Source organism: Salvelinus sp. IW2-2015, linkage group LG18 (assembly GCF_002910315.2).
Source record: "Salvelinus sp. IW2-2015 linkage group LG18, ASM291031v2, whole genome shotgun sequence".
Taxonomy (NCBI): domain Eukaryota; kingdom Metazoa; phylum Chordata; class Actinopteri; order Salmoniformes; family Salmonidae; genus Salvelinus; species Salvelinus sp. IW2-2015.
The window spans coordinates 68823994-68896082 of record NC_036858.1 but is presented as its reverse complement, the minus strand read 5'-3'; the positions used below and the strand labels follow the sequence as shown (position 1 = coordinate 68896082).

The following is a 72089-nucleotide window of genomic DNA, read 5'->3' as shown; positions in this document are numbered from 1 at the left end:
CTCTCTGGGTTGATGACACCACAGGCCACCAACTCATGGACACAAGCACAGTATAACAGGTGTGGTCAGTCACATATGTCAGTTAAACTCTGGCCTGAGGAGGCCGGACACCACCATCCATATCAAGCAGGACAACAGAGCCTGACTAAGGTGCCTGAGGTTCGACATCTCCAACGATCTCCAGCAAGCGTGATAGGACTCATCTGTGTAGTGTGTATGTGTGTGGTGGGGGGCGGGGAGGTGACAGACCACACAATCCATTTAGATGGAGGCACACCTCATTGAAGTCAGGCCAAGATGGTGCCTCTGATCCCTTTATGAAATGGATCCTGTTCCCCAGCCAGAGACTGAGGGAATCTTAGGACCTAACTAAGCAGTTTTTGGCCAATGAAGAGAGAACGTCCAATCACAGACTGTCTTTGTTATGTTTGTAGCTCCGTCCAGACTGAGCTGCTCAATTGGCTGTTTGAGGCTGTCCTGACCAGATGGAAGGGAGTATATTGGCTCCGGAGCCTTGTTAGCACAGGGTCACATCTGTCAACAACAGAATGAACACTAAATACTAACAGTTCATCCTGGAACTCAAAGATGACTCACACAGTACATCTATCAAGTCATTTATCTATATACTTGTAGCATTCCTGTGTCTCTCCACATAGGCTTGATTTTTCAGGCCACCTGGTGACATATTGTCAGATATTAGCCTCATACCTGCTGTAATTACCTGATTGTCTGGAGGTGTTGCTTTGAGTAATGACAGAATATTAATTCTGCAAAATAACTGAAAACCACAAGAGGGCCTTGGATTGCAAGACAGACTAAGCCGAGGATTTATGGAGTTAGGTAGAGTTAGAAAGTTAGCTGTCAGGAGTATTACAATGTACATTCACTTTTAATCCATCTGTCTGCATATTCCAAGATGTTATACGAGGGTGCAGTGAGATACCCGATAGGTTGGACGATACTCTTCTCGGCAATTATCTTGAAAAAACGTATACTTAAAAACTGTAAATCGACCAATCCTCCATCGTTAAGACAATGGAAAAATCATATACTTCATTATCTAAATATGGAAAAAGCGTAGGCAACAGAGAGGAACAAAATGGTGCAATTTGAGGACATGGCGAAGAGTAGTGCAGGCATCGAGATAGGGGTGAGAGTAGTTGGGTCTTAGCAGGAGTGATGTTGTTGATATTTTTTWGTATGTTGTCTTTTGTCTTTTGTATGTGTATGTTTTGTATTGTTCACTGAACAAAAATATAAACGCAACATGTAAAGTGTTGGTCCCATGTTTCACGAGTTGAAATAAAATATCCCAGATATTTTCCATGTGCACAAAAAGCTTATTTCTCTCAAATTCTGTGCACAAATTTGTTTACATCCCTGTTAGTGAGTATTTCTCCCCTGTCAAGATAATCCATCCACCTGACATGGGACAACAGGCCACTCAAAAATTAGCAGTTTTGTCACACAACCCAATGCCACAGATGTCTCAAATTTTGAGGGAGCATGCAATTGCCATACTGACTGCAGGAATGCCCACCAGTGCTGTTGCCAGATAATTTAATGTTCCTTTCTCTACCATAAGCCGCCTCCGACGTCGTTTTAGAAAATTTAGCGGTACGTCCAACCGGCCTCACAACCGCAGACCTGAACCTGAATTAATTTCAATTGACTGATTTCCTCATATGAACTGTAACTCAGTAAAATCAATAAAATTGTTGCATGTTGCGTTTATATTTTTGTTCAGTATAAAATCAAAAAAATTAAATAACAATAACTACAGTTTACAGTTTACAGTACATGTATATTTTGTATTCATAAAGTTATTTTTGAATGATAATTAAGTTGAGTGTTTAAGGTTTCCAAAAGGATAAATTGTTTTTATTTGGAGCATTTCATGCTTTGGCCAATTACCCTCAGCTAATCAAAAGGAAGATTCAATACCTCCAATGGAGTAATGGAGTCAGAAAGGGCAAGTTTCCTGTACATGGGATGAAAAGGACACCAGTCAGGTCTGTAGGATTTAGCATGACAACCAGTTCTAGGGCCTTCGCCATTTCGTTACAGCAAAAAGCAAGAATTTCATCAACATTTCAATTACAATTGAAAAGTATATTTAATTATCAATAATAATAAAATCAAATAAATTAAAATATGTTTTTTTGTCACATACACCGGATAGGTGCAGTGAAATGTGTTGTTTACAGGGTTAGTAGTCTGGCACCCCTGGAGCAAATTAGGGTTAAGTGCCTTGCTCATCAGGAGGATGTTAATAATCTGATAAAATTATACTTTTGTCTGAAATGTCAGAATGTATTAGGCCTAGAACAAGTCAGTGCTGCTGGTAGGGCTACAAAAGAGATACAGGAAAATGCACCCTCTTTTCCCAGACATGGAAACCTAATTGAAATTGAGTAATAGCCTATTAACAGGGAAAACAGCTGTTTGGGGTGTAGTGCATTTTTTGGTGAAAAATAACTTTTATTTATACATTACATTCATAAGCCTGCATATTTAAGCGGTAAGGGCCGAGCGTATGTGGCATTTGGCCAATATAACACGGATAAGGACTGTTCTTAAGCACAACGCAACGTGGAGTGCCTGGATACAGCCCTTAGCCGTGGTCTATTGGCCATATACCACAAACCCCCTTTGGTGCCTTATTACTATTGTAAACTGGTTACCAAGGTAATTAGAGCAGTCTGTCCGGCGTACTGTGTGGACCTGTACTGTGTGGACCTGCCTAGCTGCGCACTGGCCAAGATAAATAAAGCTCACCTAGCTAGTGTGGTGGGTGTAGACCGGGCTAAGTTGCCCCTTGGCGCTGATCTTGGGTCAATTTTGCATTTTCCCACTAATAGTTAAGGTTAAGATTGGGGGAGGGCCCGAGAGAAGCTGATCCTAGATCTGTACCTTGGGTAAACTTCACCACGGCACAATATCATACTGTAGCTCAACAACATGTAAACAATGTGTGACTTAAGCCATTCTCTGCTTCAGATGCACAATGTCAAGGGGGGCATTGCAAATGCCCATAAGGCTAATGTCGTCATACTGTAGGCCAGTGGTTCCCAACTCCGATCCTCGTGTACCTCTAACAGTAGACAGTTTTATTGTAGCCCCGGACAAGCACACCTGACTCAACTTGATAACTAATCATCATGACCTCAATGAGTTGAATCAGGCATGTTTGTCTGGGGCTGGAGTTGGCAACCACTGCTAAGTGTAGGCCTATGGCTGCATTGGCGTTACATGCCATTATCATCCGCGAAATGGGTTCACATGGCTATAATCCTAAAAAAAAAATTGGAGAGCTTATGACTGATCAAAAAGGTCATGTTAATTTGAGAATACAACACAGACAAATTAGTGACAGATTCCCTTCCTCTCTTTATTGAGACAGATTCCCTTCCCCTCTTTATTGAGACAGATTCCCTTCCCCTCTTTATTGAAACAGATTCAATTCCCCTCTTTATTGTAGGATTGTGAGCTGTGATTAATCAACATTGACACTAGTTCATCTTGAGTAAGAGTTTCAAGTTAACAATTAAAACAAATTTAAACACTTCACTTCAAAGAATCAACACTTCAAAGTGTACAAGTAAGCTAACTCATATGAAAAGGTTAGAAATCTTAGTAACAAGTAGGCCATTATTATTAAAGCATAATTTCAGGTGAACAAAAAAAGGGTTATCTAAGGTTTGATAAATTGAATGCTGGGCTGGAACAGAAGCCCGCACTCCCAGCAGGGCTGGCCTGCTCCAGTTGTAATAGGTTAATACATTGTGACTTTTAAAATGTATTTTTGTTCACAACATGTGCTAACACATGTACACATATAATCCATGGTATACAAGGATGTACCCTTATTCTGTTGGGACATTCATTGGGACCTCTTCATCTGCAGACAGGGTTTTATAGCTCTCTGTATCTAAGGACAGAAAACATTACAAAGACACAGGCTTCATTATACTCAAATGAAACAGCACTGAATATGATGTTGCTATGGCTCTATGTCCTCAGTTTKCCGCTCTAGGGACTGGAACTGGAGAATATTTTAATAATGTCCTCCCACAAAGTTACCTGTCCTATCCAGAGTAGCCTACTCTCCCTTCTCTGACAGCTGGAACTTCTGGCTAATCCTTTCACCCTCTTCCATGGCTGTTAGCTAGCTAGCTACCTAGCTACAAATGCATTTTGAGTTACAACAATAAATACATCAAGATAGGTAGCCAAATAGCTAATATGAAGTTATCTAGCTGGTGATATTGAATAGGTTTTCCCACTGCCTCCATTTTCTGGGTCCTTAGAAAAACAAAAGAATGCTCAATCTTCGTGAAGTTTCCGGTGATAGCAAAATGCAGCCAGCCACGTGGATGATTGGGGGACTTCTAGACTGACTGGTCTTCCAACATGGCGCCTGCTGCAGTTGCTAGGTGATTTGTGATGCAACTGTAAGCCCTATATAGTATCTTCTGACCAGGGCAGTTTTGTTAAGAGCCCTGACGCTTGCACAAAACATTAATCTAACTGCACTGTCCAATTTACAGTAGCTATTACAGTGAAAGAATACCATGCTATTGTTTGAGAGTGCACAATTTTGAACATGAAAAGTTATTAGTAAACAAATTAGGCACATTTGGGCAGTCTTAACACAACATTTTGAACAGAAATGCAATGGTTCATTGGATCAGTCTAAAACGTTTAAAATACCCTCCTGCCATCTAGTGGCCAAAATCTAAATTGCACCTGGGCTGGAATAATACATTATAGATTTTGTCTTGCATTTCAAAGATGATGGTACAAAAAAATACAAAAGAATGCTTGTTTTTTTCTTTGTATTATCTTTTACTAGATCTATTATGTTATATTCTCCTACATTCCATTCACATTTCCACAACCTTCAAAGTGTTTCCTTTCAAATATGGAATATGCATAACCTTGCTTCAGGCCCTGAGCTACAGGCAGTTAGATTTGGGTATGTCATTTTAGGAAAAAATTTAAAAGGTTTTAAGTGACTCTGTCAATCTCTACAAGCCAAATACTTTGAATGGTTGTTAATCACAAGCCTCTGACATTCTTGTAACTTCCCTTAGTGTGTCAGTGAATTATTTTTCCAATGGAATCAAGCTGCAGGGAACCTTGATTTCCAGCTTTCTAACGTTATGATGGAGGTAACTCAAGACAAAGAGCGGTCAACACGTTTCTGTTTGAGTTTTATTAGCCTACCCTCTAGTGGACTCTTTAGGATAAAACAATCAGTAAAATATCTGTATTTCTTAGGTACTGTATACAGGGTATTGCAACATCAGTTGGATAGATTGAATTGATGTTATGTTATGCTGCTATACTGTATTAGTAGTATTGGGGAAGCTACTCTGAAAATATAGTTTACCAAGCTACTAATTACTTCACACTGGAAGAAGGTAAGCTACACTAAAGATATATWTTTTTAAAGTTATAGGCTACTTAGAAAAAGTAGTTCACTACTTTGTGAAAAATTATCATATGAAATGTCATAGATGACAAATTGCAAGACAGCTCACTTTGGGGGTCACATTTAACAAAATGTGTACTTTAGCTTATTAAACACACAAATGATTTTCAAGTGAGATTTAGGTCTGATGCCTGAAAAAGGAAATGATTTTCCTACTTCACCCATATTTTATTTTTGCCAAAAGAGTAGTGTAGTTAGCTGCACGGCAAACAACGTCATTTACTACTGAAAACACTACCTAGATTTGAATTGAGTTAAACTACCACCAAGCTACTGCAAAATGTAGTTAACCTCTCCCATTGATATGTTTCACCAAATAGGCTATCCAGAATAGTGTATAGCTAGTGAATATGAAATGTTTGTTGCCACAATACCAGGCAGTTATTGGTGTTCGGTTCTAATTTCTGGTACAATAATCCAGACGGACTCCGAGAAACYAAAAGTAGATTTATTCACCACTGGGTGTTGCAGCTGCATAGCACCTCTACAGGTCACACAAGCACATATATTTATATCTTCTGACTAGGTGCAGTCCCTTTGTATTTCTAGAATAAACAATCAAACTCTCTTGCCGAGTACAACCGAGTATGTTCCTCCTGTTGGTGTTGTGGTAGCGCAGCTTGAGTCCAGAACCTACATACTCCTCCTTTCACAGGACTTCTTATCAGTCAGAAGAGGCTTTGAGTTATTGGAAGTACACATTACACTTCTCATACACAAAGAGCTTAAACCTAACACTACTTTCAATCTAAGAATATATCAACTGTATATTCATACTAAGAGTATATAATGATATAAAACAGTTAAGATTTTAGACAGTGTTATAGAACAGTAACTATGATCTATCAGCTCTAGACACATGGCTCCTATTCAACATATATGGAATTATTCTGGCCCTCAGACAGGCTCCCTTCGTACAGTACTTTCCCTCTGCCCAAATACTATGCACATAGATAATTCCATCTAACCCATAACACAATTACTACTGCTAGGCTAATTATACAAGTATAAACAGATTAAAATGGGCTCAGGTCAGTCTTCCTGCAAACATTGTCAAGGCAATAGCACATTAAAAACCTATTTCACTCACAGACTGACTGTTTTCTCATTATCTGGTAGGCTTCCATGCTGTCACACTGTGCAGGTGGATCCCCTATGCACCCCGAGAGAGACATTCTGAGTGAGGCACAAACTGGTGGCTCCCACCTGCTGCAGATCCCGGTGGAATCTGTGCCAGATGAGAGCCTCAGTCATCACTACAACCTCAGAAAGAAGTCCTCCACCTCCCCATTGGACTGAAGGACCAGGAGGGGAGCGGTGGGGAGGTAATGTCACCCAACAAGGGTTCAGGCTCTTCACTGGAGGTAACAAGGGGGTGGGAACCGGATGGACTTTGAGCTGTCAGACTGACTGACCCCATAGACCTGTGATAGAGGAAATTAGTCCTGGGGACACAAGATCTGAGTCTCTCTCAATAACCTAGTCTCAAAGCAAATGTTACGTTACTCAAATCCTTACCATTCTATTTAGTATGATATGTTAAATTATGTTACACTGGCCTACTAATGTAATAGCCATCGTACAATACAAATAGTACATATATGATACAATATGATACAAATTGCAATACATATAATGTTACAAATTTCCATTTGTTGTTACTAACGTTAGCTAGGTGGGTAGATTGCTAATGCAATGTTAGCTAGGTCACTAATGTTAGCTATGCATTWGGGTTAGCTAACATGCTAAGTAGTTGCAAAGTTGCTAAAATGCTAAAGTTGTCCATGGATGAGATTCGAACACACAACTTTTGAGTTACTGGACATTCGAGTTATACACCAACCCATCCAACCACCCACCCTACTTTCATTTTTGTAACCTACTCTTATCGAACGTAATATATCATACTAAATATAGCCCCACAATGGTGGTGTCATAATACCCATAACCTAGCGGTCCAACAGGGAAATCGTTTTGTGTAGTCTTACCCTGGCGGGGCGTGTTGAGAACGATGTAATTTTCTCTCGGACAAGGTGACATCAATATATTTGCCTCTATTTACTCTCAGATTTAAAAAAGATAATTAGCATCAAAGTAGAAAGCATTCAAAACTACACATCCCTGAAAGTCATCTCTAGATGCCACCTTTGCTAACATGTAGTGTCAATTTAAAACTTGCACAAGACAGAATTGCCCATTTAAAGAATTTATTAATTACTATGTTTAGCTAAGACTTAATACAGAGATTCTTACCTTTGCCTCAATTAAGGCAGTCTCATCCAGATCATGGCCTTTGTAGTGCTTTACGATAGCCACATTAGCATTTCATTTGGGGAATAAATACAGGTGACTATATTGATAAACGTCACCATGTCCTAGAGAGATTTACACAGTTATCAAAACATCACACCAGGGTAAGCCTACTTGAAACACAGCCCTTATTAAGTGTTTCTAAAATCCCCTGTGAGAAAAATGGTGGAAAACTAATTGGAATAATTTCCCTGTTTGACCACTAGGTTTACTGTGGTACTCTATTGGTCAAACAACGTAACAGCATACTAAATGAAGTGGCACAGATTTTAGTTACATATAATACATTTTGCTCTGAGACCAGGCTGCTCAAGAACATTTATTTTTTAAACAGGAAAATCCCATTGAAACCAAGGCATATTTTACAAAGGAGCCCTGCATAGTCACATTCACAGTATTTACAATTCCAACACAATATAAACAGTATTACAACAATTTAAGAAAATAACTTACAAAACGCAATCATGAAAAATAGAAATGTTTCTTTGAACATGCTCAGCTTGGGCATTTGCTTGGCCACCCCTGAATCTGTTTGCAGATTATCAATTTAGTATTTGATTGGTTGTTCTACAAAAACAAGTTCCTCTTGTCCAGATACTTTCACTGTGCCCAGGGCTCTAAAGCACAGATTTGTTTTCGTCATGGTTGCACCATTACAACAGCAAAAACAGCCTTCTAGACCACGTGTCAAACTCATTCTGCCAATTTTCACTCCTCCCTTGTACTTGATTGATAAAATAAGGTCACTGATTAGTAAGGAACTCCCCTCACCTGGTTGTCTTGGTCGAAAGGAAAAAACAAAAAACAGCAGACACCATGGAATGAGATTGACACCCCTGGTGTATCCCAACCTGGTCAAAAGATCTGACCCATATTACTGGCGCTACATTTTTATCTTCCTGTAGCGGATCGCCGGGACTGCATTTTGCATTCATAAACCATGTCATGGGCCGTTCTAAAACTACTCACATGTCAACGTCGTTAACCATTTGTTCAGTGATGGTACACCATTGAAGGGCTCTCCAATCCTGTTCCTGGAGTTACCAACCTGTAGGTTTTAGCTCCAACCTTAATCTAGCACACCTAATTCTAATAATTAACATTATTTTATTTATTTATTTAACCTTTATTTAACTAGACAAGTCAGTTAAGAACAAATTCTTATTTACAATGACGGCCTATACCGGCCAAACCGGACGACGCTGGGCCAATTGTGCGTCGCCCTATGGTACTCCCAATCACGGCTGGATGTGATTCAGCCTGGATTTGAACCAGGTACTGTAGTGACACCTCTTGCACTGAGATGCAGTGCCTTAGACCGCTGTGCCACTCAGGAGCYTGATTGACTGGTTGGCACGTTGAATCAGGTTAGTCACAACTGGGTTTGGAGTGAAAACCTACAGGAGGGTCTCTCTCCAGGAACAGGGTTGGAGAGCCCTGCCAAATAGGCTAGCTAGCTAACAACCATAGAGATAGAGGACACACCTTTGTATGTGTGCCATTATAGCGTCGGTAACAGCATGGGCATTGCCATTGAAGCTATCTCCATTTTAATTAAAGTAATCCATTTTTTTCTTCATGATTAGCTCATCACTCCTGATGACCCGTACATGACTCCAACATGGTCACCAGGAGGGATCAGCCAATGAAGTTGGAAGTCCCATCCAGCTGACTACATGACAACCTACAGGACAGTAGCTCTCCAGGAACAGGGTTGGAGAGCCCTGCTATATGCTATCAGTCTATCCAAACATTTGGGGGCACAGAAAGCTTCTTCAGTGATCAATGATCAAAGCAATGGATGAATGACATATCTTGCATGACGTCATCGCAAACCTGATGTATTTAAAGAGACAGGGTAATGTAATGCATCTCAATAAGAAAATATTGCTTTTACCTAATGTAGAAACCTACTATTCCACAAATGACTTTTGTGACAGGTATTCGTATCAACATTTTAGCTTTTATAATAAAGAAATGTATTTACAGTGTTACATATTCGTTTCTGGGGCACGTGTTCTTCAAAAATAGCTAGAATTAAAATCAAATCCCACTTATTTTATTGGTCACATACACATATTTAGCAGATGTTATTGCGTGTGTAGCGAAATGCTTGTGCTCATATCTCTAACACCACAGTAAGATCTAAATATTCACAACAATACACTCCAATCTAAAATAATTGAATTAAGAAATATATAAATATTAGGACGAGCACTGTCGGAGTGGCATTGACTAAAATACAGTAGATTAGAATATAGTATATACATATGAAATGAGTAAAACAGCATGTAAACATTATTAAAGTGACCAGTGATTCCATGCAGCCTCTATGGTGCAGGGTTGAGTAACCGGGTGGTAGCCGGCTAGTGACAGTGACTAAGTTCAGGGCATGGTACTGGGTGGAGACCGGCTAATGATGGCTATTTAACAGTGACATCGGGTGGTGTAGGTGCCCCGGAGGCCCATATAGGCCCAATATAAGCTGTAGCTCAATCAATTTAAAAAATCATATTTTCTAGTGCTCTTAAATTTCATGTGGTGCTCCTAACTTTTTAAAGTTTGGAGCACCACTGCTACCAATTACATTTTTTTAATTTAGACCCCTGACTTAAAAAAAAATGGAAATATTTAATCTTTATTTAACAACAGCAACCTGGCCAAGATAAAGCAAAGCAGTGCGACACAAACAACAACACAGTTACACATGGAATAAACAAACATACAGTCAATAATACAATAGAGAAAGTCTATATACAGTGTGTGCAAATGAGGTAGGATAAGGGGGGTGAGGCAATAAATAGGCCATAGTGGCGTAATTATTACACTATGGCAAATTAAACACTGGGGTGATAGATGTGCAGAAGATGTTTGCTTTTGTTTTGCATTTTAAGCAAGCACTACCTGTTTCTCTAAATGGGATGGCCTAACTGTGCATCAGGAGAAGAGGCCCCTAGAATAACTTCCAGTAAGAGGAGCCAATTCCACTGCCTTTAATTCCTACCAGTGAAAAAGTAAATCAGATATTCCCATTGTTCTTGCTCTGAGAATCGATGTGAAGTGGGAGTCTCAGGGCCGTTACGAAAGCTTGGCTCTCAGGGGGAGCAGGAGGAGAAAGGACGGCCGCCGTGAAACCGTGGTGGGACAGAACAGCTGGGGACGCTCCAAAATGGCTCCAAGGCAACCAGGTCAAAGGTTGTCAGGATTCTTCAACAAAAGCATTCTTCTTAACCAATCTTATTCCGTGGGTTGTGCCGTGGCGGAGATCTTTGTGGGCTATACTCGGCCTTGTCTCAGGATGGTAAGTTGGTGGTTGAAGCTATCCCTCTAGTGGTGTGGGGGCTGTGCTTTGGCAAAGTGGTGGGGTTATATCCTTCCTGTTTGGCCCTGTCTGGGGGTATCATCGGATGGGGCCACAGTGTCGCCTGACCCCTCCTGTCTCAGCCTCCAGTATTTATGCTACAGTAGTTTATGTGTCGGGGGCTAGGGTCAGTTGGTTATATCTGGAGTACTTCTCCTGTCTTATCCGGTGTCCTGTGTGAATTTAAGTATGCTCTCTCTAATTCTCTCTTTCTTTCTCTCTCTCTCTCGGAGGACCTGAGCCCTAGGACCATGCCTCAGGACTATGATGACTCCTTGCTGTCCCCAGTCCACCTGGCCGTGCTGCTGCTCCAGTTTCAATTGTTCTGCCTGCGGCTATGGAACCCTGACCTGTTCACCGGACGTGCTACCTGTCCCAGACCTGCTGTTTTCAACTCTCTAGAGACAGCAGGAGCGGTAGAGATACTCTTAATTATCGGCTATGAAAAGCCAACTGACATTTACTCCTGAGGTGCTGACTTGCTGAACCCTCGACAACTACTGTGATTATTATTACTTGACCATGCTGGTCATTTAGAACATTTGAACATCTTGGCCATGTTCTGTTATAATCTCCACCCGGCACAGCCAGAAGAGGACTGGCCACCCTCATAGCCTGGTTCCTCTCTAGGTTTCTTCCTAGGTTTTGGCCTTTCTAGGGAGTTTTTCCTAGCCGCCGTGCTTCTACACCTGCATTGCTTGCTGTTTGGGGTTTTAGGCGGGTTCGTACAGCACTTCGAGATATTAGCTGATGTACGAAGGGCTATATAAAATAAACTTGATTTGATTTGTTTTACCTACCTTAGTTGACTGATATCTTGGGTGTTTTACCTACCTTAGTTGACTGATGGTTGTTGTTTTACCTACCTTAGTTGACTGATATGTGGGTGGGTGTTTTACCTACCTTAGTTGACTGATACGTGGGTGTTTTACTTACCTTAGTTGACGAATACGTGGGTGTTTTACCTACCTAGTTGACTGATACGTGGGTGTTTTACCTACCTTAGTTGATTGATGTGGTTGTTTTACCTACCTTAGTTGACTGATACGTGGGTGTTTTACCTACCTTAGTTGATTTGATGTGGTTGTTTTACCTACCTTAGTTGACTGATACGTGGGTGTTTTACCTACCTTAGTTGAATGCACTGACTAAGTCACTCTGGATAAGTGTCTGCTAAATGTCCAAAATCTAAAAAAGAAAATGTAAATGACTAATTCCACTGTCTGTATTCAAATGCAAATAGTCTACTCATTTTGCTTTGATCAACATATCCTTGAGGAGATCTTTATTTACACAAGTGACATGTGTCAAGAAAAACAATTCAAATCTACAATTCCTAAATTGCAATATTAGATCTTACAATAAATAATTTTGTATAAGATGGAGAATTTGATCTCTTTACATTCTACCTCATACTGTATCTTAAACATCACTATACCGTCTTAGAACAGAAGGTTCTGGATAGAACCAAAAGGGGGTTCTATACTTGCTTCATATGGCACCCCTAAAATGTTCTATATAGAACCCAAGAGTTCTATATGGTACCAGTTGTGGTTCAGTGAAGAACCCCTAGGGTTCTGACCAAACAACCCTACAAGAGGGTTCTATATAGAACCTTTAGGGGTGCCACATATGAAGCAAGCATAGAACCCTTTATGGTCTATCCAGAACCTTTTTTTYTAAGAGTGTAGATTTGGTTCCGTTTTCACCAACCTATATGGAGCATGACATGGGATAGACTCATACAATATATTTAATTATTTAGTGTCACACGTGCAAAGTCAGTAGTTTTAACCCCACACAATTTAGGGAAATTAAACTTTCTATTATGCTCAGACTTAGTTTTGAATTGATTTGTAACAGAATGCCAATGTTCTCAGACCATGGATTTTGCTAACCATTTAACCATCAAATAAAAGGGAAAGGGGGATACCTAGTCAGTTGTACAACAATGCATTCAACTGAAATGTGTCTTCCGCATTTAACTCAACCCCTCTGAATCAGAGGTGCGGGGGGCTGCCATGTGTATTATACATGTATAATATCATTTTTTGTTTTAAAAATCATACATTTTCTTTACTGATTTAACCTCGTCTAAGTATTAGGAGAAAAATCTATTAATCCCAAAGCCACTCCTGAGAGGTAAACATTGTTCCTTAAAACACCATACAGGTGATTTATTCTGAGACCAAAAAACTAGAATACTGTACATACACTAGGTCACAAATAAAAGTATGTAGATGGGTACTATGTAACAAACTTTTTTTTAAATAAAATACATTTGTCAATTTGACTTAAATAATTTCAAACCAAATGGCTGGTTAAAAATACAGTATAAAAAATCTGTCTCATGAACTATGAGCTTTGGTGATAGTTTTGGGAACAGGAGACATTACATTATTTTGTCTCTCAACACAGACTGTCTGCAGATCAACAGCAGAGCTCCTTCCCGTGTATCTTGCAGCTTGTTGAGTGCAACAGCACTCCGACTACACAAGCACTTAGTGTACGGGAAGTCTGAATGTCTCACACGAGTGGAATGATTGTGCTTTGTCAATCGCCCTGCTAGCCTAGTCTCATACTATATGTGCTGTAGCAAACTCTATCATAACCATGAGCCATACTGTATAAGACTAAACTATTGGCTGACATGGTCCTCCAGAGGCTGGATATCATCATCACCTAGTCATCCTACTACAGGTTATTACACTCAGAGAGGAGTCTGAAAAGTGGTCACATCACCAGAGTTTCTTTGACCATGTCCTCATAACATCTACACAGCACTATTGCAGCTGTTGGTCCACGCAGGTTATTGAGAAGACATGTCATACTGCATGTCTGCAAATTAATATTTGCCTCCCACAGTGAGACTACTTGCAGCATAATTAATTAATTGATTTGAGACCCAACATGAAACATTTCAGAGAATACTATTTCATTATAATTACTGTATTTCAGTCCATTTTCATTCCAAGATACTAAGACAACAAAAATAGACATTTTGGTCTTGATTTCCAGGTATTGACACTACACAAGGTAAAGAGGGTATGGATTCACATTTGTTTGGTATGGTCATCTTGAGTTGATTTACATTTCCAGAAAGAACATGGAGGGTTTGAGGATTCACACTGGTTCAAAGACCTATCATTCTAATCAGACAGCCATTCTTGAAGTGGTTTAAGTATGCTTGCGAGTATAAAAGTAAGAAGGTTGAGGTCAACTGACGTATTCCTGTTAACATGGGGATACATGAAGATAAAACAACGCTGGGATTCTGTGGTGTGAACAAAAACACTGATAAACAGGTTTGATCAGTATGTACTGTATGTTGCCATCTCAATCACTTGAACCAGTTTCCTCACACAGAGCTAACACAATGCTAATAAAAAGGAAGATAAGGCAAAAAAAATACTTAAGTTGTTGTTCAATTAATGGAATGCTTAACATGTCAGGATATAGCAGGGACTCCAGCTTTGACAGTGATGAGATTTGATCTCAAAGGCAGTGTTAAAAAAAAGCTATTCTTCCAGTTGTAGTGACTTCAACAGCTGTCTGGGATGTACTGTTAGGAATGTCGATTTAAATAAAGAGAAAGTGCTCATGATTTAAACAGAACTACAAAAAGAGAGATTTAACATTCGGTATTCTTTGTAAATGGGGACGAACAACAATACATTGGATATTTACGGACAGTTTTACTTGTTGCTCAGTACTAATGACTTGCATGGTACTTAAATGGAGACTGAATATTCAGATGATAACAATTTGTGTAGTTTAGTGGCATCAGAGACAGTTCCTGTCAGCTTTTTATGTTAATATGAAAATTATTGCTAAGGAATACAGCATTTAACTGTTACTCAAACAAGTATTGAAATATATTTAATTCCCATCTCTTTGTTCTTAAAAATAGTGTTTTCACAGGAACCTAGGTAGACTAACCCCCATGTGAACTGATTTCGAGCCAAATGGTCATATTCCACATAAACCATAGCAGCTAATAATGCTGAATAGTCTTTATGTACAGTACTGGTACTAGTCCAGCTGCTGGTAAGGCTTGTCGTATAGTGGTAGAAGTAGAAGCTGACCAGGCCTAGTTTAGTGTTTCAGTGTTGAGACTAGGTTCTCCAGTGTTGTTGGTTGCACTGTTACAGATGTAGGATCTTAATTTGATCACCCTGTTGCAGAAGAACTGTCCTGCTGCAGCATTATTTTCCTGCTGTAGCAAACTGGCTCAAATTAAGATCCTACATTTGTAAATCTGTCAGTTGCGCCACATGTTGATGACTTCAATATTACCTCTCAGACATTGGACAGAACTCATCCTAAAATAAACACTGTTGTATCTGTCAATATAAAAACAAAATCAATACAATACAAAATAATTACCAGCATTAAATMAAAACGGAGAATAAAAGATCCACAGACAAAAGCAAATTAACATTTTAACGTAAGCATCATTTTGTAACTTAAGATGCCATGGTCCTAACCAGTATGTGCGYACAAAAATGTAAACATTTCTGCAACAACAAAAAATTAAATGTGTTCCTTCGTTGTTCAATCAACCTGATGCTATTGAAACACGTTTTTCCAATATTAAATTACCTATCAAAATATTACAGAATAAATAAAGTGTTCAGCAGCAGTGGCCTACATTCAGGTAAAAACCACAGGAGGGCAGTGGAATGCCCTGGAATGTCAAATAAGACTTGTTGATCCAACTCATAAACGTTACTTAGAGATTGGATCCTGGTAATAAGGCAGCTTATTTCTGCTATCACAATAATTTTTTCTCTAGTTCGAAGACGGAGGGGTGACTGGGGCCGCTCTGAATTCGACAGAGGGGCACGGTACAGTCACGTTTCTGCCCCTCCGTGTCCATATCCAGCAGAGAGCAGTCCATCTTGACCTCGGCGGAGGAGAGGACGATGTTGAGGCTCCTGGCGCTCTTCTCTCCAGAATAGTGGCCCAGGGAGTAGCTTTTGTTGCGGCCCCTCAGGAGACCCCATGAGTGGGGTTTGCCCCGGAGGGACAAAGGCCGGGACCTGGAGGTGACAGTCTCCCCACTAGCTGCTCTCTTAGGGGTGTCCTCCCTGTCAGAGTTCTTCTTCTGAGAGGTCGTGGTGGAAGACTGTCCCGATGAAGTTGTGCGAGAGCCGGATGTACCGTTAGCTGGGGACAGAAAGGAGAAACAGAGGCTGTTTCATTGTTCACGGATCATTTGTACAGTGGTGTCACCTCACAATCAAACACTACTGCATTAAATATATACAGTCTCTATGTGTCACCCACGGTCCTGATGTCACGTTCACTCACTGTCCTGAATGATGGCTGACTTCTTCCTCCGGAGGCGAGAGCCCATGCTTTGACTGTGAGTCTTCTCTAGGGCAGCAGGCTGGGGGAGGGGGGAGGCCGGAGTCCTGCGGCCGGGCGCCTCTGGAACCTGGGGCTGGGAGCCGCTGCTGGGCTGTGGCCTGGGGTGCGACAGGTTGACAGAGGCCACTTCCTTCACAGGGCTGGGCTCTGGCCCCTCCGAGGCTGACCGCAGGAGGCTCTTGGTGGAGTTATACACTGAGATGGAAGACATGGAGATGAGGTTGATGGGGCTTTGGGAGGCTGCCTCCTCCTTATGGGAAGAACGTCCACCAGGGAAGCGTGTGGCGCGCTGGAACAGACCCTCTTTCTTTTTCTTCTCCACGCTGGGCTGAGGCTCAGGGTCATCTGCCGGTGGGGCCTTGAGCACATCACGCAGGTCAAAGCCCAATGCCACCGAGGCCAGCATAGAGGCACAGCAGTAGAGTACGGTGTCTGTCCGGCGACGAGCGGAGGTCCTCTTCAGGCTGTTGGTGGGGGTGTGCTGGGGGGTGGTGCTGGTGGAGCTGGCTGAGGTGGTGCTGGAGTCCTCCAGGCTTTCCCCAGGGCAGCTTCCTGCCGTCCCCTCGCCCCCCTGCTGCTTCTCATCTTTCCACAGAGGTAGATCGATGTACACCTGATTGGGGAACTTCAGTTGCTTTGGTTTGGTGTTGTCCGATCCATCCGGCGAGCACATCTCTTCTTTACTGGTCCCTGAACATGAAGGACGAGGACAGAGACAGGCTGTTGACAGGAACTAAGAAATGGTCTTGTTGTGTTCAATCTGATTATATTAGAAGACACATTTCCCCTCACCTTGCTGCTCTGCAAACAACGCAGCCAACGGAACAGACTTCTGGGACTTCCCCAGACTGGTGGACCAGGGGTTGTTTCCATCAGACAGTGGCCTCACTCTGCTAGGACAAGTCAGTTTCATAAAACAACCCACACAGACACAATGAAGATGACAGAAGAAATAATGAACAGAGATGAAAAGAAACCCTAATGTCCTGTACCTTTCAGCACAATTTCCCCGCTCCTTGGTCTGAACGGAGCTCGGTCCCCACGTTCGCCCCTTCTTCTTAATCCCCTTCTTGACGTCATCAAACTCCTCCGGCTTGTAGATGGTGCTTCGTCCCCATGTCCTGTTGCTCTCGTCCAGAGTCACTGTGATGAAGGAGAGAACATCAGTCAACAACTGGCAGAGTACTCCAATACACCAGTGACAAATCTGAGTGTCCAGGCCAACAGCAGTTACAGTTCCAGCCAAATATATTGGCACCTTTGCACTTTCTTAAATAATTCCCTATTTCTTCTAGAATAAGTTGAAAATCCAATAACAAGGTGTGGTGACAAATACTTTTAAAATGAAACTTATTTTAGAAGAAATAGGGAATTATTTAAGAAAAGTACAAGGGTGCCAATATATTTTATACTTCAACCACTTGAGTAGCATTTAGAGGACTGGATGATTTGAGAAGATAACCTCCACCATCAACCGCAATGGGAAATATTCATATAATCACTGCAGCTGAACAGTGGTTAGGAAATCAAAAATACTCTGTATATAGATATGTGAACATTTCAAGAACACGTTGGGTTGCAAATGAAGAGAACACCTGTGATCAGGTGATTAACATTACAGGTTACAAATGACCTCGGATGCATCCCAACGTGTCCTTCATTTCAAAGCAAACCTATATTATTATTATTAGTAAAAACCCTGAAACATCCTGGGCTTTTCAGAGGATAAACCCAAGTACATTTTCTGAAATCAGAGATGATGATAGTCCATCAAATTTTCTTAGTAGCTAGAAGCACAGGCAACAGCTGCTAGTCTTGTTAGAACCCTAGCCGTTGAGAAACACGTTAGCCGGTGCACCCACAGCAGACAGAATGGCCACATTCCAACAATGCCAGTTGCTTGCCTTTCTTCCTAACCCCAGTAGAGGACTGGCACTTGCTGGTGATATCCACATCTTGGTGATACACATACATACTGTCCCTTCGGATATTGTCAATTCGGGCGCACACTAGAGGGAGAAAACATTCATGCAGAACCAGAATAGAGGTTAGAGAGGGAAGCTTACCCAGTCATAACAGCTACAGTGCCTTCAGAATGTATTCACACCCCTTGAATTTTACCACAGTCTGAATATAACATGTATAAAATTAAGATTGTGTCACTGGCCTACACACAATACACAATAATCCCAAAGTGTAATTATGTTTTTAGAAATGTTTACAAACTAATAAAAAAGTAAAAGCTGAAATGTCTTGAGTCAAGCAAGTATTCAACCCCTTTGTTATGGCAAGCATAAATAAGTTCATGAGTAAAAATGAGCTTAAAGTCACAAAATAAGTTGCATGGACTCACTCTGTGCACACTAATAGTATTTAACATGCTTTTGGAATGACTACCTCATCTCTGTACCCCACACATGAAATTATCTGTAAGGTCACTCAGTCGAGCAGTGAATTTCAAACACAGATTCAACCACAAACACAAGGGAGGTTTTCCAATGCCTCGCAAAGAAGGGCACCTATTGGTAGATTGGTACAAATAAAAAAACAGACATTGAATATTCCTTTGAGCATGGTGAAGTTATTAATTACATTTTGGATGGCGTATCAATGCACCCAGTCACTACAAAAATACAGGCGTCCTTCCTAACTCAGTTGCCGGAGAGGAAGGAAACCGCTCAGGGATTTCACCATAAGGTCAATTGTGACTTTAAAACAGTTACAGAGTTTAATGGCTGTGACATGAGAAAACTGAGGATGGATCAACAACATTGTAGTTACTCCACAATACTAACCTAAATGACAGAGTGAAAAGAAGAAAGCCTGTAAATAATACAAATATTCCAAAACATGCATCCCGTTTGCAATAAGGCGCTAAAGTAAAACTGCTACATGTGCTTTATTTGACAAAGAATTTATCTAAATACAAAGTGTTATGTTTGGGGCAAATCCAACACATAACTGAGTACCACTCTCCATATTTTCAAGCATGGTGGTGGCTGCATCATGTTATGGGTAAAAATAATAATACTTTTTTTATGTAGTGTATATAAGTATGTGGACACCTGCTCGTTGAACATCTCATTCCAAAATCATGGGCATTAATATGGAGTTGGTCCTCCCTTTGCCGCTATAACAGCCTCCACTCTTCTGGGAAAGGTGAAGCTCCCTTTTTTTTTCTTCAATTATAAATTATTTTTTTTACCCCCTTTTCTCCCCAATTTTCGTGGTATCCAATCGCTAGTAATTACTATCTTGTCTCATCGCTACAACTCCCGTACGGGCTCGGGAGAGACGAAGGTCGAAGGTCATGCGTCCTCCGAAGCACAACCCAACCAAGCCGCACTGCTTCTTAACACAGCGCGCCTCCAACCCGGAAGCCAGCCGCACCAATGTGTCGGAGGAAACACCGTGCACCTGGCTTCCTTGGTTAGCGCGCACTGCGCCCGGCCCGCCACAGGAGTCGCTGGWGCGCGATGAGACAAGGATATCCCTACCGGCCAAACCCTCCCTAACCCGGACGACGCTAGGCCAATTGTGCGTCGCCCCACGGACCCCCCGGTCGCGGCCGGCTGCGACAGAGCCTGGGCGCGAGCCCAGAGACTCTGGTGGCACAGCTAGCGCTGCGATGCAGTGCCCTTGACCACTGCGCCACCCGGGAGGCTGAGTTGAAGCTCCCGACGAACAGTTCTTGTGCTGACGCAGTTTGGAACTCGGTAGTGAGGGTTGCAACCGAGGACAKACAATTTTTATGCGCTTCAGCGGTCCCATTCTGTCAGCTTGTGTGGCCTAACACTTCGCGGCTGAGCAGTTGCTGCTCCTAGACGTTTCCACTTCACAATAACAGCACTTACAGTTGACCGGGGCAGCTCTAGCCGGGCAGAAATTTGACAAACTGACTTGTTGGAAAGGTGGCATCCTATGACGGTGCCATGTTGAAAGTCACTGAGCTCTTCAGTAAGGCCATTCTATTGCCAATGTTTGTCTATGCAGATTGCATGGCTGTGTGCTCGATTTGATACACCTGTCAGCATCGGGTGTGGCTGAAATAGCCGAATCCATTCATTTGAAAGGGTGTCCAGATACTTTTGTATATATAATGTAGTACTTTTCAAAGAATCTCTAAGCGTTTCAAATCACAAAAAAAGATAATTTAGAAAAACAACACCACAACATCATGACAGTCATTGTGTGGTCATCGGAGGGAGGTAGGCAGGAAGTGCGCTGTCATCAAGATGTCTCTGGCTTTTCTGTAGTAGAACTGAGATTAAGTTTGGACTCCGTAGTAGATAGCTAGCTAGCTACTCGTTCACTACAACCAAAATTAAGCACCCACTTGGATGCTGCTACGGCAGTTACGTGGCCCCAGAAAGTACACCACCTTTCAATAATAAATCAATATTATATACCATTTTCAAAATACAGGGTATGCTTTTTTTTGATAAAAATAAACGGAATCGAGCTAAGCACAGGGAAAATCCAAGAGGAAACCTGGTTCAGTCTGCTTTCCAACTAAGGTTGACCCCAATTAGTCGAATGATTGATTGTTAGGCCGTAACAATGCCGAGTGCTCTGTATAACTCCGCATGATTGGTTGACGGTAGGTGGGGGCAGTACATCCTGTATAAACACAAACTCACTTCCTTGACAACAGCTCTGCACTGCTCCATGAAGCGCAAGAAGTATGAATGCCCTGCCTTCTACTGAGGTCGTATCCCTGTAAATGCTGCATGGCCAATGCAGACGTCGGATTGASCATGCGACCAGATGCACAATGCACTTCTCTCTCCAGAATGCGCTCTCTCCTGACGATTTGTGCACATTCAGTTTCATAACTTCATTGTGTGAATTGTTTGCATTTGATTGTTAGTGTATATCAATTCCCCATTACATAATCACCAGCCGTACATTTACAGTTAATTCCTATCATTTCTAATCTACAATGTTTGTTACTTTGTAAGTCGCTCTGGATAAGAGCGTCTGCTAAATGACTTAAATGTAAATGTAAATGTTAAGGTAATTTATTTTAATGCATTCAATATTATTATTCCAGTCTTCCTGTTCCCATTGTTTGAGTGGACACATTGAAGCTATTCTACACTTGTGAGAAACAAGTTTTTGTTTTGTTTTGTCAATTTAGTCATTGTCTTTTGTTTGGAGCACTCCTGTCAATGTTGAGTAACGACGCACACGCATAGATAAATCACCGATCACCGATCATCGCACCGATAAATCCACTATAATTGAGAATTTCAATAAGCATTTCTCTACGGCTGGCCATGCTTTCCACCTGGCTACCCCTACCCCGGTCAACTGCCCGGCACCCTCCACAGCAACCCGCCAAAGCCCCCACCATTTCTCCTTCACCCAAATCCAGATAGCTGATGTTCTGAAAGAGCTGCAAAATCTGGACCCCTACAAATCAGCCGGGCTAGAGAATCTGGACCCTCTCTTTCTAAAATGATCCGCCAAAATTGTTGCAACCCCAATTACTAGCCTGTTCAACCTCTCTTTCGTATCGTCTGAGATTCCCACAGTTTGAAAAGCTTCCACGGTCATCCCCCTCTTCAAAAGGGGTGACACTCTAGACCCAAACTGCTACAGACCTATATCTATCCTACCCTGTCTTTCTAAGGTCTTCGAAAGCCAAGTTAACAAACAGATCACCAACCATTTCGAATCCCACCGTACCTTCTCCGCTATGCAATCTGGTTTCAGAGCTGGTCATGGGTGCTCCTCAGCCACGCTCAAGGTCCTAAACGACATCATAACCGCCATCGATAAGAGACATTACCACRCAGCCGTATTCATCGACCTGACCAAGGCTTTCGACTCTGTCAATCACCACGTTCTTATTGGCAGACTCGACAGCCTTGGTTTCTCAAATGATTGCCTCGCCTGGTTTACCAACTACTTCTCTGATAGAGTTCAGTGTGTCAAATCGGAGGGCCTGTTGTCCAGACCTCTGGCAGTCTCTATGGGGGTGCCACAGGGTTCAATCCTCGGGCCGACTCTCTTCTCTGTATACATCAATGATGTTGCTCTTGCTGCTGGTGATTCTCTGATACACCTCTACGCAGACGACACCATTCTGTATACTTCTGGCCCCTCTTTGGACACTGTSTTAACTAACCWCCAGACGAGCTTCAATACCATACAACTCTCCTTCCGTGGCCTCCAACTGCTCTTAAACGCAAGTAAAACTAAATGCATGCTATTCAACCGATCACTGCCCGCACCTGCTCGCCCGTCCAGCATCACTACTCTGGACGGCTCTGACTTACGTGGACAACTACAAATACCTAGGTGTCTGGTTAGACTGTAAACTCTCCTTCCAGACTCACATTAAGCATCTCCAATCCAAAATGAAATCTAGAATCGGCTTCCTATATCGCAACAAAGCATCCTTCACTCATGCTGCCAAACATACCCTCGTAAAACTGACCATCCTACCGATCCTCGACTTCGGTGATGTCATCTATAAAATAGCCTCCAACAGTCTACTCAACACACTGGATGCAGTCTATCACAGTGCCATCCGTTTTGTCACCAAAGCCCCATTGCCCCCTGTACGCTCTCGTTGGCTGGACCTCGCTTCATACTCGTCGCCAAACCCACTGGCTACAGGTTATCTACAAGTCTCTGCCAGGTAAAGCCCCGCCTTATCTCAGCTCACTGGTCACCATAGCAGCACCCACTCGTAGCACGCGCTCCAGCAGGTATATCTCACTGGTCATCCCCAAAGCCAATTCCTCCTTTGGTCGTCTTTCCTTCCAGTTCTCTGCTGCCAATGACTGGAATGAACCGCAAAAATCTCTGAAGCTGGAAACACTTATCTCCCTCACTAGCTTTAAGCACCAGCTGTCAGAGCAGCTCACAGATTACTGCACCTGTACATAGCCCATCTATAATTTATCCCAAACAACTACCTCTTCCCCTACTGTATTTATTTATTTTGCTTCTTTGCACCCCATTATTTCTATTTCTACTTTGCACATTCTTCCACTGCAAATCTACCATTCCAGTGTTTTACTTGCTATATTGTATTTACATGGCCTTTTTTTGCCTTTACCTCCCTTATCTCACCTCATTTGCTCACATTGTATATATACTTATTTTTCTACTGTATTATTGACTGTGTGTTTTGTTTATTCCATGTGTAACTCTGTGTTGTTGTATGTGTCGAATTGCTATGCTTTATCTTGGCCAGGTCGCAGTTGTAAATGAGAACTTGTTCTCAACTAGCCTACCTGGTTAAATAAAGGTGAAAAAAATATATACAAAAAATAGAGGTAGGCCTATAGTCTACCTGACAAATCTTTCCAGCTCTCTCCCTTTCGATAACCACTCATCCAGTGGAAACGTCATAAAATAGGCCTACGTGATTATTTCTTTACAGTGCTTGACTTGGACTGAAATAGGTTCCGGTACTCATTTTGGGTGCTGGTACTGTTTCTATTCAGGCGCAGGATTTAATATTCTATAAAGAGGAACAGGAGCTAAAGGAGTAGAACATTTGAGGTGCTGGTACTCAGCTCCGGTGAGCTCCTGCCCAAGTCAAGCCCTGCTTCTTATCCCTTGCGCAAATAGCCTACAGCTGTTTCTGTCCCGAGCTCACTGGCCTGGGGAAACTCTTAGGGCCCCGAATATTTTATACAATGTTGCAAGTTTGTTAGCTCAAGCATCTGGCTGGACCAAGTTGATTAGTTGATACATTGTTTCAAGTTCGTTGCAGAAAGGCCATGTGTAGCCAAAGTGATTTATAGGATATTTATCAGGATATTTTCTACCTGCAGGCTGCAATGTTTTTATTTGTTGGCTTTATGTAGGCTACTTTTACATAGTTTGCAATGGCAATAGAAGTAAATTTTTAGGTTTGTATCATGTTCATTTAAGTTTGGATAGAATCTTGATTAACCACATGACAATGATTTTGAGATATGAAGACGTTATTATAAATTAAAATGAAACTTTCACGAAAATGTGCATATGAATACCATAACTGGTATGCAAATCGGTAGAAATGGTAAGAAAAATTCAACATTCAACATGAGAAAGGTTGCCGACTCCTCGTGTAGCCTATTACTGGCAACTTCAGGAGAGTAATGGCAGAATCTGTGAAAGCAAGCAGGAGCGGTAGGAGAATAGTTGGGTCAGGTTAAGTTTTTTTCCCTTCTGGTTATCTAGCTGTCTGGCGCCCTCGTGAGGCATCAAACCATAAGCTCAAAGCATCAGACAAACTCGATGCTTATAGTTGATTTTAATAATACACATAGGGTGTGTCTATATATGGAAAAATACACGTATAAAAATGTAAACCAATCAATTGGTTTAAAGAACAGACAACATTTGTTCGACCAATATTTTTGGGGGACGGGGACAGCCCTATTTCCAACAGACACTTGGAGACAAATTCACCTTTCAGCAGGACATTAACCTAAAACACAAGGCTAAATATACACTGGAGTTGCTTACCAAGATGACATTGAATGTTCCTGAGTGGCCTAGATAGTTTTGACTTAAAATCGGCTTGAAAATCTATGGCAAGACTTGATAATGGCTGTCTAGCAATGATCAACAACCAACTTTTTAAAGAATAATGTGCAAATATTGTACAATCCAGGTGTGTAAAGCTCTTAGAAACTTACCCAGAAAGACTCACAGCTGTAATTGCTGCCACAGGTGATTCTAACATGTATTGACTCAAGGGTGTGTATACTTATGTAAATTAGATATTTAATTTAATACATTTGCAAACATTTTTAAAAACATGTTTTTACTTTGTCATGATGGGGTATCGTGTGTAGATGGGAAAAATAATCTATTTAATTCATTTTGAATTCAGGCTGTAACAAAACAAAAAAACGGAATAAATCAAGGGGTATGAATACTTTCTGAAGGCACTGGATGCCATGATAAGGCACACGTACAAAGCTTTGTTTCACAGCACACTTAAGCACATACTTTATTTGATACTTATGTATCTGACCCAGGTCTGTCGTGTTGCAGTATGTTGGATTGTCTGAGGTGTACTTACACTGGATGGCCCGGAGGCGGGGTATGAGTGTGGGGCTGCTGGGGGGGCTGGTGTTCAGACTCCTACTGTCCATGGAGGGTGACGCCTGCACCGTGATCTTGTGCTGGAAATCTAGAAAACAGAGACACAGGTAAGGGTGGTCGGTCACTTTGACCATTGGTGTAATCTCTCGTTGACAGACTACGTAACATAAAAAGGTATTGTAACGTCTGTCAAAAGACTGGGATGCAACGACCAATGAGCGAAAGTAGTTCCGCTTTGACTAGTCTTAGTCAAAGCTAGTATGCTGTCTAGTTAATATGCTGTCCTACATGATGTCTTGTCAGTATGCTGTCCTCCATTATGTCTTGTCAGTATGCTGTCCTCCATTATGTCTTGTCAGTATGCTGTCCTCCATTATGTCTTGGCAGTATGCTGTCCTGCATTATGTCTTGTCAGTATGCTGTCGCTGCATGATGTCTTGTCAGTATGCTGTCCTCCATGATGTCTTGTCAGTATGCTGTCCTCGATCGATGTCCTTTGTCAAGTAGCTGTCTCCATATGTCTTGTCAGTATGCTGTCCCTCCATGATGTCTTGTCAGTATGCTGTCCTCCATGATGTCTTGTCAGTATGCTGTCCTCCATTATGTCTTGTCAGTTATGCTGTCCTCCATGATGTCTTGTCAGTATGCTGTCCTCCATGATGTCTTGTCAGTATGCTGTCCTCCATGATGTCTTGTCAGTATGCTGTCCTCCATTATGTCTTGTCAGTATGCTGTCCTCCATATGTCTTGTCAGTATGCTGTCCTCCATTATGTCTGTCAGTATGCTGTCCTCCATTATGTCTTGTCAGTATGCTGTCCTCCATTATGTCTTGTCAGTATTGCTTCCTCCATTATGTCTTGTCAGTATGCTGTCCTCCATGTATGTCTTGTCAGTATGCTGTCCTCCATTATGTCTTCTGCAGTATGCTGTCCTCCATTATGTCTTGTCAGTAATGCTGTCCTCCATTATCTTGTCAGTTGCTGTCCTCCATTATGTCTTGTCAGTATGCTGTCCTCCTTATGTCTGTCAGTATGCTGTCCTCCATTATGTCTTGTCAGTATGCTGTCCTCCATTATGTCTGTCAGTATCTGTCCTCCAATGTCTATGTCAGTATGCTGTCCTCATTTATGTCTGTCAGTATGCTGTCCTCCATTTATGTTCTTGTCAGTATGCTGTCCTCCATAATGTCTTGTCAGTATGCTGTCCTCCATATGTCTTGTCAGTATGCTTCCTCCATGATGTCTTTCAGTATGCTGTCCTCCATGATGTCTTGTCAGTATGCTGTCCTCCATGATGTCTTGTCAGTATGCTGTCCTCCATGATGTCTTGTCAGTATGCTGTCCTCCAATGATGTCTTGTCAGTATGCTGTCCTCCATTATGTCTTGTCAGTTGCTGTCCTCCATATGTCTTGTCAGTATGCTGTCCCTCCATTATGTTCTTGTCAGTATGCTGTCCTCCATTATGTCTTGTCAGTATGCTGTCCTCCATGATGTCTGTCAGTATGCTGTCCTCGCATTATGTCTTGTTCAGTATGCCTGTCCTCCCATTACTGTCTTGTCCAGTATGCTGTCCTCCATTATGTCTTGTCAGTATCCTCGTCCTCCATGATGTCTTGTCAGTATGCTGTCCTCCATGATGTCTTGTTAGTATGCTGTCATACGTCTATGATAGATTCTAACAGAGCTTCTAAATAAAGATAGGTGTAAATCTATTGAACTTTTTGTCAACTCGAAGGTAACACTGACTTTGACAAAGACAGACTATCAGCCAACCCGACAAGACAGAAAGAGAGTCAGAAACAGACAGACAGAAGCACCCACCTGAGGGCAGGCTGATGCGGTTGCCGTCCTTGAGTTTGAGGCGGCTGCGTTTGAACTTGCCCTTCCTCTTCTTGACGTTGGGCTTGTCCTTGTTGAGCTGAAAGATGAGGATGTTGAGTTCCCTCTCCAACACGTTGATCTCTCGCTCCGCCAGCTGCTGCTCCCTCCTCTTCAGCAGCTCCTCGTGGGACTTCTGCTGCAGCGCCGCATGCGTCAGCTCCTCCTCCCGTGAACGCAGCTCCTACAGGAACACATGGAGGGTCAGACGAATAGATGGACAACTCTGTATGATAAGGGCCGCGTTCCTCTGCCCAGGCGTTGCTGACGCATGCCAGATCTTACAACGCCTGGATAGGTATTTTACGTATCAGGCAGGGGTGCCCGCCCCTGCTATACAATAGTAGGGGAAACACTACCATAATGATCCACACACAGGTTCCAGGCAGTGCATTATTTCCTTAGCCCTTCTGTCTGTCATTTCTACTAAAAATAACTTGCATACCTTCATTGTTCACGCATTTTATCAGATTGAACTCTGTAAATGATAAGAAACAAAGTTCTCTGCAAACACAGCAGTGATCAGTGCTCTTCCCCCCCAACCTTCACAATCAGTGAACTTACTCTGGTTGGTAGAAAAACAAAGCATTAGCTTTAAGCTAGAGTGGCCTGTGACCCTCAGCCACTCAGTCCACAGAGCTGTCCCAGGCCCTCTGTCTGCAGTAACAGCAAGGTGGGCCCATTGTAGTGCTGCATGGCCCTGAAGCATAGCCCTTACTGAAGGAAAGCTCCTTTAAGAGAGGATGGCCAGCACTGACAAGTTGTAAATCTCAACTGGCTTTATGGAGCTTTGCAGAAATGTTGTGGTGCTCGGGGAGAGGATGACTAAGCCAAAGATCACAAGCTAAAGGGGGCCCTCAGTTTCTGAGGCACATCCACAGAGATGTAGAGAGTCCTTTGACTGATTGGGTAAGAGGCTTCCATCGCTTGATCGTCAACTAGGTTGTGAATGAGTAGGGTTGACAAAATCACTTGAACTATTACGTAGAGCAGCATTTGGATTTTGTTTTGGTTCCTCTCAGAAAACATAATAATCCTTAAATGAATGACTTCTGCAAAGCAGCTTTACAAACCCACTGGAGTGAAATGAGATATGTTGTGTAACAACGTTGCAACTTGTGAGGTAGAAAAAATATACAATAATTTCATAGTTAAAAACAACAGAAAAACAATAGCCCTATATCTGGACTCAAAACTTCACTTTGTATTTACAGAAGAAATAAGTTTTGCAAAATGGTGCATGAAGCAAGCTGAACCTCACTTTACCTACAGGCCTAGGGTCAGACTTCAGCCCCTCAGAAATATAGCATGAGCAAGCTGAAACCTCACTTACCTACAGGCCTTGGGTCAGACTTCAGCCCCTCAGAAATATACATGAAGCAAGTGAACCTCACTTTACCTAGGCCTAGGGTTGATTCAGTCCACTCAGAAATATACTGAAGCAAGCTGAACCTCACTTTACCTACAGGCCTAGGTTAGACTTCAGCCACTCAGAAATATACATGAAGCAAGCTGAACCTCACTTTACTACAGGCCTAGGGTTAGACTTCAGCCCCTCAGAAATATACATGAAGCAAGCTGAACCTCACTTTACCTACAGGCCTAGGGTCAGACTTCAGCCCTCAGAAATATACATGAAGCAAGCTGAACCTCACTTACCTACAGCCTAGGTCAGAACTTCAGCCCTCAGAAATATACATGAAGCAAGCTGAACCTCACTTTACCTACAGCCTAGGTCAGACTTCAGCCCCTCAGAAATATACATGAAGCAAGCTGAACCTCACTTTACCTACAGGCCTAGGGTCAGACTTCAGCCCTCAGAAATATTCATGAAGCAAGCTGAACCTCACTTTACCTACAGGCTAGGGTCAGACTTCAGCCCCTCAGAAATATACATGAAGCAGACTGAACCGCACTTTACCTACAGGCTCAGGGTCAGACTTAGCCCTCAAAATATAATGGAGCAAGCTGAACCTCACTTTACCCTACAGGCCTAGGGTCAGATTCAGCCCCTCAGAAATAAACATGAGCAAGCTGAACCTACTTACCTACAGGCCTAGGGTTAGACTTCAGCCACTCAGAAATATACATGAAGCAAGCTGAACCTCACTTTACCTACAGGCCTAGGGTCAGACTTCAGCCCCTCAGAAATATACATGAAGCAAGCTGAACCTCACTTTACCTACAGGCCTAGGGTCAGACTTCAGCCCCTCAAAAATAACATGAAGCAAGCTGAACCTCACTTACCTACAGGCCTAGGGTCAGACTAAGCCCTCAAAAATATACATGAAGCAAGCTGAACCTCACTTTACCTACAGGCCTGGGTCAGACTTCAGCCCTCAGAAATATACACGAAGCAAGCTGAACCTCATTTACCTACAGGCCTAGGGTCAGACTTAAAGCCCTCTAAAAATATACATGGAGCAAGCTGAACCTCACTTTACCTACAGGCCTAGGGTCAACTTCAGCCCCTCAGAAATATACACGAAGCAAGCTGAACTCACTTTACCACAGGCTAGGTCGGACTAAAGCCCCTCAAAATATACATGAGCAGCTGACCTACTTTACCTACAGGCCTAGGGTCAGACTTCAGCCCTCAGAAATATACACGAAGCAAGCTTGACCTCACTTTACCTACAGCCTAGGGTCAGACTCAGCCCCTCAGAAATATACATGGAGCAAGCTGAACCTCACTTTACCTACAGGCCTAGGGTCAGACTTCAGCCCCTCAGAAATATACCATGGAGCAAGCTGAACCTCACTTTACTACAGCCTAGGGTCAGACTTCAGCCCTCAGAAATATACACGAAGCAAGCTGAACCTCACTTTACCTACAGGCCTAGGGTCAGACTTCAGCCCCTCAAAAATACATATGGATAAGTGTTTCAGATCATATGCAACCCCTAACTATGAAATGTAGAAACTCACACTCAGTAGGAACAGTGTGTGACTATCTGTGCTTCCGTTACATCGTTATCCTTTTAGAGGTAATTAAATGAACCAGTGTCATATGGGGAAACAACATGAAGAATTGACATACTAGACAATCCCTGAGAGAGCTTTGGTATATTGCACCATTTGCCAAGTTTGATGCTTAACGATTCAGCTGAAGTTGCAGGAAAGGGCATTCTCAATACAGCAATTACAAATCCCATTTGATTTAACGAGGAGGGACTAAGGAAAGCAGSTTATTGCATTACCAAGGGGAAATACTTAAAACCATCAACGCTAATAGCTTGTTTTGTTAAAGATACGATTAGCTCGCCTACAGAAAGTAACCAATTAAAATCAAAGCCGATCAAAGCACTCCCTTAACTACAGGTTTATTGCATCGCTGCCTTCCACGTGCTTCTAACCTTGTACTTTACACAGTGGAAAGGTCTTGGTCACATTGGGTTCATATTGGAGGTTTACCTATACAATGTATCTACTTAATGAGTCACAAAGGATGAGTCTAAGTTATGAACAGGACAAATGTACTTAAGGAACATAAAAAATACATTGTACAATTTCTCTCAATGTGTCCTGACTACTGAAAATGCCATGTGAATGGTGAGAGGCGCTGTTTGGGAATACATCCCCCCTACGCTGATCAACTGAACAAAGACATACAGGGAGAGAGGTGACATTTGCAGCAACAAGATTTGAACGTTTAGTCCATAATGTTGTTTGATCRGTGGTTAGGCTATTAGCTGGCCAAAAGTAGGTTACATGAAAAGTGCAATACTGTAAATATAACTGTGTTTTCAGTGAATTTATGTAAACCACGAAACTTATCTGTATTTCCTGCAGTGCAGGAAAATTCTCAGCAACAAACGAGTGATCAAATTAAGATCCTACATCTGTACCTTCTCTTTTGTCCTGAGCTCATCAAACATCTCCTGGATCTCCACCCTCCAGTTCTCCTGCATGGAGTGGAAGGAGTCCTGGGGCATGGTGGCCATCACGGCTTCCTCTATGGCTGTTAGCTGCTCCAGGATGGAGGCAAACGACGGCCGGATGTGGGGGTCCTGCTCCCAGCACTCTGAGATACACAACAAGGTGGAACCAAGACAGATCAATGTTCTGGAACTTTGACAAGTAAATTAACACCATTATCTAGTTGTGTGACACTGACACACACACACACACACACACACACACACACACACACACACACACACACACACACACACACACACACACACACACACACACACACACACACACACACGTTCTTGAACAACAATATATCATCCAATGAATGCAGCTACTTCAGGCAACATTAATTGTTCTTGAAAAGTGGGTTGAGGAATGGCAACAGCAGATGGATGGTCTGACTTGGTGACTGCACCTTCCATGAGCTTGGAGAAGGGTTCTGGGCAGGTGGATGGAATAGGGAGGGTTAACTTGTTGACAGCCACACCATAGGCCACAGCCAGCCCATCAATCCCACGGTAAGGCACCTCTCCTGTCAGCAGCTCCCATAAAAGAACACCATAACTAGAAGAGAACACAGATATAGTGAGTACAATGTCCAAACAACAGTGTTATTACAGCACTATTATAGTGCTGGGGGGAAAAAACTATAGATACATATCAGGATATTATGTTTGACAAAAAAATGTGATAGTTTTGACAATATCATTTTTGCATTAGTTGGCTGTACCTGCACCAAAACTCCAGTATTTTCCTTCATTGCTTATTCTCCATCTATTTTTAAATAGTGAGCCAATTTGTTTTCAGCACTTTAATTTCCATGACTAATAAAAACTAATTTAGTCATGACTCTTGTCCTTCTGCAGCAGACATATAGTGAACAATATGTTTGGAAAATTACAATAAAATCACAGTATCGAATCGCAATACATATATAATTGTGAGAATTGCAATACATATCATATCGGCACCTAAGTATGGTGATAGTATGGTGAGGTCCTTAAGTACGGTGATAGTATAGTATGGTGATAGTATAGTATGGTGAGGTCCTTAAGTACGGTGATAGTATAGTATGGTGATAGTATAGTATAGTGAGGTCCTTAAGTATGGTGATAGTATAGTATGGGGATAGTATAGTATGGTGATATTATTGAATGGTGATATTATTGAATGGTGAAAGTATTGAATGGTGATAGTATAGTATGGTGGGGTCCTTAAGTATGGTGATAGTATAGTATGGCGATAGTATAGCATGGTGACAGTATAGCATGGTGACAGTATAGCATGGTGATAGTATAGCATGGTGATATTATAGCATGGTGATATTATAGCATGGTGATAGTAAGGCTGGGCAGTTTACGATATACCGGTATTGATGCAGGGACCGGTTTGGTTTTTACTTTACCTTCTATACCGGTATTTGAATGTTTGATTTGTTAAATGTGAAATGCCATGTGTAATGTCAATTTTTATAGTTTACTTCGCTACTTGAGTCATCTCTCTCCGCGCCACTTTCCACACAGACCTAGCCACGCCCCCTGTCACTCAAGAAGCGCATTTGATGTTCCTCAACCACGAGACACTTGCCTTCAGTCTGCATGGCCAATGCAGCACAGTCAACAATGTTGACGACAACAATGCTGTTTTCACTTTGCTTCTTAATATAAATCCACTAGCGTTCTATWAGGAGACTATTAGTTTGTGTTTCTTACATCAGCTAGTTTATATTTTCTTAGCAAGTTGCCCTAAATCTTGAGAGATGCTAATTGTTAGCCGCTAATGCTAATAGCTAGCTAATAAATGTACTGAGTAAGAGCAAACGTAGCTAGCTAATACTGCCTGATAATACCAGCGATGGTGTAGACCTAAATCAGCATGTGGTTGTGCAACAGTATCTTCTAAATCAAAAAGGAATATGCAAAACAAGAATATGTTAGCTACATGAAGTAGCTAAGAGAAAACATCAATGTAGCCAAAGCTTATAGGGTCCCCTAGGAAACAATCAACACTTTAGTTCCTACCCTGTCACAATAACTCCTCCCTGGCATTTTAATTTGTTGTCATCTCAAACAACACTGTAWTCAAAGTGCCCACTATTATATTCTAAATATAGAATTAGAAGTCATTCTATTTCTATGATTCCAACAGTTTTGCTCTAATTCGCAAAGTAAAATCGCAATTGCAACATTTAGTTAAAAATAAATCCTAGATTATTTGCCCATATCGTGCAGCCCTACGTGGCAGTGTGGAAATGATCTCAATTGAGCAGTGGTGTGAAGTACTTAAGTAAAAATACTTTCAAAGTACTACTTAAGTAAAAATACTTTCAAGTACTACTTCAGTCGCTTTTTTTTGGTACCTGTACTTTACAATTATTATTTTAGACAACTTTTACTTCACTACATTCCTAAAGAAAATTCTGTACTTTTTACTCCATACATTTTCCGACACCTAAAAGTACTCGTTATATTTTGAATGCTTAGCAGGACAGGAAAATGGTCCAATTCACACACTTGTCAAGCTACTTGTCATCTACTGCCTCGGATCTGGGGGACTCAAACACAAATGCTTTGTTTGTAAATTATATCTGAGTGTTGGAGTGTGCCCCTGGCTATCCGTAAAATGAAATTATTTATACTTTTACTTTTGATACTTAAGTACATTTTATCAATTACATTTACTTTTGATACTTAAGTATATTTAAAACCAAATACTTTTACTTTTACTTGAGTAATTTTCTATTAACGTATCTTTACTTTTACTCAAGTATGACAATTGGGTACTTTTTCCACCACTGCAATTGATTGCAGAAAATGCAGAAATGATAAAAGTGCTGAAATCTTTTATTATTCAAAAACAAAAAATACCGTCATTTTTTTWTTTTTATATATCGTGATATAATATTTTGGCCATATCGCCCAGCCCTAGGTGATAGTACAGCATGGTGATAGTACACCATTGTGATAGTACAGTGATAGTATAGTATACATTCCCACTATTATAACACATGATAACACTCAAATTCACATTGCCTAAACCTTTGTTGTGCCTAGGACTGCAATTTAGAAGACCTTGGTCTTGAATAATGGACGTGTTGAATGCTAAATAATGGCAGTAAAATGTTGTTTACCAGTACAGTGCAAACAATGATCCTGTTTTGATTAAGCACCAAGCCTACAGTCATCATTTATCATGTAATTAATGTAAGCTCTGGATGCAGCAGATTGTAGTTACCAGTGGAAGGTGTTCAGGGCTACTGTAGTCTATACTGCACATCCTAGTAAAACTGTTTTGGTTTGAACAAAATAACAACGAAAGCACTTATCAGAAATAGGCTAGGACAAATGTTTCCAAATGTCTGAAATAAAAGGAGTATCATGGTGCCACCTTTCCAAATCCTCATCTCCTAAAAGCCTATTCATTCCAGTCTGACATGGGCCTGTTTGGAACAGGGAGTAGAGGGAGAGCAATCCATGGTAACATAATTACGCAGAGACTCGATTTTTCACTTTATAATATATGCCAAACAAAAACCATTAATATCAAAGTTTAACAAACGACTCTATGCACAAAGAATACTTTCAACAATTTGCGCAGTAAAAAAAAAGAAGCAATTAATGGAAAAATTGTACAGATGCAAAGTTTGGTAACAGAATCACAGTCAAATTGACCTCAGTTTTATTCTGTAACCAAACTTTGCATCTGCACAGCTCTTCCTGGAAATGTGTTTTTGTAAAGTTTATTGTAAATTGTTCAAAGTAGTTATTGTGCATAGAATTCTATGGTTAGTTAAACTTTGAAATCAATGGTTTTTGTTTGGCATACATTTTAAAGTGAATAAGTCTCAGCGTAATTCCGTTACCATGGAATTTCCCAGGAGCGTGCTGTTAGTTTTACCTCCAGACATCGCTGCCTTTGGAGAAGAGAGAGGACTTGATGACTTCAGGGGCCATCCATGAGTACGTGCCAGCAGCACTCATCTTGGTGGTGTTGTGCCACTCTCTGGCCAGGCCAAAGTCTGTGATCTTCAAGGTCTTCCTTCCAATGTCATCGTTCTCGATTTTTTCAAGTAATAAAACTAGAAGCAGAGGAGTGGGTTGGTTAGGTATTTGGTGAACCACAATGGGATATCTTCATGGTATAAAAAACAAAATAAAAATGTATATCTTTCATGATGATCAAATGGGGAAAATGACAGCATTATAATAGATCTGTACCCAGGTCTTAAACACGCTGTATACCTACAGTGCCTTCAGAAAGTATTCACACCCCTTGACATGTTCCACATGTTGTTGTGTTACAGCCTGATTATAAAATGGATTAAATTGAGATTTTGCATCACTGGCCTACCCACACACACCATAATGTAAAAGTGGATTTATGTTTTAAGACATTTTTACAAATGTACAAAAAATGAAAATTGGCATTGACTCAAGACATTTCGTATTCAACCCCTTTGTTATGGAAAGCCAAAATAACTTCAGGAGTAAAAATGTGCTTAACAGTCGCCAACACACACACACACACAACACACACACACACACACACACACACACACACACACACACACACACACACACAACACACACACACACACACACACACACAGTATCAGTCAAACATTTGGACACACCTACTCATTCAGCGTTTTCTTATATTTTCTACATTGTAGATAATAGTGAAGACATCCAAACTATGAAATAACACATATAGAATCATGTAGTAACCAAAAAAAGTGTTAAACAATTCAAAATACACTACCGTTCAAAAGTTTCGTCGAACGGAACGAGGCTTTGGTTTTCTGAACATAACGCGCAACCCAAATGGAGTTATTTTGTTATAAAAGTAATATTTATCGAACAAAAATAACATTTGTTGTGTAACTGGGAGTCTCGTGAATGCAAACATCCGAATATTATCAAAGGTAAGCGATTAATTTTATTGCTTTTCTGACTTTYGTGACCATGCTAATTTGGGGCTAGCTGTTGTAGCATTGATTGATACACTCACAAAAGCTTGGATTGCTTTCGCTGCAAAGCATATTTTCAAAATCTGACACGATAGGTGGATTAACAACAAGCTAAGCTGTGTTTTGGTATATTTCACTTGTGATTGCATGATTATAAATACTTTTAGTAATATTTTGCGCCCTGCAATTCAGCGGTTGTTTAGGAAAATGATCCCGCTAAAGGGATCCGTAGCGCAGATAAGTTAACGTTAGCTGTCTGACTTTATTAGCCTGCTAATTTTCACACCATAAACTCAATTATTTGATCAGTTAAGTTGGCTAATGTTGCTCAACATTTCCCTGGCTAGCTAACGGAGAATTCGATCCAGCTAGCAAGATACTTAACAATGCTAACAATTAGGGACGCACAATATATCGGTGAACATATCGGAATCGTCCGATATTAGCTAAAAATGCCAACATTGGTATCGGCCCGATGTTTAGTTTAATGCCGATGTGCAAAACCGATGTCAAAGCTGACGTGCATACCTATTAGAGGTCGACCGATTAATCGGAATGGCCGATTAATCGGGGCCGATTTCAAGTTTTCATAACAATCGGAAATCGGTATTTTTGGGCGCCGATTTTTTAKATATATATTTTTTTACACCTTTATTTAAATCTTTATTTAACTAGGCAAGTCAGTTAAGAACACATTCTTATTTTCAATGACGGCCTAGGAACGTTCTGCCTCGTTCAGGGGCAGAACGACAGATTTTTAACCTTGTCAGCTCGGGGGATCCAATCTTGCAACCTTACAGTTAACTAGTCCAATGCTCTAACACCTGATTACATTGCACTCCACGAGGAGCCTGCCTGTTGGCGAATTCAGTAAGCTAAGGTAAGTTGCTAGCTAGCATTAAACTTATCTTATAAAAAACAATCAATCAATGACTGTCATTGCTCCAATGTGTACTTAACCATAAACATCAATGCCTTTCTTAAAATCAATACACAAGTATATATTTTTAAACCTGCATATTTAGCTAATAGAAATCCAGGTTAGCAGGCAATATTAACCAGGTGGAATTGTGTCATTTCTCTTGTGTTCATTGCATGCAGAGTCAGGGTATATGCAACAGTTTGGGCCGCCTGGCTCTTTGCGAACTAATTTGCCAGAATTTTACGTAATTATGACAACATTGAAGGTTGTGCAATGTAACAGGAATATTTAGACTCATGGATGCCACCCGTTAGATAAAATACGGAACGGAATAAACGTTTTGTTTTCGAGGTGATAGTTTCCGGATTAGTCAAAGGTATATGGTTTAGAGAGAAATAGTCGACGCGTTAAAATTCCTGTAATAACTTGCGGCTGAATTTGAAAGGGGGTCCTTCGTTATTTTACCGTTCATGTCTTCCATAGAGAATGTCTTGATCTACTTCAAATAAGGTCTGTGTTTCGTGCAGGCTTAAACCGCCTCGACGTTTTGATACCCGTGTAAATCTCACTAGGATAAGGTAACGTTTGTCAACATATTTTCATAAATCCACTCTACAATTCTTTTTTATCTTATATTTATCTTATATTTAGCCAATATTGATCAGAGTTACCTTGTCCTATGGATATCTACACAGTTATAAAATTGGCACAGTGATGTAAGCCTACACGAAACACAGACCTTATTTTAAGTGAATCTAAAAATATCCTATGCAATAAATGAAGGAACCGCTTTTCAGATTTTGCTAGGTGTCATGGGAATTATGACTCGCACTTTGGTTGTCAATTCTTACCATGCCCATTATTAAAATAGGATTTCCTGCATATAGAAATTAAGGTTTTTGTTTTCAACATTCATCACAGGTAACTTAAACTCTATTTTTATTCAAACAGTTGAGAGTATTTGTCTCGCAAACTCTTCAGTATCATTGTCACTTCAGAGCTGTGTGCGTGTGTGTATTATATTAAGTTAAAATAAAAGTGTTCATTGTTCATTCAGTATTGTTGCAATTGTCATTATTACAAAAATGTGTGTGTATGATATATATATAGTTTAAAAAATATATATATTTTTTTTTTTATAAATCGGACGATTAATCGTTATCGGCTTTTTTTGTCTTCCAATAATCGGTATCGGCATTGAAAAATCATAATCGGCCGACCTCTAATACCTATACTTTATTCTACGTCTGGATGAGAAGCGTGCCCAAAGTAAACTGCCTGTTACTCAGGCCCAGAAGCTAGGATATGCATATAATTGGTAGATTTGGATAGAAAACACTCTAAAGTTTCCAAAACTGTTAAAATAATGTCTGAGTTTAACAGAACTGATATGGCAGGCGAAAACCTGAGGAAAATCCATCCAGGAAGTGGGATTTCTTTTGATGTGGGTAGTTTTCAATTGAATGCTTATAGAATATCTAATGGGTTAGGACCCAGATTGCAGTTCCTATGGCTTCCACTAGATATCAACAGTCTTTATACATTGCTTCAGGCTTGTTTTCTGAAAAATGAAGAAGAATGAGACCTTTCTGTCAGTGGACTGTAAAATCATGCAGTGCTGGTTGCGCACGTGACCGAGTGCACGCCCTTCGTTGTTTTTCCTTTCAATTGAATACGCTATTGTCCGGTTGAAATATGAATGTTTATTATTCCTATTTCTGTATTTTGAATTTGGCGCTCTGCAATTTCACCGGAGGTTGTCGAGGTGGGTCCCTAGCGGAACGCCTGAGCCAGAAAGGTTTTAAGAACAAATTCTTATTTGCAATGACGGCCTACACCGGCCAAACCCGGACGCCACTGGGCCAATTGTGCGCCGCCCTATGGGACTCCCAATCTCAGCCGGTTGTGATACAGCCTGGATTCGAACCAGGGTGTTTGTAGTGACGTCTCATGCGCTGAGATGCAATGCCTTAGACTACTATATAACATAGGTACATGACGTGATGACGCCACGTAAAATTTTGCGCTACACTTGCAACACAGCATTCCTAACCTAGCCCACAATGTCTGCTGTGTGGATCGAGCAGTCAACATGTCGAGCAGTCACTTGAAAGATTAAGAACATTTCAGCGAGACAACTCAAAGGCGAAATCCATTAAAACCGCAAAGTCCACTATTGTGGCTAATCCTTATTGTGGCTAGCTTCACAGATGGGTCCGACCACCATTAATCAAATAAGAACGGTCTTATAAATTAGAGTTATTTTAGATGACACCTAACTACATAGGTAGCTAGCTAACTATAGCTACTGAAACAGATGTCGTTTTGCTATGTTTTTGGGGAAGAACATCGTTTGCATCCATGAGCTAGCTAGCTTTTTTTTTATGACCACCACTGTAAGTGAGCGAGACAACTTTACCAGCATTATAGCATACGTATCGATGAATCATTGTGACATATGAAATACGAGTTAAAGTGTAATCAATGTGTAATACCTACGTAAAAAATGTATGAACGCGTTCATTTATTATGTGACGTGCAGTCATATTCAGGTCCTGATTGGTCAAAAAGCTTATTTGACACGTCAAATAGCGTTATTTGACACGCAAAGACCCAAACGGCATCCCATAGTATGAGAAATCCTGGTTGAGAATGAAACGACCGAACAAATGAACAACAAAACAGCACAGCATGTAAGTGAAATAAATAGGTTTTGATTATGTTTGGGGACATACGTAAATGCCAACAAAATAACACTTGACACTTTTTGGTCAGTGTGGTGTGTGTGTGTAACCTTTATTTAACTAGGTAAGTCAGTGAAGAACAAATTATTATTTAAAATGACGGCCAAACCCGGACGACGCTGGGCCAATTGAGCGCTGCCCTATTGGACTCCCAATTTCGGCCGGATGTGATACAGCCTGGATTCGAACCAGGGACTGTAGTGACACCTCTTGCACTGCCTTTGACCGCTGCATCCATGTGTGTGTGTTAACTATTTAACTGTACTAGAATGCTTAAAAGGCCAATAAAATTTTAAATGTCACTTATTGGTATAGTTTTTTTTGGCAAGGAAAATATCGGATATCGGTATCGGACAAAAATGTAATATCGGTGTGTCACTACTCCATATCAACACCACAGCCAACTTGGCCAAGCTAACAAAAAGCCATTATCCAAAGACTAAACACATATTTCATTTTTACAGGGGAGCACTTAAACGTTCCCATGTCCTTAGTGTTGATATTTAATAATCATCTACTCCAGAATAGAGCCTACAGTAGATAAGGTCTTGTGGGCAGGCTTGACTCTACTGCCAGCTCACAGTCACGAACTTGCCAAATGGGAGGGTGACAACAAAGCTCAAACATAGGCTACACCTGGAGAATGGTAATGTAGCAAATAGAATACATCTGGCGGAGGGTAATGTAGCAAATATGCTATACCTGGGGGAAGGGTAATGTAGCAAATAGGCTACATCTGGAGTGTAGGACTATTTGTGTCTTCTGTTCTGTTATTTTTAGTAGATAAACATTATACTGTAACTGACATAGCTTCTACCTTCACTTAGATTAAAACAAATACGCCCCAGTGGCGCAATATCCAAAACAGGCTTCTAGGAAGAAACAAGGCCTATTCCATTTCAAACATGTTTCACTGGTTTAATGAGAGCCTATAAAATACAGCAGTTTAAGCTCATCTCCATTTCCCTTTGCTTAGTCTTGTGTGTTTCGACCACACTATATACAAAAAGTTAGCCGTAAAATTACCAGCTCAAGGTGATAATGCATCATTTGTAGACAGAATACTGGGTTGAGTCAGTCAGGTTTTCACCAGCTGTTGGGCTATGCAAGGTGCCCAAGTGGCCATAATAAAAATAATATTCAAAGCATTTCCAGTTGTCCTTTCAGAAAAAGCCTGTAGTAGGCTAACTATGCATTAATGTGGTTAATTTCAAGGAAGAGACAAAAAAAAGTTGCCTTGCAATCTATGGTTATGCCCTCCTCTGAATGGGCCTATATATTTTCAGTTCCCATTTTATAGGTTGGGGTGTAAACGTGAGAGCTAGACACAACAATAACATGACTTGGATCGACAGGATAACACTGACTTCCAACAGGACACTATTGTTCCCTGGTTTCATTTCAAGTGCATGCCTTCTGGAGCGAGAATCTTGAAATTCTTTAACCTTCACATCTCTGTAGCTGAAACTACAAAATGAAAGTGTTAGGAGGGCTGGCAAGAGGCCACGTTTCAATGTGCTGTGCCCTGTCTGCCAAATGAACATTGCTTCCACCTACAGTACCTCCCTACTCTACTCTACAGCCCCAATCAGCAGGAAGGAACAACCTATTGTGTTAAAATAAAAAGAGAGTTGCAGCTGTTGTGGAGATTAAATATAATCAAAATAAGCCTTTCAGACCCGGGAGTCTGGGCATTCTTGTGGCTGGCGTCACCTAGCAACTAGTGCTTGACCACTCCATTGTGCAAACTTATGTTAAGCTTTTGCCCCTCATTAGCAGCATTCCTCCTTCGACCAAGAGGTATTAAAAGATTAGGGAACACAAAGACACAATTTCACTGACTTTTTGATATTCCCTGAAGATAATCATTGATCAAGTCAGTGTGTGTTATACTACACTAAGTCAATTGTGGGTTGATCACTTCTGAAGGTAGTCGGTTGTGAAAGTTTGTGCACTGCATTAGCCCTCCTCTCAGAATGCATGCTCAAGAGAAACCTTCACAATGATATCCCACAGATGAATTGCCCTTTAGGCTGCCTTAGTTGTGGCTGGTGTCCTGAGTAACTGGTTTAAAAGTATGAAACAAGAGAAAGTGTATAGTTCCCAGTGGGTGGGGGAGGGTGGGCGGGGGTCGGTGAATTCAGTGCGCACCTAAACAAACATGTTATATTTTCCAATTAAAGTCAGCTGCAAGTGTTATTTGACACAATAATGTGGAAAAATAAAACACACTACATTGTGTTAGCAGTGCAGTTACCGTAATTCTGTTACCGGATGTAAATTCACTTCACCTACTGTAGTTCAATAACCAAAAAACATAATTTCTAACTCAAGGTGTCATGTCATAGCTGACACCCCATTCTTTCTGCAGACATCTTTGAATCTTAATATTTAACCGTTTTTGGAACGAGTGGTCGCATAAAAAACAGAGGGAGATTCGACCATAATTCTGTTACCAAACATTGTACCTCCACAGTTCTACCAGTAAATGTGTTTTTGAGAAGTATTCTGTGTGAATTGTTCAAAGTGGTCCTTGTACATAGAGTTGCATGGTTTGTTAAACTTTGAAATTAATGGTTAATGAGGGGGGGGGGGGACTTACCATGGAATTACCCTGTTCAATAAAATGAGGTTGCGTTTGTTTGGTTAGCCCACACCCCCATCTGACAATGATTATGTAGAATGATTCCCTGGTGAAAAATAAAATGCAGCCAGAAGGATTGCTGAACAAGGTTCACCTTCGGTGAAAGCAGAGCCTGATGAGACACACCAGAGAACAGACAGTCACCAAAATCATGTTTCACACAACACAGAGGTCTCACTTTGAAGTATGTAGTCACAGTCATAGTCCACTCTGAAACTTTCTCATGCATTATTCAGAGGGACGACTCCGAGGCAGTATCAAAAAGTAAACAACGCCACATAAAAATTTGAGTCTGGAAATCGTATCACCTATTGAAACAGGCCTAAAAGTTAACTGTAGCATGTTTCAGTTCTAAAATCTTCAGGATTTTTTCCAGTGGCTCAGTCGGTTGGTTCTTGCAACTTGTGGGTTTGATTTCCACATGGGCCATATAGGCCTAATATGAGATGCTTTGGAAAATTTAGGAGCACATAGCCTAGACTGATGACATGGTTTGAAGTTGAGTGTTTAGTAAAGCAGGGGCTATATTTGAGACAACATTTCAGGGTGGTGGGGGTTAGGGAACCCAGCTGAGCAAACGTAGACCTTATTTCACATCCTTTCGAGGGTCCCCCCTGCATACACAGATCCTTCTCTAGGGTCCTGYCTGGTTTTCACATGCCCTGAAGGGGATCTGTGTTTGTGCGGATCAGCCACATGTCAGACCGACAAGCAGATGTTTTCACATGCCCTGAAGAGGATCTGTGTTTGTGGGGATCAGCCACATGCCAAACAGACCAACAAACAGATGGAGGAGAGAGCTCAGTCTCATCTGCTTGTACAGGCCTCTGGAGTCTATACGGGTGACCGAAAAACAACAGAGTTGAAAGAGGGAATGTTGTCTATGCTGAATGACTGTGGAAAGGAATGGAATGCAGAGATGGTGCAATTTCATCGCAGTCACAATGAATCTGCACTTCCCAAAATGTAATCTGCACTTCCAAAAATGTCAAACATTACTGCTTTGCAAACTTAAATTAACTTCATGTACTGTCACGCAATCAGGCAAGATGGGACAGATATGTCAACAAAACCTAGGCGGCAGGTAGCCTAGTGGTTAGAGCGTTGGACTAGTAACTGAAAGGTTGCAAGATCGAATCCCAGAGCTGACAAGGTAAAAGAAGAAAAAAAAATTGTTCTGCCCCTGAACAAGGCAGTTAACCCACTGTTCCCAGGCCGTCATTGAAAAWRAGAATTTGTTCTTAACTGACTTGCCTTGTTAAATTAAGTAGTTTTCTTTCAACATGCCACTGTGACTGATGAATATTATCATAATTGTGTTCTAGCATATCATTAATGTGAGGATAGCCTAAGAGGGCTTCAGTGATAGTTTAAACAGGGAAAGTCATGGCCGGCGAAGCCCTCGCTCTTAATCATTCCTTCAAATGCCAACCTCAACACTCAGTTGCTAGTGAGCCTATCAACAACATGCATGCAATGCCATTTAGTAGATGCTTCTGTTGAAAGCGACTTAATGCATACATTTTATATATGGGTAGTCCCAGGAATTGAACCCACTATTCTGCACTTGCATTCTAGGCTTATTGCATTACTTAGTGATGGATGTTTCAGTTGTGTAGAATATCAATTGTATCCTCATGCATTAGTTTAGTAATAGTAAATAGTAATAAATAGTAATAAGCTTTAGGATTATTTTTTAGTTGGTAGAGGACATTGTGGACCATTCTAGATCCAGCATCCTTCACACTGTTTCAAGAGGGGTGTGCCCAAAGGTAATAGTGCATGCACAGGTGCATTTTTGGAAACAAGTGCACCTATGGCCATGCTCTGTTTTAATCTGTTCTGAAAAGTAATGCAAGTTTATTTKTAGCAGATGGTAATATTAATGTTTCTTACTGTTGCAGGATTTCAGGTCGCGGTGAATAATAGGCACAACAGCCTCCTCATGTAGGTAGTGCATGCCCCTGGCGATTTGAACAGCCCAGTTGACAAGAATGTGTGGGGGTATCCTCCGACCAGTCAAAGCCCGGGTAAGAGTCCCTCCACGAGCATATTCCATCACCAAGCACAGGTTCGGCTCCTCAAGGCAAACACCTTCAAGTTTTATTATATTGGGATGTTGTAGCATAGAAAAGAGCTTGGCCTCTTGTTTAACACCATCCGAAGTTGCAGTGATGTCTTCGTCAGGATCCTGTCGCGCTGCCTTCACAGCGACCTCTTGGTCCTTCCATGCCCCTCGGTAAACTTTACCAAATCCCCCGACACCGATTATTTCCTCTAAAACGAGTTCGCTAAAATCTATTTGGATGGGAGTACTCGGACGCTCCCTCACCCCTACCGTGCTACCGTCTGGAAGTCTGTAAATGGCAGGTTGATCGGTAACATAATTTGCAGGGAAAATCCCGACTCGATRGTTAATTTTACCCGTCCACCATCCTTCATCTCCCGAGATGGCAGCATCCTTCGAGAGGACCTCAACAATGTCCCCCCGCCGCAGACTAAGTTCGTCTTCTCCAGTACTTCCATAGTCAAACACTGCCGTCCACAGCGATCGGGACAGGGGAGCAGAATGAGCCCAAGCTCTTGCAGTGGGGGAATCTGTCCAGGCATGCTCTCCCGTGTCTTTCGGTCGCCCCTCACCGTTTGGGAAACCGCCCTTGGAAACATCCATTTCTCGGTGGCTGTAGCCGCACCATATAGGGTGCAAACTGTTGACGAAAAAGCAAACGATCAAAGGACCTCTAATCGGAATGCTCGTGAATCGTTCAGAACGATATCACAAATGGGCAAGACGGTTCCAGCATGGTATTCCAAAGTCTTGGTAAAACTCGTTTGCTACTTTCATCTCTCCACGTCGCCACAGGGAGTTTCTTTGTGGGTGAACTTTTGATAACTAACTAGCTAGGTAAAACTAGCTAGCTAATACCTAGCGTGTTATAAAGTTACGCTAGTTGGAAAAAACAAAGCATATTTATGTAGCTAAAGAGCTACTTATCAGAAAGTGTACATTAAAGTTTACCCAGTCCCAACACGGACAGAGTGAAAAATAAGCCCATTACAGCTACTTAACTTAGTAGCTAGCAAAAAGTGCATAGCTAAATGTACTAACGTTAGCAGCTACCTAATTTAGTAGCTAGCAAAAAAGGCATAGCTATACGTGAAAACGTTAGCTCCTGAATTTTCAGGCTATGACGTTTATCAAGTGCCAAAACAGTACCTGCAGTCACATTATCGAAATAAACTTTGGTTAAACACCAGAAACATACACCAACACCAGGATTAGCTATATTATTGCTGGTAACTACGCTATTGCCAAGCTAAGTTTTCAGTTAGCTTTTAGCTGGCAAGTTTAGCTAACGTTAGTTGAATCGCTCTCCAAAACCTTTAGCTGGCCAGCTAACTCATTCGCTATACTACTATAGTAACGTTACTGCACTGACACTTGAACATTTGGAGCATACATTCTGCTAATGTCTTGTCGTGTAACCACCAATGGAACGTTTTGTTGCGTTGAAATGATTCGCTAGGATCCGAAAGATATCAAACGTTTCCGCAACTTCCCTCAAAACAACCCGTACGGCACCGCCATCGCTCCAACTTATCCGAACTGTCTGACACACTATTCAGCGTCTGGCTGGTCCTGGAAAGTTTGCGAACGCTGCTGGAGCTGTTCTGTTCTACACGTAGATTGGTGAATTTAGCCTCACGTGACATGCCTGTCCCTATAGGAAAACGAGGAGGAGCAGTTGSGAGAGTAGCCTCCGTGTGCAGAAGAGGGCGCGCTGTGATGGAAAAGTATGCAATATTATCGATGATAGCAATAGTAGGCTGATAATGAATTACAGTGCAGCCATGCGTAAACTCATTATTTGACAAGCACCAACACGACAATCACATCTTAAACCAAAGAGTAATAACTGTTTATTAATGATTCATAAACTAGCTTACATTAATTTGGCCTATAATTTAGGCCAGTAATTAACTGTCTAGGCCTATTTATTAACCCTTTTAGACCATATTTTTCAACAATTGCATGTACTTTTTAGGCCCTGTAAGAAGTTTATTTTCGTGGGTTTTGAAGAATATGGCTAAGACCTGAAATAGCTTAGTTGGTTCTAATAGCCTTATAAAAAAAAATCTATTGAATGTCAATTAGTTATATATTAGTGTTTTATAACCACCAAAAATTACCAGTTATAAATAGGGCCAAGAGCTAGRCTTTAGCTCAGCAAGCTAACACAGGCCTGTGGCACACATTTGCTGACAACACGGCGGTGGTAGAACTGATCACCGACGGCGATGAGGCAGTGTGGTGCCAGGACAACAACCTCTCCCTCAACATCAGCAAAACAAAGGACCTGATCGTGGACAACAGGAAACGGAGGGGAGAGCACATCCCCATCCACATTGATGGGGCTGTAGTGGAGCGGGTTGAGAGCTTCAAGTTCCTAGGTATCAACATCACTAAGGAATTAACATGGTCCGCATACACTGTACACCCACACAGTTGTGAAGAGTGCACGTCAGTTCCTTTTTCCCCTCAAGAGGCTGAAAAGATTTGGCATGGGCCCTCAGATATTCTATAAGTTCTACAGCTGCACCATTGAGAGCATCTTGACTGGCTGCATCACCGCTTGGTACTGCAACTGCAAGGCACCCATCCATAAGGCGCCACAGAGGGTGGTGAGTACGGCCCAGTACATCACTGGGGCCAAGCTCCCTGCCATCCAACCTCTACAAAAGAAAAAGAGGAAGGCCCAAAAACTTGTCAAAGACTCCAGCCACCCTAGCCATAGACTGTTCTCTCTATTACTGCACAGCAAGCATTACCAGTGCACCAAGTCTGGAACAAACTGGACCCTGAACAGCTTCTACCCCCAAGCCATAAGACTGCTAAACAAGACTGCTAAATAGCTAATCAAATAGCTACCCGGACTACCTGCATTGACCTTTTTTTGCACTAACTCTCTTGTACTGACTCTATTAACACACACTAGACTCTACCCACACACTCACACATAGTTACACTGACACCACAACATACACATACACACACACTACATATGCCGACACGTGCATAGCACGTGCAGACATGCATACTGACGCCATACTCACGCACACACTCACAGACACATTCCCACTCATCACATATGCTGCTGCTACTCTCTATTATCTATCCTGTTTCCTAGTCACTTTACCCCTACCCATATGTACATAGCTACCTCAATTATTCATTATTCACTGTGTATTTATTCCTCGTGCACATTTCTATTTTATTTTGTATCTTTATCTTAACCCTGCATTGTTGGGGGCCTCCTGAGTGGCGCAGTGTTCTAAGACACTGCAGTGCTTAAACGCGTCACTACAGACCCGGGTTTGATCCCAGGCTGTGTCACAACTGGCCGTTTCCAGAGACACATGAGGGGCGAAATTTCCTTGTCCCATCGCGCTCTAGCGACTCCTTGTGGCTGGTCGGGTGCCTGCAAGCTGATTTCGGTCGCCAGCTGGAAGGTGTTTCCTCCGACACATTGGTGCGGCTGGCTTCCGGGTTAAGTGAGCAGTGTGTCAAGAAGCACTGCGGCTTGACAGGGTCGTGTTTCGAAGGATGAATGGTTCTCGACCTTCGCCTCTCCTGAGTCCGTAGGGGAGTTGCAGTGATGGGACAAGACTATAACTACCAATTGGAGAGAAAAAAAGGGGTAAAAGTACAAAACAAACAAAAAAATGCATTATTGGAAAAGGACCCATAAGTAAGCATTTCACTAGTCTACAACTGTTGTTTATGAATACAATTTTATTTGACATACTGTACCTGGAGTTGAACCCAGTCATTCATACCTACAAATGGCTTCAAAACGGCATACATAAAAGTATATATTGTAGGCATATCTCATGGAATTTGGGTGACTTGTCAAAGACTCCAGTCACCCAAGTCATAGACTGTTTTCTCGGCTACCGCACAGCAAGCGGTACCGGAACACCAAGTCTAGTTCCAAAAGGCTCCTTAACAGCTTCTACCCCCAAGCCATAAGACTGCTGAACAATTAATCAAATGCACTATTTACATTGACACCCCCTCTCCCTTTGTTTCTACACTGCTACTACTCGCTGTTTATTATCTATGCATAGTCACTTTACCCCTACCTACATGTACAAATTACCTCGACTAACCTGTACCTGTACCACATTGACTCGGTACCGGTACCCCCCCTGTATCTAGCCTTGGTATTGTTATTTTATTGTCTTACTTTTTATTTTATTTTTACTTTAGGATATTTAGTAAATATTTTATTTTTAACTCTATTTCTTGAACTGCATTGTTGGTTAAGGGCTTGTAAGTCAGCATTTAATGGTAAAGTCTACACCTGTTATATTTGGCGCATGTGACAAATAACATTTTATTTTATTATTTTACTTCGTATATACATTACCAGTCAAAAGTTTGGAGACACCTACTCATTCCAGGGTTTTTCTTTATTTTTTCTATTTTCTACATTGTAGAATAATAGTGAAGACATCAAAACTATGAAATAACACATCTGGAATCATGTAGTAACCAAACAAGTGATAAACAAATTAAAATATATTTTAGATTTTAGATTCTTCAAAGTAGCCACCCTTTGCCTTGATGAAGGCTTTGCACACTCTTGGCAATCTCTCAACCAGCTTCATGAGGTAGTCACCTGAAATGCTTTTCCAACTGTCTTGAAGGAGTTTCCACAAATGCTGAGCACTTGCTGCTTTTCCTTTACTCTGCGGTCCAACTCATCCCAAACCATCTCAACTGGGTTGAGGTCGGGTGAGGCCAGGTCATCTGATGCAGCACTCCATCACTTTCCTCGGTCAAATAGCACCTACACAGCCTGGAGGTGTGTTTTTGGTCATTGTCCTTTTGAAAAACAAATGATATGCCCACTAAGTGCAAACCAGATGGGAATGGCGTATCGCTGCAGAGTGCTGTGGTAGCCATGCTGGTTAAGTGCCTTCAATTCTAAATAAATCAGAGACAGTGTCACCAGCAAAACACCCCCACACCATCACACCAACTTCTCAATGCTTTCCACCGGTCTAATGTCCATTGCTCGTGTTTCTTGGCCCAAGCAAGTCTCTTCTTATTATTGGTGTCCTTTAGTACTCGTTTCTTTACAGCAATTCGACAATGAATGCCTGATTCATGCAGTCTCCTCTGAACAGTGTATGTTGAGATGTGTCTGTTACTTGAACTCTGCGAAACATTTATTTTTGTACTGCAAGATGAGGTGCAGTTAACTCTAAGGAACTTATCCTCTGCAGCAGAGGTAACTCTGGGTCTTCCTTTCCTGTTCTTGCCATAATATGGACTTGGTCTTTTACCAAATAGGGCTATCTTCTGTGTACCACAGAAGGTTCAAATGCAATCAAATGATTGGTTCAAATGCATTAAGAAGGAAATAAATTCCACAAGTTGACTTTTAAGTAGGCACACCTGTTAATTGAAATGCATTCCAGGTGACTACCTCATGAAGCTGGTTGAGAGAATGCCAAGAGCGTGCAAAGCTGTCATCAAGGCAAAGGGTGGCTACTTTGAAGAATCTCAAATATATAATATATTTGGATACGTTCATCACTTTTTTGGTTACTACATGATTCCATGTGTGTTCTTCGCTATTATTCTACATTGTAGAAAATAGTAAAAATGAAGAAAAACCCTTGAATGAGTAGGTGTGTCCAAGCTTTTGACTGGTACTGTATATTATAGACATTATGTAAGCCTAATATTATTATTATAAGAACTCATGCGTTAATTTTGATTTGCATCACTGCAAGGCTACTGTCATTGACACGTTCCACGAATTAAGCCGCGCAAAAATGCACGAAATTTGATGAAATGCATTATGTACATATATGCACGAATTGTATGTGAGACTGTGTTTATGCTTTATATTCAATCATCAGGATAGTACTTAAAAAAWATATATATATATTGTTTATATAATGTTCGTACCAAAGAAGTGAAAAACATTTCATGATGATTTACAGTCAATTTTAAATGGGAAATTACGTCAATAACCATAAGGTAGATTCAATTCGATTCAGGATCAGCTCATAAACCGCATATGAGTGTTAGTGATGCAGCACTGTATAACTGCTCGTGCTCTCTCAGGATCTGCGCATCTTGGACCCACGAACAGAGGATTAGAGACAGCCGTCCACCATGTGAGACCTGACATTCGGATAGAATGATGCAGCGAGTAAATCTCGAATGATAGTTTGATAGAACCTGAAGGCCTAGATTTTCAACATGGTAGAGGCGTAATAAATGGGCTACATATGCATTTGTACATCGTTTGTAGAATCCATCGCATTTGAGGAGGATGGGCTCGCAACTGGTACAGACTTTGCGTCAAGGGGTTTGGGCATCATTGACCGGAGGATGGTACCATGACCCGGACCAGAACAAATTCAATAACTCCTGTCACCTCTATTTGTGGATGTTCCTTCTGATGTTGCCACTATTACTACATTTGGTGAGTAAATTAAATCGAAGGCCCAGATCTTGTGTAGTCTAGGCTATAAGGTTTTAGTGCGCCGCCGCATCACGAAGAGCCCTTTTAGTTAAAACAAACACGGTTCTCTTGGAGAAACATTCCAGTCTCATTTTTTATTTAGAGCGATATTTTTATCTTCAGCACTGAAACTTTTCCGCTTATTAATTAATTAATTATATTGACAGAAAATGGAATTGTCGCATTTGGGACGTATGTCTGCCAGCCACAGTGATGAAAAAGCAGAGAACTCCAGGCATTGTAACACTGACTACACAGCGTTCATAAAGACAAGCGGCAGCACAGCTAAACCGTCTCTCTCTTTTGGATGTGATAGTAAGCCTACAGCAGGCACTCATTCGCATTTGAGCAAATTAGTGTCTAGTAGGCCTAGGTCATGAATGCTGTTTGGGTTTGGTTTAATTTAGTCAAGATAGCCTATACAATTATTTCGGGCACCAGATGTGGGCTCTTAAATGTGTCCCTTTATTGCCATCGTAATGGAATTGCATCTATTATCTTGCAGAAATGCTATACACTTATCAGACCTACTGTGTTTCAGAATAGTACCTCTTGTCTGCTTAAATACATGAGTGGTTTCAATTAGTAAAAAACCCACAAAGCTTGTTTCATAGTTTATTTAGAATTAATTTGATAAAAAAACGTCCAACAACATATGAACTGTTCTGAAGACCAAAAGCCTCCTGGTTATTTGTGCAGATGTTAAAGTGATGGAGTACTGCCATTGTTATGTAATGGTGTAATGTTGTCTCACGCTAACCACTTTCAAGCAGATTAGTTTTGTCCTCTATTTCAAGTTCCTATTTTATTCTCTATATCATAGAATGTGAGATTGTGCCACTTCATAAGGGCCAGAATTTCTATTCTCTCGATTTCTCAGAAAATAGTTCTAGAAGTTGATAGGTCGACTTGTCGAAAGACTCTTCTCAGAATGTGGCTGAGGAGCCAAATGATCACATTATATGGGTGGAGCAATGACTTCTCAATCAGATCATCCATAGGCAATAGTTTTTCAGTATCGCCTTTGGCTGTTTGAGCATAATGTTACATACAGTTGAAGTCGGAAGTTTACATACACATAGGTTGGAGTCATTGAAACTCGTTTTTCAACCACTCCACACATTTCTTTTTAACAAACTATAGTTTTGGCAAGTCGGTTAGGACATCTACTTTGTGCATGACACAAGTCATTATTCCAACAATTGTTTACAGACAGATTATTTCACTTATAATTCACTGTATCACAATTCCAGTGGGTCAGAAGTTTACATACTCTAAGTTGACTGTGCCTTTAAACAGCTTGGAAAATTCCAGAAAATGATGTCATGGCTTTAGAAGCTTCTAATAGGCTAATTGACATGATTTGAGTCAATTGGAGGTGTACCTGTGGATGTATTTCAAGGCCTACCTTCAAACTCAGTGCCTCTTTACTTGACATCATGGGAAAATCTTTGGCGATGTCATCTACAAAATAGCCTCCAACACTCTACTCTGCAAACTGGATGCAGTCTATCACAGTGCCATCCGTTTTGTCATCAAAGCCCCATACACCACCCACCACTGCGACCTGTATGCTCTCGTCGGCTGGCCCTCGCTACATATTCGTCGCCAGACCCACTGGCTCCAGGTCATCTATAAGTCTTTGCTGGGTAAAGCTCCGCCTTATCTCAGCTCACTGGTCACGATAACAACACCCACCCGTAGCACGCGCTCCAGCAGGTATATTTCACTGGTCATCCCCAAAGCCAACGCCTGGTTTGGCTGCCTATCCTTCCAGTTCTCTGCTGCCAATGACTTGAACGAATTGCAAAAATCRCTGAAGCTGGAGAYKTATATTTCCCTCACTAACTTTAAACATCAGCTATCTGAGCAGCTAACCGATCGCTGCAGCTGTACATAGCCCATCTGTAAATAGCCAATCCTATCTACCTACCTCATCCCCATATTGTATTTACTATTCTGCTCATTTGCACACCAGTATTTCTACTTGCACATCATCATCTGCGCATTTATCACTCCAGTGTTAATTTGTTAAATTGTAATTACTTCGCTACTATGGCCTATGTATTGCCTTACTTACTCATGCCATTTGCACACACTGTATATAGACTTTCTTTTTTTCTATTGTGTTATTGACTGTAAGCTTGTTTATTCCATGTGTAACTCTGTGTTGTTTGTGTCGCACTGCTTTGCTTTATCTTGGCCAGGCCACAGTTGTAAATGAGAACTTGTTCTCAACTAGCYTACCTGGTTAAGTAAAGGTGAAATAAAATGTTAAAAATAAAAAAAMCTGAAGAAATCAGCCAAGACCTCAGAATTTTTTTTTGTAGAACTCCACAAGTCTGGTTCATCCTTGGGAGCAATTTCCAAACGCCTGAAGGTACCACGTTCATCTGTACAAACAATAGTACGCAAGTATAAACACCATGGGACCATGCAGCTGTCATACCGCTCAGGAATGAGACGCGTTGTGTCTCCTAGAGATGAATGTACTTTGGTGCGAAGGCGCAAATCAATCCCAGAACAACAGCAAAGGACCTTGTGAAGATGCTGGAGGAAACAGGTGCAAAAGTATCTATATCCACAGTAAAATGAGTCCAATATCGACATAACCTGAAAGGCCGCTCAGCAAGGAAGAAGCCACTGCTCCAAAACCGCCATAAAAAAGCCAGACTACGGTTTGCAACTGCACATGGGGACAAAGATCGTACTTTTTGGAGAAATGTCCTYTGGTCTGAKGAAACAMAAATAGAACTGTTTGGCCATAATGACCATCRTTATGTTTGGAGGAAAAAGGGGGAGGCTTGCAAGCCGAAGAACACCATCCCAACCGTGAAGCACGGGGGTGGCAGCATCATGCTGTGGGGGTTCTTTGCTGCAGGAGGCACTAGTGCACTTCACAAAATAGATGGCATCATGAGGCGGGAAAATTATGTGGATATATTGAAGCAACATCTCAAAACATTAGTCAGGAAGTGAAAGCTTGGTCGCAAATGGGTCTTCCAAGTGGACAAAAAACCCAAGCATAACCCAAGCATAAAGTTGTGGCAAAATCGCTTAAGGACAACAAAGTCAAGGTATTGGAGTGGCCATCACAAAGCCCTGACCTCAATCCTATAGAAAATTAGTGGGCAGAACTGAAAAAGTGTGTGCGAGCGAGGAGGCCTACAAACCTGACTCAGTTCCACCAGCTCTGTCAGGAGGAATGGGCCAAAATTCACCCAACTTATTGTGGGAAGCTTGTCGAAGGCTACCAGAAACATTTGACCCAAGTTAAACAATTTAAAGGCAATGCTACCAAAAACGGATTGAGTGTATGTAAACTTCTGACCCACTGGGAATGTGTTGAAAGAAATTAAAACTGAAATAAATCATTCTCTACTGTTGTTCTGACATTTCACATTCTTAAAATAAAGTGGTGATCCTAACTGACCTAAGACAGAGCATTTTTACTAGGATTAAATGTCAGGAATTGTGAAAAATTGAGTTTAAATGTATTTGGCTAAGGTGTATGTGAACTTCCGACTTCAACTGTACATTACATTACAGCCTCAAATAGCTCCTCTGGTGTTAAGTACACCCAAGATGAAGGGTTATGTTTCAGACTTCTTGTCATATTATTGAGGAAAGGGTGGGATGCACTCTGCTCAATGTGATGAAGAAGAATAAGAAGTATTTTTGAATAATTATAATTTTTTGGTCAAGATCGGAGTTTTGAGATATTGAGGGAGTTGGTGTGTTCTTTCCTCAGGCTCTTCCGCCCACCTCCATGGCACTTAGTATATACTGCACCTCAGTCACCATTTTCTTCATCACCATAAAGATGGTCAACTATCGCCTCCATGTGATGTTTGATGAAGGCGACGTTGTGACCCCAAGCAGTCTCTCTGATGTCATCCAAGGTGCAGAGAATAAAAGCAACACCTCAGATTCATGTCTTCCAGCTAAATTAAGGTGAGCATGTTTATAAAAACAAAATGTATAACCAATATATTCCAAAGTATATATAGTTTGAAGTAGTGCTTTTGTCTTGAAAAACATGTCATCCTTTGATAAAGGAACTACCACAGATGACCACATACTCTCTACATCTTTCCAAATAGGAAAAGCAGCACGGTTCCTGACAGTGTTGCCATGACAACGTTGACCAGAAACAGGTCGAATCCAGTCATCCAGGTTACAGTAAAACAGACAGAGACGGACCCTGGGTTGATTGGAGTGGTTAGTGTACCATTTTAACTACTCTTGAGCTACATTCTACCACTTGTTATACTGAACTAAAATATAAATGCAACATGTAAAGTGTTAGTCCATGAGCTGAAATAAATGTTTCATGAGCTGAAATAAAAGATCCCAGAAATGTTCCATTCACACAAAAAGCACATTTCTGTCAACCTGTGTTTATATCCCTGTTAGTGAGCATTTCTCCTTTGCCATGATAATCYATCCACCTGATGGCTGTGGCATATCAAGAAGCTGATTAAACAGCATGACCATTACACAGGTGCACCTTGTGCTGGGGACAATAAAATGGCCACTCTAAAATGTGCAGTTTTGTCACACAACACAATGCCACAGATGTCTCAAGTTTTGAAGGAGCGTGCAATTGGCATGCTGACTGCCAGAATGTACACCAGAGCTGTTTTCAGAGAATTGAATGTTCATTCAGAATTTGGCAGTACGTCCAACCAGCATCACAACTGCAGACCACATGTACCCACAGCAGCCCAGGACCTCCACATCCGGCTTCTTCACCAGCGGAATCATCTGAGACCAGTCACCTGGGCAGCTGATGAAACTGAGAATTATTTCTGTCCGCAATAAAGCTCTTTCGTGGGGAAAAACTCATTCTGATTGGCTGGGCCTGGCTCCCTAGTACTTAGTTCGGTGTCGGCGCTAAGGCCCCCTATGGCCCGTCACCTGTGGGGCCCCCCCATGGCTGCACCCTGCCCAGTCATGTGAAATCCATAAATTAGGGCCTAATGAATGTACTTCAATTGACTGATTTCGTTATATGAACTGTAACAGCTCTCATTCAACATCCGGCGCCGGAAAGAGATGGCCGCCTCGGCTTCGCGTTCCTTGGAAAATATGCAGTATTTTGCTTTTTTATGTGTTATTTCTACATCGGTACCCAGGAATTCTTATTTCATATACATACAGTCGGGAGGATATTATAATAGTACGAGAACTCTAATAACGTTCAAATCTCCATCATCGTTCCTACCAGGAATATGACTTTCCCAGAAACGGATCCAGTGTTTGCCTCCACCCCCAATACAATGGATCTGATCCCAGCCGGCGACCCTGTGCGACGGCGTAAAAGGGGCAAACGAGGCGGTCTCGTGGTCAGGCTTCGGAGACGGCACATCGCGCCTCCACTCCCTAGCATACTACTCGCCAATGTCCAGTCTCTTGACAATAAGGTTGATGAAATCGAGCACGGGTAGCATTCCAGAGAGACATCAAGGTATGCACACGTGCTCTGCTTCACGGAAACATGGCTAACTCAAGAGACGCTAATGGAGTCGGTGCAGCCAGCTGGTTTCTTCATGCATCGCGCCGACAGAAACAAACATCTTTCTGGTAAGAAGAGGGGCGGGGTATGCCTTATGTTATAACGAGACGTGGTGGTGATCATCATAACAACACACAGGAACTCAAGTCATTCTGTTCACCTGATCTAGAACTCCTCACAATCAAATGCTCGACCGGCATTATCTACCAAGGAATTCTCTTCAATCTAATCACGCCGTATATATTCCCCCCCAAGCAAGACACATCGATGGCCCTGAACGAACTTTATCTGACTCTTTGTTAACTGGAAACCACACACCCTGAGGCTGCATTCATCCGTAGCTGGGGATTTTAAAAAGGCTAATTAAAAACAAAACTCCCTAAATTCTATCAGCATATCGATTGTGCTCACCAGGGCTGGGAACACCTCTAGATCATTGTTATACTAATTCCGCGACGCAATATAAGGCCCTCCCCCGCCCCCCTTTCGGAAAAGCTGACCACGACTCCATTTTTGTTTGATCCAGCCTACAAACAGAAACTAAAACAACAAGCTCCCGCGCTCAGGTCTGTTCAACGCTGGTCCGACCAATCTGAATCCACGCTTCAAGACTGCTTCGATCTCCGCGGATTGGAATATGTTCCGCATTGCGTCCAACAACAATATTGACGAATATGCTGATTCGGTAGCGAGTTCATTAGGAAGTGCATTGACGATGTCGTACCCACAGCAACGATTAAAACATTCCCAAACCAGAAAAACCGTGGATTGACAGGCAGCATTCGCCGTGAAACTGAAAGCACGAACCACTGCTTTTAACCAGGGCAAGGTGACCGGAAGCATGACCGAATACAAACAGTGTAGCTATTCTCTCCGCAAGGCAATCAAACAGGCTAAGTCTCAGTCAGAGACAAAATCGAGTCGCAATTCAACAGCTCAGACACAAGAGGTATGTTGCAGGTCTACAGTCAATCACGGATACTAAAAAGAAAAACCAGCCCCGTCGCGGACCAGGATGTCTTGCTCCCAGACAGCTAAACAACTTTTTTGCCTCGTGAGGACAATACAGTGCCACTGACACGGCCCCCTACCAAAACCTGCGGGCTCTCCTTCACTGCAGCCGAGGTGAGTAAAACATTTAAACGTGTTTAACCCTCGCAAGGCTGCAGGCCCAGACGGCATTCCCAGCCGCGTCCTCAGAGCATGCGCAGACCAGCTGGCTGGTGTGTTACGGACATATTCAATCAATCCTTTATCCCAGTCTGCTTTCCCACATGCTTCAAGAGGGCCACCATTGTTCCTGTTCCCAAGAAAGCTAAGGTAACTGAGCTAAACGACTACCGCCCCGTAGCACTCACTTCCGTCATCATGAAGTGCTTTGAGAGACTAGTCAAGGACCATATCACCTCCACCCTACCGGACACCTAGACCCACTCCAATTTGCTTACCACCCAATAGGTCCCACAGACGACGCAATCGCAACCACACTGCACACTGCCCTAACCCATCTGGACAAGAGGAATACCCATGTGAGAATGCTGTTCATCGATTACAGCTCAGCATTTAACACCTAGTACCCTCCCATCGTCATCAAGCTCGAGACCCTGGGTCTCGACCCCGCCCTGTGCAACTGGGTCCTGGACTTCCTGACGGGCCGCCCCCAGGTGGTGAGTAGGTAACAACATCTCCACCCCGCTGATCCTCAACACTGGGGCCCCACAAGGGTGCGTTCTGAGCCCTCTCCTGTACTCCCTGTTCACCCACGACTGCGTGGCCATGCACGCCTCCACCTCATCATCAAGTTTTTGCGGATGACACTACAGTGGTAGGCTTGATTACCAACAACGACGAGACGGCCTACAGGGAGGAGGTGAGGGCCCTCGGAGTGTGGTGTCAGGAAAATAAACCTACCACTCAACGTCAACAAAACAAAGGAGATGATTGTGGACTTCAGAAACAGCAGAGGGAGCACCCCCCTATCCACATCGACGGGTCTTAGTAGTGGAGAAGGTGGAAAGTTTTAAGTTCCTCGGTGTACACATCACGGACAAATTGAATTGGTCCACCCACACAGACAGGTTGTGAAGAGAGCGCAGCAGCGCCTCTTCAACCTCAGGAGGCTGAGAAATTCGGCTTCTTCACCAAAAGCACTCACAAACTTCTACAGATGCACAATCGAGAGCATCCTGTCGGGCTGTATCACCGCCTGGTACGGCAACTGCTCCGCCCACAACCGTAAGGCTCTCCAGAGGGTAGTGAGGTCTGCAGAACGCACCACCGGGGGCAAACTACCTGCCCTCCAGGACACCTACACCACCCGATGTCACAGGAAGGCCATAAAGATCATCAAGGACAACAACCACCCAAGCCACTGCCTGTTCCCCCGCTATCATCCAGAAGGCGAGGTCAGTACAGGTGCATCAAAGCAGGGACCGAGAGACTGAAAAACAGCTTCTATCTCAAGGCCATCAGACTGTTAAACAGCCACCACTAACATTTAGCGGCCGCTTGCAACATACTGACTCAACTCCAGCCACTTTTAAAAATGGGAATTGATGGAAATTATGTAAAAATGTACCACTAGCCACTTTAAACAATGCCACTTAATATAATTTTTACATACCCTACATTACCCATCTCATATGTATATACTGTACTCTATATCATCTACTGCATCTTGCCATCTTATGTAATACATGTACCACTAGCCACTTTAAACTATGCCACTTTATGTTTACATACCCTACAGTATCATCTCCATATGTATATACCGTACTCTATACCATCTACTGCATCTTGCCATGCCGTTCTGTACCACCACTCATTCATATATCTTTATGTACATATTCTTTATCCCTTTACACTTGTGTGTGTGTATAAGGTAGTAGTTGTGGAATTGTTAGGTTAGATTACTTGTTGCGTTTTACTGCATTGTCGGAACTAGAAGCACAAGCATTTCGCTACACTCGCATTAACATCTGCTAACCATGTGTATGTGACTAATACAATTTGATTTGATTTGATTTGATTTGAACTCAGTAAAATCATTGAAATTGTTTCATGTTGTGTTTATATTTGTGTTCAGTATATATTATGGAATAGACATTTTTTGTTGTTTAATGAGCACCATTTTCCCCCTTTTTCTTTCCACCATCATCCATATCTCTTGCCCTTACAGGAGTGCCCAAAATCAGAAAACTTAAAGAATACTGAAGGTACTGTGCGCTCATATGTTTTTAAAACTGGTCTGATTCCCCCTATAGCAGGAAATGTATTTTCTATTCTCAAATCTCACTGTGAGAATGAGATGTTCTTCCTGGAATGCATTGTGTGGATGTAGTGATACATTGATTAGCACTCTTTATGCTAGTCTAGCACATTATTCAAATTCAAATATGCTCAGATAAGCATGCCATCAGCTTCCAGTAAATGTTGTCTCATCATGTTGGTTTTGCAAAGTGTTGCTGAGAAGATCAATATCCTTTATTGTTAGTTAAGAGAAATTGTAACGACTGATATGTCATTTTTTTGTATTTATGAGTCTAAATTCCTGTCAATATGCTCTTTGTAACATAGTGTATCTGTTGCAGCCCAGAGTGACAGTATCCCTGAGGAGAAACAACCAACAGAGAGCCTGCAGCATGAGGAGGAGCTCTCCCCAGAGGACCTGTCTAGCCCCAACCCTGACCAGGCCACCCCTCTTCTGCTGGGGGAGCAGAAGCATGTGGCTCATAGGGAGATTGCTGATGAGGGATTGCTCTCCTCCAAGGGGAGTGATGAAGAAAGAAGAGAGCTGGAGAAACAGCCTCAAAAGGACCCCAACAACAACTCTCTAGAGGTCATTCAGGAGCATGATGACCCCCTCCCACCTCCTCCTCAGAATGACCAGCCAGAGGAGACATACTGCTCGGACGAGATAGCTGTTGTCTTGGTTGACAACTCTGGGCCATCAGACCGCCTGGACGAGAACGACACAGTCAAGATCATCATCACAATGATCTGTGATGCCCAGACGGCTGCGGAGCTGGAGGAGTTGGTCAAACAGAGCATCCTGGAGTCTGCCCAGGCACAGATGGTCATCGGCCACCATGGAGGGGCTGCTGGCGACTGCCTCATCAAAATTCCTGTTATCACCTTTGACTCGCCTGAGGATGATGAACAGAGCGGTGCAGAGAATGAAGGGGAACCGTTATCTGAGGTTGACCCTGCTCAGCTGCAGACTCCAAGCCCAGACGGCCAGATCACCAAAGAGTTGATGAGCTCTGACTCTGCCGCTCTGGACTGCCGGGACTTAGAATACAACAAGGCAGACCTGGAACACCCCACCCCCCTGTTGACCACAGCCGACAACAGCTCCTCTGGCATCGACGTCCACTCCCACCCTGATGAGAACGACCCTCCAGACCTCAATGTGGATGCAGATGGCTTCCTGCGAATCCCGTCTACGTTCAGGAAGTACGGCCCGGGGGGCAGGACACACGTGCGAGGCCTGAGCATGGATAGTGGGAAGGATGCAGTCCTCATTGCGGACAGATCACAGAACAGACAGACTACCATGACCTCGTCTAAGTCAGACCTGGAGCCCAAGGAGGGCCAGATCCCCAACGAATCCAACTTTGTGGAGTTTGTGTCGCTGCTGGAGTCCATTAACAGCACCAGGGGAGCCAGTGGAAACCCACCAGAGGAGGCGACAGAGGAGGGGGACAGAGCCGTGAAGGAAGGTGAGTTAAGCCATATGCATGGTTTCCTGTCTTTCCTGAAATGTATCTTCACGGAGGGTTCTTCATATACAGCACATTCGGAAGTATTCAGACCCCTTGACTTTTTCCACATTTTGTTAGGTTACAGGCTTATTCTAAAATTGATTACATCATTTTTTTACCCTCATCAATCTACACACTATACCCCATTATGACAAAGCAAAAACACGTTTTTAGACATTTTTGCAAATGTATTCAAAAAAATATATATAATTTTTTTTTAAATACAGAAATCAGCCAAGACCTCAGAACAAATATTGTAGACCTCCACAAGCCTGGTTCACACAGACCCTTTACTCAGTACTTTGTTGTAGCACCTTTGTCACTGATTATAGCCTCAAGTCTTCTTGGGTATGACGCTACAAGCTTGGCACACCTGTATTTGGGGAGTTTCTCCTATTCTTCTCTGCAGATCCTCTCAAGCTCTGTCAGGTTCGATGGGGAGTGTCACTCCACAGCTATTTTCAGGTCTCTCCAGAGATGTTCGATCGGGTTCAAGTCCGGACTGTGGCTGAGCAACTCAAGGACATTCAGAGACTTGTCCGGAAGCCACTCCTGCTTTGTCTTGGCTGTGATTAAGGTCTTTCTCCTGTTGGAAGGTGAACCTTCGCCCCAGTCTGAGGTCCTGAGCGCACTGGAGCAGGTTTTCATCAAGGATCTCTCTGTACTTTGCTCCGTTAATCTTTCCCTTGATCCTGACTAATCTACCAGTCCCTGCCCCTAAAAAACATCCCCACAGCATGATGCTGCCATCACCATGCTTCACCGTAGGGATGGTATTGGTCAGGTGATGAGCGGTGCCAAACTGAGGAGTGGCTTCCATCTGTCCACTCTACCATAAAAGCCTGCTTGGTGGAGTGATGCAGAGATGGTTGTCCTTCTGGAAGGTTCTCCCATCTCCACAGAGGAACTCTGGAGCTCTGTCAGAGTGACCATCGGGTTCTTGGTAACTCCCTGACCAAGGCCCTTATCCCCCGATTGCTCAGTTTGGCGGGCAGCCAGCTCTAGGAAGAGTCTTGGTAGTTCCAAACTTATTTCATTTCAGAATTATGGAGGCTACTGTGTTCTTGGGGACCTTCAATGCTGCAGACATTTTTTAGTATCCCTCCCCAGATCTGTGCCTCGACACAATCCTGTCTTGGAGCTCTACGGACAATTCCTTCGACCTCATGGCTTGGTTTTTCCTCTGACATGCACTGTCAACTGTGGGACCTTATATAGACAGGTGTGGCCTTTCCAAATCATGTCCAATTAATCAAATTTGCCACAGGTATACTCCAATCAAGTTGTAGAAACATCTCAAGGATGAACAATGGAAACAGGATGCACCTGAGCCCAATTTCGAGTCTCATAGCAAAGGGTCTGAATACTTATGTAAATAAGGTATTTCTGATTTTCTGTAAGTGGCTCTGGATAAGAGTGTCTGCTAAAATGTAACTAACATTTTAGGAGAGAAGCTATTGTCTCTGTGTTTTAATCATTCTTTACTGGTAAAATTGAAAAGGGAAGTTGTTTTTTCAGAGGACGTCACTGACGCTGACACAGAGACAGAGAGACAGCAGGAGCGTCCAATCCCTCCCAATACTCTGGCCACAACAGAAACCCTCCACACCATCCCTGAAACACGGATCCCCATTGTGTCTCCAGACAGGTWAAACTTTTCAAATGTCTCTTTGATATAAAAGGCCATCATCACAATTGACTTTCTTTTGTTCTTTAATCTGATCTTTATTCTAAATGAATAAATGTTTTGATCGTTGTACAGTTTGTCCTCTACTCTCAGTCCCCAGACAGACCAGGATAAAGAGCCAGACTACGACTCCCTGCCTTCCCAAACATCTCAGACAGAGAGCTCCATGCTCCAGGTCATATGCAGACCAGAGGCCACTAACAAGGAGGAAGCCTATACTTTCCATACAGTCCACAGTAAGTGCAAAATGTTGTGGTGTGACGTAAATTCACTGAAGACTGCAAACTCGTTACAAACCCTGGATAATGTATTAGTGAATTGTCTGTGCTAATATTGCCAAGCTATTGTATAACATATGTGACTTATGTCACATCAGGTAGGTGTTTAAAACTTGAAGTTCTGTCTGTTCTCTATTCAAGGAGACAGACCTCGTAAGCTGTATGCTGAGAGAGCGCTAAACCTACCCCTGGGAGCTGAACTTATCACAGGCAACATGTGGTGCAAATTTTTATTTGATATGTAATATTTGTATAAAGTTCTTGTTGTGTTCTATCCATATTTGACATTTTAGTATCTTAAAACTTCATGTGTCTTTACATGTCGTCCTTGTCGTGTACCCAGTGATCTCCTGTCCACTTCCTCCAACTCGGAGTACCAGGACGAGCTGGCGGGCCCACACACAGACTGCCCCTTCCAGCGCCGCATCATCCCTGCACACAGGCTCCGGCCTCGGAGAACGCACTCCGAAATCTTTCAGGTGACCACACCCCTTTCTCCCCCTCCCTTCTTCCCCTCCACTCATTCCTCCAACCCCTTCCCCCTCACAAAATCTTCCAAGTGATGTTACCCATCCTTCACCCCTTCACCCCCCCTCCCCTCTCCTCCCCACTCCACCCATAAACCACTGTTCGTCCCAGACAGTGGGCGCAGACAGCCAAGGCCAAGCAGTGGTCTGACTCAGCACTGCAAATCAGAGTGCTGGCCATTCATCACACTATAGCAGGGATTCAGCCACGGGCTGATTGTTTCTTGAGCAGATGGTCAGCAGGCCAGAACATAATTACAAATAATTTGTAGACTGCAAATTGACCGCAAGAAGCCCAAACAGATATGATATTTTACTAAAACATAATAATTTCAAACCTTGCTTCAAACCCGCCAGCCACCAGTTGGGGGATCCTACACTATAGTGACTCTGTGAGCAGAACAGTATCTGTCTGCCTGGCTCAGACATCACATAGCTCACTGTCCCTCTCAGCAGCTAATTCACAGTATATGGTTCACAGAACATGCACACGCGCAAACATACACACACACACACCAGGTTTGAGTTATCGGATGGCCGTTAAGGGATATAATGCCAGCTGCACATGGCTGAAAGATGATTGATGGACAGGAAATACACTGGGTGAAATGCACTGATGATTATTACTGAAATGTTATAGCTGTATGAGAACTGATCTAAACATTATCTGTGCCTTGACAGTGTGTAGTCAGTTGTCAAAAGCTGAAACAAACAGTCATGACAGTTTCATCTATTATGTCAATGTTATGTAACCCGTATGACTAAAGATTAAATTAAAGTGTTATTGAGATCGCTTTTACACTGCAACCTGAATTGCACTTCTGACAGGAGGAGGACTCGATCGGTGAGTCGTCAGAGACCTCCACACAGGGAAAGCCCTCTCCTAAGCTGTACTATAAGCTTAAGCTTTTTCCTGGGAAGTGGGTGAACTTCTTGTATGACCGGCTGACCTTGTTGGCGCTATTGGACAGGTAAAGAGAAAAGGCTCCTATTCTGTCTTTCCTTTTCCGTCTCTCAGCGATTGATCAACTGGTTGATGGAGACTTTACTTAGATTTTTGCCCTTAGGAACCAGGATGTGGTGGAGAACATAGTGGCTGTGTTCCTGGCCTTCCTGGTGGCCTTCCTGGGGTTTATCCTGCTCAACCACGGCTGCTTCAAAGACATCTGGGTTTTCCAGTTCTGCGTGGTCATCGCTAGCTGCCAGTACTCATTGTTAAAGGTAAGGAAGGTATCTATTTTTGTAAGAAGGGATAAGGCCTAATCAACCGTAATCATTGCTTATCTGTGTTGACAGAATTCAGATCGTTGATAGGGTGTGATAAGACCATGCCATTGTCACTGCCCCACCACATACTTTCACTGCCCCACCCATTTCACTGCCCCACCCATTTCACTGCCCCACCACATACTTTCACTGCCCCACCCATTTCACTGCCCCGCCCATTCCACTGCCCCACCCATTTCACTGCCCTACCCATTTCACTGTCCCCACCCATTTCACTGCCCCGCCCATTTCACTGCCCCACCAATTCACTGCCCGTCCATTCACTGCCCACCCATTCAATGCCCCCGCCCATTTCAATGCCCCGCCCATTTCACTGCCTCCACCCATTTCACTGCCACGTCCATTTCAATGCCCCGCCCATTCACTGCCCCACCCATTCCCCTGCCCCACCCATTTCCTGCCCCACCATTTCACTGTCCACCCATTTCACTTTTAGCCTAACTACTTCTTATCTGACACATTACTGATGGAAACATTTTCTCTGTCAGTCATTGACTGTATCAGTTTAGTCCATTAATAACGCTTGGAACAAATTGTTTGTATTACAGAGTGTGCAACCTGATGCAGCCTCGCCAACACATGTGAGTCTAAGTGGAAACATACTATATTCTAAAAGTGTGAAGATTTTTTCCAAGTAGACGGTTCGAGGTTTCTCTGCTTCATTTCTCTCCCCTCTTGATGTTTTCCAGGGACACAATCAGATTGTTGCCTACAGCCGGGCAGCTTATTTCTGTATTTTCTGTGGCCTTATTTGGATTCTGGAACAGATGTTAAGAAGGAAGGACCTGCCTGTGTCCACTGTATATGGCATTCCCATAGTATTAGCAGATGCTCTCAAATTCCTGAGAGACATTTTAGTGGGTAAGTCACATACAGTAAATCATTTCTAKGACCATTTCCAGTCATCTCAAGGAAATTATTTTAGATGAGGTGTTTTATTTTTTCATTATACAATCTTAGTTGTAAAGTCCTGTCTGTTTCATGTTTCACAGGCCTCACCTTCTGCTTTCCTATCACATTTCTCCTTGGCCTGTTCCCACAAATCAACACCTTTATGATTTACCTGCTAGAACAAATAGACATTCATTTCTTTGGTGGAACAGGTGAGTAGCACTCTCTTCTCTGTTAACGTTGAGCTTCATAATATCATGAACTAATGCATACTGTACCACCAAAGTCTTACGCCTCAACCTGATGCCTGTGTATCCACTTCCTGTGTCAGCTGCAACTGGACTCCACTCAGCAGTGTACAGCATATTCCGTAGTCTGACGGCGTTATCTTTGCTGTACGGGTTCTGTTTTGGAGCTTTGAAGGTAGGATTGAATTCATTGTTGAGACGTGTGTATATGATTACGTGGAGGATATGCTTTGCACTGCGACAGAACAGTTTCTTGCTGCAGAGGCAGCTAAGTCAAGCATGAGAAATCAAATAGCTTTTTGGGTAGCAGCTCTCTCTTCCTCCAGGCTAGTGAAAGCACTGTTCTGTTTGGGCGATGATTTAGTATTCCAAACTTCTGGTAAAACGGGTTGAAGTCAAACATTGTAAATAGCCTTAAGAAGGCTCTCTGATGGGAAAAGGTATGCCACTATGCCTGCAGGAAAGCAACGTGTCCATATTCATCCTTACAAATATTAGGCCTGAATGAGGCAACCATTAGCAGTTCTCTGTTTTTATAGAGGATGGTTGGCAGTCAACATTTTAAAATAGATGTTCTGCCTAGGTGCCATTATCAATATTTCTATTTGATTCTATTCTATTCTGAAGGAGCCATGGGATGAACAGCACATCCCAGCCTTGTTCTCTGGGTTCTGTGGCTTGCTGGTGATTCTCTCCTACCATCTGAGTGGGCAGAACAGTGACCCGACTGTACTGATGTAAGCTGCCTCATCCTCCTAATGTAATGCCTGCTAACATGCTGACTTTATGAGAGGTGGTAGTGCAAAGACATTCTCCTTTGTTGACCACGACAGGTCAATAATCAAATCCAAACTGATGCCCACTCTTGTGGACAGTGAGGAAGAGGGGGAAGACTCAGAAGACATCAGGGACCCTCTTCCTGAGAAGCTCATGAATTCAGTGGTAAGTCAAGAGACTTGCATTGTCTCCTATACTTCTAAATGTATTTGTTCCACTCAAACGCTGTCCCCCGTTTTAGTTTGACTTTAACACACTATTACATTCCGTTGTGATATTGGATAATTTGATTTTGCTTTTGCAGAAGGAGATTCTTCTTTCGGATCTTGTGGTCTGCTCCATTGCCTACATTTTAACCTTTGCTATTACTTCAAGCACTGTCTTCCTGTCCCTGAAGGTGGGTTTCCTACCGCCAAACACCATCCCTAAACTATGTGTCATGAATGTCTTGCGTCATAAAACAATGTTGTTTCATCAGGAAATAATTACTTTTGTGTCGTAAATAAAATGTTTTTGCATCGGTTTGGTATTCAGTCAACCACCCTGGCGCTCCCTCTCTCCCCCTTTCTCTCTCTCTCTCCTCTTTCTCTCCCCCTTTGCTCCCTGTCTCTCTCTCTCTCTGCCTCTCTCTCTCCCCCCTTTCTCTCCCCTCTCTCTCTCTCTCTCTCGCTCTCTCTCTCTCTCTCCTCTCTCTCTCTTCCGCTCTCTCTGCTCTCCGCATCTCTGCTCTCCCCGCTTTCCCCCCCTCTATCTCCTCCCTCCTCTTCGCTCCCCTCTCTCTTCTTCTCCCCTGTCCTCCCCCTCTCTATCGTCTCCCTCTCTTTCCCTCTCGCTTCCTCTCTCTCTCTTTCTCTCCTCTCTCCCCTCTCTCCCTTGCTCTCCCCATTTTTGTTTCTCCCTCCTCCGCTTCTCTCCCCCTTCTCTCTCTCTCTCGTCTCCTCTCACCTTCTCTCTCATCTCTCGTCCCCTTTCTCTCCCTCTCACGCCTCCCTCTCCGCCTCTCTCTCTCTGCTTTCCCCTCTTCTCTTCTCTGTCTCTCCTGCTCCTTTCGCTTCCTCTCTCTCTTTCTCGCCCACCTTCTCTCTCTCTCTTTCTCTCTCTCTCTGCCTCTCTCTCTCCCCTCCCTCTCTCTCTCCCCGCTCTCTCATTCCCCCTCTCTCTCACCACCTCTTTCTCTCTTCTCTCCCTCCTCTCCCCTCTCTCCCTTTCTCTCCACAGCCCTTTGTGAAGCCATAGTACTGTATGCCTGGCAGGGCAACTGTGGGCTTTGTCACCCTAATCTCATACCTCAGTTACGGAAGCACCGCACCCTTGGCTCTGGATCTCTCACACCAGTACTAAGAGCAATGGGTACTCCCCATAAATGAGCCCAGAGGTCAGTCCCTAGCTTATTTATTGGATGTTTGAAATGTTTTCTGGCACAATGTGGTCTTTCCTACAGTAGGCCTTTTGTGTCTCTCTAGCATATATGTCTCTCTAGCATATTTTATAGAACATTTGTGAAAAGACTACATTTAATAGCCTATAGTTCTATACACATATGTGGGGCCCAGTTATTTGGGGGCACCTCCTCTCTGTGCCTTCATCTTTGTCTGGGGTTGCTTTTAGGTTATTTCCCATTTATATCAGTTTTTCATTCCCACTCTTAAAAATCCAAAACCAAAGCAATGCAGTGTAGTCATTGATCCATATTTTCACATGCCAAGAAGGACTATAAATATGTGTCAAATGCTGCAAATATCAATGAACAGCGTTTTTGTGATTAAAGTTGATTTCATTTTCCAGACAATGCTCAGTTTGATGTGGTTTGAGCGTCTGTAACGTTGGCCTGCTGTGTTTTGAGAAATACGTTGTTTACCCCAGCCACTCATTCTGAGTGCGCTCACCAATGATGCCTTCTCACTCAGTCACCGCAAGAAGCTAGGCAATCCAGTGAGTTCTTTCTCCTATACCATACTGCCTCCTGTCCCTGTCCCTGAACACCAGAGCCCAGACCTGGTTCAATTCAACAACATACTCCCTCCTTTGCCTGACACCAAGGCCCAGACTGGGTCAAATTCAACACATACTCCCTCCTTTGCCTGCACCAAGGCCCAGACCTGGGTCACATTGAAAGTAAAACAATCCAAATCAAATCAAAGTTTATTGGGCAACATACACAGCTTGGCAGATGTTACAGAGGGTTTATTGGTTGCATACACCGTTTGGCAGATGTTACAGAGGGTTGATTGGTCACATACACAGTTTGGCAGATGTTTACTGAGGGTTTATTGGTCACATACACAGTTTGGGCAGATGTTACAGAGGGTTTTATTTGGTGACATACATACAGTTTGGCAGATGATTTACAGAGGGTGATTGGTCCATGTAGAAAGTTTTTCAGATTTACAGAGGGTTATTGGTTGCATACACCGTTTGGCAGATGTTTACAGAGCGGTTTATTGGTCCCATACACAGTTTGGCAGATGTTTACAGTGGGTTTATTGGTTGCATACACAGTTTTGGCAGATGTTACGAGGGTTTATTGGTTGCATTCACAGTTTATGCAGATGTTACAGAGGGTTTATTGGTTGCATACACAGTTTGGCAGCATGTTACAGGGGTTTATTTGGTCACATACACAGTTTGGCAGAATGTCTACAGGAGGTATTTATTGGTCACCTCATACAGTTTTGGCAGATGTTAACAGGCGGGTTTATTAAGTGACATACACACAGTTTATCAGATGTTACAGAGGGTTTATTGGTCATGTAACACAGTTTGGCAGATGTTACAGTGGGTTTATTGGTCACATATACAGTTTTGGCAGATGTTACAGGGGTTTATTGGGTCACATACAAACAGTTTGGCAGATGGTTCAGAGGTATTATTGGTCACATATACAGTTTTGGCAGATGTTACAGCGGGTTTATTTAGTCACATACACCCGTTTGGCAGATGTTACAGAGGGTTTTATTGGTCACATACACAAGTTTGGCAGATGTTACAGATGGGTTTATTGGTGACATACACAGTTTGTGCAGATGTTACAGAGGTTTTATTGGTCCATCGGTAACAGTTTGGCAAGATGTTACAGTAGGGTTTATTGGTCACATAACCCTTGGCAGATGTTACAGAGGGTTTTATTGTTGCACTACACAGTTTGGCAGATGTTGCAGAGGGTTTATTGGTCACGTACACAGTTTGCAGATCGTTAAGAAGGTTTATGGTTGCATACACAGTTTGGCAGATGTTACAGAGGGTTTATGGCTTGCATCACGAGTTTGGCAGATGTTGCAGAGGGTTTATTGGTCACCGTACACAGTTTGGCAGATGTTACAGAGGGTTTATTGGTCACATACACAGTTTGGAGATGTTACAGCGGGTTTTTAGTCAGATACACATTTGGCAGATTGTTCAGAGGTTTTATTGGTTGCATACACAGTTTGGCAGATGTTGCCGAGGTTTATTGGTCACGTACCAGTTTGGCAGATGTTACAGAGGGTTTTATTGGTCACATACAAGTTTGGCAGATGTTACAGCGGGTTTATTAGTCACACATACACAGTTTGGCAGATGTTTCAGAGCGTTTATTGGTTGCATACACAGTTTGGCAGATGTTACAAGTGTTTATTTGGTCACGTCACAGTTTGGCAGATGTTACAAGGGTTATGGTGACTACACAGTTTGGCGATGTTACAGTGGGTTTTCTTGTTTGCATACACAGTTTGGCAGATGGTTACAGAGGGTTTATTGGTTGCATACACAGTTTTGGCAGATGAGGGTGCAGCGAAATGATTGTGTTACTAGCTCCTACAGTGCATAAAATGTCAAACATACCCTATAATTCAAACATTAGAAACAATAAATCCCCGAATGTCCAGAACAAATCCAGTTTTTTTTGAGGTGCTTCTGAGTTTATCTTGGGGTTCCACTTTTGGAACTATTCCAGTGGTTCCATTGTACCGAGACTAAATCAAGAATTTTTTGACCCAGGTCTTCTAAGAACCATTTTCAGTTTAAAACGCAGTTTGTTTAGATATATCTGTCTAAACATTCAGTTTAGAATGTAGAGTTAATGTTTTTCCAGGTAGACAGTGTGAATACTTTAAACTTGCCTCTGTCCCACTTATTCGATTAGCTTAAAATGCCAAGCTTCATGTACTGTAGCACCTGGGGAAACCATTTTCCAGAATCACACAGTTCTTCACAGGTTTATACTATATAGTCTCTCACAAAGGTTAATTATAATTTTGTGTTTTTTTTTATTCGCTTTATTTCTCTTAGTCTTTTCCATCCTGATTTACTAGTTTTTACTTAGTTTGAGTTGGATAAAAGCTATTTTGCTTTTGATCTTATTTAGTTTCAGTTTTAGTGTTTAGAAAGTGGCAGATTTCTTCCCTGTTAACTAGTGAATAGCTAGTGATAGTGATGCTAGGCCCTATTTGAAACATCGCCAACCTACTGGCAGCTTTTTACCTGCCAGATTCAGGCTTAAGAGGCTTTAAAACCCGCCATTAGAAAAAAGCTTGAAAAACCTATTTGATTTTTGCCACAAAGTAAAAAAAAACTTTAACTTCTCTAGGGTAGGTGAGACGCTAACGTCCCACCAGGCCAACATCCGGTGAAACTGCAGAGCAGCTAACATTTTTAAATACACCATTCATTGTTGTTAAGGATTTTGATTCCTGTTTATTAACCAATTCAATTAAACAACTCTGGCCCATAAATAAGAATTTGTACAGATAATTATCAGCGTAAAATGGAACAGATACCAGTCTTAAAATCAAATCAAGTAATAGGTTTATTCTCGAGAGTACTGGAATCATAGAGTTACAATTTACATCAGGTTATAATAATAAAGATGATGTCATGTTTTAATGTCCAACCTCCTCTCGGACTACATGG

The 72089-nt window shown here is 42.3% G+C and overlaps 3 protein-coding genes across 4 annotated transcripts in view; 1 reads left to right on the top strand and 2 right to left on the bottom strand.

Moving 5' to 3' along the window:
- The window catches only part of LOC139029103 (uncharacterized), a 2784-nt gene extending 724 nt beyond the window's left edge, over positions 1-2060 (bottom strand). Inside the window, 1 exon segment of the mRNA XM_070448205.1 lies at positions 1991-2060. Coding sequence (XP_070304306.1) covers positions 1991-2060 — 70 coding nt within the window.
- A 10381-nt stretch (positions 2061-12441) lies between these two features.
- On the bottom strand, positions 12442-46326 carry LOC111977894 (mitogen-activated protein kinase kinase kinase 21). 2 transcript variants are annotated; one of them, XM_024007672.2, is made up of 10 exons: positions 44577-46326; positions 35299-35479; positions 31817-31965; positions 31332-31507; positions 27427-27667; positions 25582-25692; positions 17537-17687; positions 17337-17434; positions 16485-17234; positions 12442-16340 (listed from the first exon to the last, which is right to left on the bottom strand). In XM_024007672.2, exons 1-10 carry the CDS (start codon positions 45349-45351, stop codon positions 15946-15948), a joined length of 3027 nt encoding a protein of 1008 aa, XP_023863440.1. In that variant the 5' UTR covers positions 45352-46326; the 3' UTR covers positions 12442-15945. The 2 variants fall into 2 exon arrangements, with proteins under 2 accessions (XP_023863440.1, XP_023863439.1); XM_024007671.2 differs by having other exon boundaries at positions 14100-16340; positions 16485-17264; positions 44577-46300.
- Positions 46327-50783: 4457 nt separating this feature from the next.
- LOC111978009 (pecanex-like protein 2) overlaps positions 50784-72089 on the top strand; it is a 56967-nt gene continuing 35661 nt past the window's right edge. The window contains 18 exon segments of the mRNA XM_070448666.1: positions 50784-51187; positions 54978-55180; positions 55330-55447; positions 59923-59959; positions 60335-61465; positions 63026-63155; positions 63270-63430; positions 63614-63692; positions 63816-63951; positions 64828-64970; positions 65067-65220; positions 65835-65867; positions 65976-66147; positions 66279-66389; positions 66509-66600; positions 67053-67162; positions 67259-67367; positions 67507-67599. Coding sequence (XP_070304767.1) covers positions 51035-51187; positions 54978-55180; positions 55330-55447; positions 59923-59959; positions 60335-61465; positions 63026-63155; positions 63270-63430; positions 63614-63692; positions 63816-63951; positions 64828-64970; positions 65067-65220; positions 65835-65867; positions 65976-66147; positions 66279-66389; positions 66509-66600; positions 67053-67162; positions 67259-67367; positions 67507-67599 — 3165 coding nt within the window. The 5' untranslated portion in view covers positions 50784-51034.